At 41.5% G+C, this 72,089-nt stretch overlaps 2 protein-coding genes across 2 annotated transcripts in view; one reads left to right on the forward strand and one right to left on the reverse strand.

Annotated features, from left to right (window-relative positions):
- Positions 1–11,348: 11,348 nt before the first annotated feature.
- On the forward strand, positions 11,349–59,377 carry LOC306789821 (mucin-5B-like; the record flags this gene model as incomplete). The annotated part of the gene is made up of 27 exons (XM_079285889.1): positions 11,349–11,435; positions 12,207–12,358; positions 12,524–12,662; positions 13,393–13,503; positions 14,070–14,246; positions 14,818–15,057; positions 15,427–15,583; positions 15,741–15,869; positions 20,909–21,056; positions 24,716–24,759; positions 24,882–24,991; positions 30,414–30,992; positions 48,488–48,659; positions 49,002–49,249; positions 49,413–49,596; positions 50,515–50,719; positions 51,315–51,490; positions 51,579–51,648; positions 51,893–52,002; positions 52,099–52,130; positions 52,216–52,384; positions 55,188–55,286; positions 55,450–55,490; positions 58,239–58,337; positions 58,769–58,808; positions 58,903–59,023; positions 59,176–59,377. The coding sequence occupies 27 exons, from the start codon at positions 11,349–11,351 to the stop codon at positions 59,375–59,377; spliced, it is 4,041 nt and encodes a 1,346-aa protein (XP_079142015.1).
- Positions 59,378–68,730: 9,353 nt separating this feature from the next.
- LOC306787296 (anoctamin-9-like) overlaps positions 68,731–72,089 on the reverse strand; it is a 51,082-nt gene continuing 47,723 nt past the window's right edge. The window contains exons 21-24 of the mRNA XM_079282412.1: positions 71,907–72,026; positions 71,719–71,812; positions 71,512–71,624; positions 68,731–69,270 (exon numbers count right to left, since the gene is read on the reverse strand). Of these exons, the coding sequence (XP_079138538.1) occupies positions 69,237–69,270; positions 71,512–71,624; positions 71,719–71,812; positions 71,907–72,026 (361 nt within the window). The 3' untranslated portion in view covers positions 68,731–69,236. The remainder of the gene's footprint in view (positions 69,271–71,511; positions 71,625–71,718; positions 71,813–71,906; positions 72,027–72,089) is intronic.

Consider the following 72,089-nt stretch of genomic DNA (forward strand, 5'->3'; position numbering starts at 1 on the left):
TGACTGCACTGCAGGAGCTGAGCAGTCGGTTGTAGACTATGCTGACGCCTTTAAGGTGGACGGTCCAACAGAGAGCTGTGAGGAGACGGTGCTTAACCCAGTCCTGGGCTGTGGCAACAAGGTAACGCTATACATATAATAAACCTGTTACTCTGGAGGACATTTGAACTGTGATGAAACTTCCTCACCTTATTTTATCGGATAGTTCAAGAGCTGTCGGCTCATCAGTTATGACACTTTTACCAAGGTAGGTCACAACAACACTTAATCAACAATCAAATACAGCAACACATCTAGATTTGACTTTATATTTAGCTGTTTCTGAAAGATGAAAAGGAGCTGTGTTATGAATCTAAACCCCTGAAACCATTTCAACACATTTTCAGTCTGGAAAAGAGAATCTTTCAAAAATAAATGATTCAACAAAAGGGAATACTGCTTAATTATGTCGATGGAATTCAATTCTATAGCTGCCATGTCAACACAGTTCAGCAGCTTCAAGTTAAACTTACTTGCTACATGAACAACATCAGTAATAGTGGGAATGCAGTTAGGTGTAGAATTAAGTATAGAATTGATATTATTAAGCAGTATTTCCTTTTGTTGAATCATTTATTTTTGAATGATTCTCGTTTCCAGACAGGTTTTAAAAACACACGCATGTGTTGGTTTACACACCCTGTTGACTACAAACTGGATTCTATGATTGGGGCGACTGTGGCTCAGTGGTTGAGCAGGTCGTACTTCAGTCAAAGGATCGGCGGCCGTAGCTGCTCCTGTGGTGTATGAACGTTAGATAGAGTCCTGATGGGCGGGTCTTTCATGGTAGCCCCTGCCATCAGTGTATGAATGGGTGTGAATGTGTGAAGCGTTTTGATTGGTGGGAAAGACTAGAAAGGTGCTGTACAAGTACAGTCCATTTACCTTGCTTTTTTTCTCCAGCAATTCTGTGACCAGATCTTCTCCAGAGCTTCATTCAGTAGTTGCCAGAACCTTCTGGATGTGGAATCCTTCAGTAAAGCCTGTATGGCTGATATGTGCGACAACGACACCGACCCTTTCCTCTGCAAAACCATCTCAGAGTACTCCAGGCAGTGTGTGCACGCAGGTGGCCAGCCCAGTCAATGGAGGAACGCCACATTTTGCTGTAAGAGTGCTAGCACCTACATATGGATACTTACATGCACTTCATTGAATGCTCTGGCCCTGAATTACAGTTGCCATGTTTTTGCTTGTTACTGGTACATCAACATTAAAGTGTTTGTCTCCACAGACATGCCATGTCCATACAACATGGAGTACATGGAGTATAGCAGTTCATGTGCTGACAGCTGCTCCACCCCTCAGGCCAGCCAGACATGTCGCAGCCACTACAATGAAGGCTGCCACTGCCCTGCCGGTACCCACACACATTCTACACTCCAGTGTATTCGCTATATGCAAGCATACACAAGCTCGATCATGTCTCATGACAGTACTGATTGTTATCTCTCCTCCCCTCCTCAGGAACGGTCTTGGATGACATCAGTAACGCTGGCTGTGTTGCAGTGGACCAGTGTCCCTGTCTGCACCACAACACAGTGTACAAGTCAGGAGAGTCCTTCTCTCAAAGCTGTAGATCCTGGTAAGAAGTCTGCACATGTACGGGCTAACTTCAAGTGGTAATGAATGAAAACATATGTGACTACACTACAACCCTTTTTAGACTTGCATTAAAATGCACCTAAAGTAATTGATAGCAATCTGCTCACATTTAGAGTTCATTGAAGTCATTAATATGTCACACTTTTACAAACTTACACAAATGCAGTGAATGTTAACTTTAACATAAAGTCCCTCATTTCCCAAATCCCCATGGATACATTTAATGTGCATTCCTCCTCAATAGCTTTATAACATCATGTATAACCTAACTTTATAACATCATGTATAACTTAGCTTCATAACATAATGTATAACTTAGCTTTATAACATCATATATAACATAGCTTTATAACATCATGTATAACCTAGCTTTATAACATATAACCTAGCTTTATAACATCATGTATAACTTAGCTTTATAACATAATGTATAACTTAGCTTTATAACATCATGTATAACTTAGCTTTACAACATAATGTATAACTTAGCTTTACAACATCTTATATAACATAGCTTTATAACATCATGTATAACCTAGCTTTATAACATATAACCTAGCTTTATAACATCATGTATAACTTAGCTTTATAACATATAACTTAGCTTTATAACATCATGTATAACCTAGCTTTATAACATATAACTTAGCTTTATAACATCATGTATAACTTAGCTTTATAACATCATGTATAACTTAGCTTTATAACATCATGTATAACTTAGCTTTATAACATCATATATAACTTCGCTTTATAACATCATGTATAACTTAGCTTTATAACATCATGTGTAACTTAGTTTTGTAACAGAATGTATAACTTAGCTTTATAACATAATGTATAACTTAGCTTTATAACAGAATGTATAACTTAGCTTTATAACATAATGTATAACTTAGCTTTATAACATAATGTATAACTTAGCTTTATAACATCATATATAACATAGCTTTATAACATCATGTATAACCTAGCTTTATAACATATAACCTAACATCATGTGGTGGTCTCTGGCCCTCAGAGAAATGTTGTCCGTTTGTTTTCTTTCTATTTGTTGAACTATTTAAAAATAAATTGCAGTTAAATGTACTCACCTTGAATACACAGCGTTGAAATAATGATTATTTATGGGTAAGGGACTAGTTGTGTTTCTGTGTGGCAGGCACATGATGGGTCATTGTAATATCTCCTGTGACATAAGTCTCCTCATGTGTTGTTAATGTTGAAAAAGGTATTATTTGCCTTCAGTGAGACAGTCTAACCAATGTTCCTCCTCTCTAAGGTTTGCATGAAACATGTTTCAAACATGCAACAAATTGTCAACCGAGTATGCTATTAATTATTATTATTATTATTATTATGAACACGTTTAATATATTACATCCAGTCTAATCTGCCAGTCTAATCTGACTATTGGACTTCCTCCCTGCTGCATACACCAGTTTAAACACAAATAATGAAACACTTGATATATTTTCACAAGTTTTATTGAAAGCATTATCAATCAATGTAGAAATGTAATTTTTATATTGTCAGTTGTCAAGTTACTTAGATTTGTGTCATGTATTACTTTTTACCAAAAGAACTTCCAACACTGATTACACTGCTACCGCAAAAACATTGATGTGTGTGTGTGTGTGTGTGTGTGTGTGTGTGTGTGTGTGTGTGTGTGTGTGTGTGTGTGTGTGTGTGCGCGTGCTGACAGTGTGTGTGAGAGTGGACAGTGGACGTGTGCGGAGGAAAACTGTCCAGGAATGTGCTCTGTGGAGGGTGGGGCTCACATCAACACCTTCGATGGAAAAGACTACACCTTCCATGGGGACTGCTCCTACGTCCTGGCTAAGGTAGATCACATCATGACGAGCATTCAAGCACACACACACTGGACTCAGACCATCAGAAGGATGGGGGGAGTGACAAACCATCGGCATCATGCTGCATGATATGATGATATGAATGTGCTCATTCTTTCTCAGCTTCCATCATAGAGATGGACCCATTCACTATGTAATGATCAGCAACATCTGAGATCCTGTTTGCTAACATGATTATAACATGATTTATTATGTGTCATTGTTTTGACTGTCACCAGCTGTCATCCTTTTTGTCATTATTAAAGTCCTGATGTGTGTTGCAGCAGAGTGCTGGCTTCCTGTACACTGTGCTGGGGGACCTGGTCAAGTGTGGTCTTGATGACAGAAGGACCTGCCTCAGAGCTGTAACTCTGAGTCTGTACAACAATTCTGTGGTATGTTCCAGATGCAGACACACTCTCACACACACACACACACACACACACACACACACACACACACACACACACACACACACACACACACACACACACACACACATACACACACACACATACACTGTTGAACAGATCCATGTCAAACTTCCAACTACTTTTATATTTTGCATTGAAATTTGTTGGCGTGTTTGTGGTTTTGATGACAACATCAAATTTGTGCAATTGTGTTATTTTGAAATATGTTTGGACTCCTGGTGATATATCATCTAAAATGTGTCTTTCCAACTGGCAGGTTATTACAATCCAGGCAAGCAGGCAGGTCTACGTGAACCACATTCTTTCTCAGCTTCCACTATTTACGCGTGAGTTACTTCACATGACATCACAGAAGACACACAGCTGCATGTAAAGTACAAATGTTTGAAACAAAAAGATCCTCAGTCTTATTTCCTAGTTATTAATTATAGCACTAATCAATTGACTCAAGTGCAGAAAAAAAAGATTCCAAAATTGAATTAAAAAGTTATGAATTTGTATTGAAGCGGTAGATGCACATAAATGAACAGGCCAACATCAAAATGAAAATATGGACATGAGGATGGCTTCAATCCAACATACAAAGATTTTAAGATGAACATTTATACCTCAGACAGCAAGTTCTTCAGGCTTTGATGTGTTTCACTGTCTTCTGACTGCTGCAGCGGAGGTGAGTGTCTTCAGGCCATCATCCTTCTACATCGCCATGCAACTCAAGATGGGCCTTCAAGTGATGGTCCAGCTGTCCCCCGTGATGCAGGTCTTCATCTCAGCTGACACGTCATTCAAAGGAACCATCTCTGGTACGGCTCGAGATCATGTTCCAGTGTCTGGAGAACGCCTCCAGTGTTTACAATGATAACCGAGCAGTTATACACAGTACAAAGCGTTCTGTTTGTAATACTTCACACATGATTAAACATTCATATCCGTGTAAAAGTACATCACCTCACCCAACAGGTTTGTGTGGGAACTTCAACAACATCATGAGTGATGACTTCAGGGTGATCAGTGGGCTGGTGGAGGGCACTGCAGCAGCGTTCGCCAACTCGTGGAAAACTAGAGCCAGCTGCCCCGACATCACAACACCCTTTGGACACCCCTGTCAACAAAGCACCAGCAAGGGTACAGCTCCACAGTCTTGTCACTTCACATGATGTAATGTTTGTCATGTCATTGGAAAGCATACAATATGAATGAGACTATACCAAACCACATGTTAGAGTTAACCATGCTGCTGTGGGGCATGTGATGTAACTGCTTCATCTCTCTATCTTTCTGTCTCTCAGAGAGTTATGCCAAGTACTGGTGTTCCAAACTAACGGATCCGAAGGGAGTGTTTGCTCCCTGCCACGCTTTCATTAGCCCCAAAATATACAATGATGTAAGTCTGCACACACAAAGCTGCAATGAGAAATAAACAGAAGCATTGTGGCCTGATGATGTGTCCACGCTCACTGTCTCCTCACAGAACTGCATGTATGACAGCTGTAACTGTGAGAACAGCGAGGACTGCATGTGTGCTGCGGTCTCCTCCTATGTCTATGCCTGTTCAGCGGCAGGAATCCACATCGCTGGCTGGAGGGTGACCATCTGTGGTAAATAAAACACAGAGGAGCATTTTGTATTACTGCGGTGATAAAGAGAAGATGGGTTTCATGAGAGTTCATGAAAATACTGCTGTGTTTATAGGACCAGGTGCATTTGCACCATCTGATATATCTGCAACAATTGAAATACATAGAGCAGATACCCTCTCATGCTACGACTCCAATCTTATCTCCCCACTAGGCAAATTCAGTACATGTCCAGCAACAACAGTGTACGAGTACAACATGACCTGCTGCAGTCGTACCTGCCGTTCCCTCAGCCAGCCGGACTACTCCTGCCAGACCAGCCTCCCCACGGTGGATGGCTGTGGCTGTGCCGAGGGAACCTACAAGGATGAGGAGGGGAGTTGTGTCCCCAGAGAAAAATGTCCCTGCTACGATAAAGACACCGTTATTCCTGCTGGAGAGACTATCAGCAACGACGGCTCCACATGGTAAAAACAGAGTGTAACGATGCCGGAGCTCATTGTGGGCTCATGTAATAAACACTCAACCGCTTACTTCATAGTGAGTCATAGATCGAGAATATGTTCCATGTTAGGGTAATACAGGGCATACATTCTACACTGTGCATCCAAACACTCAGATAAAACGGAGCAAAGTGAACATGCAGTGGAAAGAAGCTAAAAGCTCACTCAAAGTATTTTGAGATGCTAATGTTTGTGATGGCAACATCACTGACATGGACTTCATGCTAGCATGCTAAACACAACGTGCAGCTGAGCTGCGGATGTCGTTAATGTTGCAGGTCTTTAGTCATAAACCAAAGTATTGGACACATTGAAATGTTGACCTGATGATGGAGCTGGATGTAAAGTCAGAAGATCACCATAGATATTATCATTCATCTTGAAGGGGAACGCTGACGGTTAAACAAAGAGGGGACAGTCAAAGGGAAAGCTAGAGGACTTTGTAGTCATCTGCATCATGCAGGCAGAGCACCCAGGCTCTGCACCCTGCCTTTCTCAGATTCTGTGAATTCATTCAAGAATCAGCTCAAGACACACCTGCTGAGACTAAAAACTCATGTCCTCGGCCTGCTTTTAACCATGTCTGAATGTTGCTTTCAAACCATGTCTTAATGTTGCTTTTAAACCATGTTTTAATGTTGCTTTTAAATCATGTTTTAATGTTGCTTTCAAACCATGTTTTAATGTTGCTTTCAAACCATGTTTTAATGTTGCTTTCAAACCATGTTTTAATGTTGCTTTTAAACCATGTTTTAATGTTGCTTTTAAACGTGTTTTAATGTTGCTTTTAAACCATGTTTTAATGTTGCTTTCAAACCATGTTTTAATGTTGCTTTTAAACGTGGTTTAATGTTGCTTTCAAACCATGTTTTAATGTTGCTTTCAAACCATGTTTTAATGTTGCTTTCAAACCATGTTTTAATGTTGCTTTTAAACCATGTTTTAATGTTGCTTTTAAACCATGTTTTAATGTTGCTTTTAAACCATGTTTTAATGTTGCTTTTAAACCATGTCTTAATGTTGCTTTTAAACGTGTCTTAATGTTGCTTTTAAACGTGTCTTAATGTTGCTTTTAAGCCATGTTTTAATGTTGCTTTTAAACCATGTTTTAATGTTGCTTTTAAACCATGTTTTAATGTTGCTTTTAAACGTGTCTTAATGTTGCTTTTAAACCATGTTTTAATGTTGCTTTTAAACCATGTTTTAATGTTGCTTTTGAACCATGTTTTAATGTTGCTTTTAAACCATGTCTTAATGTTGCTTTTAAACCATGTTTTAATGTTGCTTTTAAACCATGTTTTAATGTTGCTTTTAAACGTGTTTTAATGTTGCTTTTAAACCATGTTTTAATGTTGCTTTTAAACCATGTTTTAATGTTGCTTTTAAACCATGTTTTAATGTTGCTTTTAAACCATATCTTAATGTTGCTTTTAAACCATGTCTTAATGTTGCTTTTAAACCATGTTTTAATGTTGCTTTTAAACCATGTCTTAATGTTGCTTTTAAACCATGTCTTAATGTTGCTTTTAAACGTGTCTTAATGTTGCTTTTAAACCATGTTTTAATGTTGCTTTTAAACCATGTTTTAATGTTGCTTTTAAACCATGTCTTAATGTTGCTTTTAAACCATGTCTTAATGTTGCTTTTAAACCATGTTTTAATGTTGCTTTTAAACCATGTATTAATGTTGCTTTTAAACCATGTCTTAATGTTGCTTTTAAACCATGTCTTAATGTTGCTTTTAAACCATGTATTAATGTTGCTTTTAAACCATGTCTTAATGTTGCTTTTAAACCATGTTTTAATGTTGCTTTTAAACGATGTTTTAATGTTGCTTTTAAACCATGTTTTAATGTTGCTTTTAAACCATGTTTTAATGTTGCTTTTAAACGTGTTTTAATGTTGCTTTTAAACCATGTCTTAATGTTGCTTTTAAACCATGTTTTAATGTTGCTTTTAAACCATGTCTTAATGTTGCTTTTAAACCATGTCTTAATGTTGCTTTTAAACGTGTCTTAATGTTGCTTTTAAACCATGTTTTAATGTTGCTTTTAAACCATGTTTTAATGTTGCTTTTAAACCATGTCTTAATGTTGCTTTTAAACCATGTCTTAATGTTGCTTTTAAACCATGTTTTAATGTTGCTTTTAAACCATGTATTAATGTTGCTTTTAAACCATGTCTTAATGTTGCTTTTAAACCATGTCTTAATGTTGCTTTTAAACCATGTATTAATGTTGCTTTTAAACCATGTCTTAATGTTGCTTTTAAACCATGTTTTAATGTTGCTTTTAAACCATGTTTTAATGTTGCTTTTAAACGTGTTTTAATGTTGCTTTTAAACCATGTTTTAATGTTGCTTTCAAACCATGTTTTAATGTTGCTTTTAAACGTGGTTTAATGTTGCTTTCAAACCATGTTTTAATGTTGCTTTCAAACCATGTTTTAATGTTGCTTTCAAACCATGTTTTAATGTTGCTTTTAAACCATGTTTTAATGTTGCTTTTAAACCATGTTTTAATGTTGCTTTTAAACCATGTTTTAATGTTGCTTTTAAACCATGTCTTAATGTTGCTTTTAAACGTGTCTTAATGTTGCTTTTAAACGTGTCTTAATGTTGCTTTTAAGCCATGTTTTAATGTTGCTTTTAAACCATGTTTTAATGTTGCTTTTAAACCATGTTTTAATGTTGCTTTTAAACGTGTCTTAATGTTGCTTTTAAACCATGTTTTAATGTTGCTTTTAAACCATGTTTTAATGTTGCTTTTGAACCATGTTTTAATGTTGCTTTTAAACCATGTCTTAATGTTGCTTTTAAACCATGTTTTAATGTTGCTTTTAAACCATGTTTTAATGTTGCTTTTAAACGTGTTTTAATGTTGCTTTTAAACCATGTTTTAATGTTGCTTTTAAACCATGTTTTAATGTTGCTTTTAAACCATGTTTTAATGTTGCTTTTAAACCATATCTTAATGTTGCTTTTAAACCATGTCTTAATGTTGCTTTTAAACCATGTTTTAATGTTGCTTTTAAACCATGTCTTAATGTTGCTTTTAAACCATGTCTTAATGTTGCTTTTAAACGTGTCTTAATGTTGCTTTTAAACCATGTTTTAATGTTGCTTTTAAACCATGTTTTAATGTTGCTTTTAAACCATGTCTTAATGTTGCTTTTAAACCATGTCTTAATGTTGCTTTTAAACCATGTTTTAATGTTGCTTTTAAACCATGTATTAATGTTGCTTTTAAACCATGTCTTAATGTTGCTTTTAAACCATGTCTTAATGTTGCTTTTAAACCATGTATTAATGTTGCTTTTAAACCATGTCTTAATGTTGCTTTTAAACCATGTTTTAATGTTGCTTTTAAACGATGTTTTAATGTTGCTTTTAAACCATGTTTTAATGTTGCTTTTAAACCATGTTTTAATGTTGCTTTTAAACGTGTTTTAATGTTGCTTTTAAACCATGTCTTAATGTTGCTTTTAAACCATGTTTTAATGTTGCTTTTAAACCATGTCTTAATGTTGCTTTTAAACCATGTCTTAATGTTGCTTTTAAACGTGTCTTAATGTTGCTTTTAAACCATGTTTTAATGTTGCTTTTAAACCATGTTTTAATGTTGCTTTTAAACCATGTCTTAATGTTGCTTTTAAACCATGTCTTAATGTTGCTTTTAAACCATGTTTTAATGTTGCTTTTAAACCATGTATTAATGTTGCTTTTAAACCATGTCTTAATGTTGCTTTTAAACCATGTCTTAATGTTGCTTTTAAACCATGTATTAATGTTGCTTTTAAACCATGTCTTAATGTTGCTTTTAAACCATGTTTTAATGTTGCTTTTAAACGATGTTTTAATGTTGCTTTTAAACCATGTTTTAATGTTGCTTTTAAACCATGTTTTAATGTTGCTTTTAAACGTGTTTTAATGTTGCTTTTAAACCATGTCTTAATGTTGCTTTTAAATGTGTCTTAATGTTGCTTTTAAACGTGTCTTAATGTTGCTTTTAAACCATGTCTTAATGTTGCTTTTAAACGTGTCTTAATGTTGCTTTTAAACGTGTCTTAATGTTGCTTTTAAACCATGTCTTAATGTTGCTTTTAAACGTGTCTTAATGTTGCTTTTAAACGTGTCTTAATGTTGCTTTTAAACCATGTTTTAATGTTGCTTTTAAACCATGTTTTAATGTTGCTTTTTAACCATGTTTTAATGTTACTTTTAAACCATGTCTTAATGTTGCTTTTAAATGTGTCTTAATGTTGCTTTTAAACGTGTCTTAATGTTGCTTTTAAAGGTGTCTTAATGTTGCTTTTAAACCATGTCTTAATGTTGCTTTTAAACGTGTCTTAATGTTGCTTTTAAACGTGTCTTAATGTTGCTTTTAAACCATGTTTTAATGTTGCTTTTAAACCATGTTTTAATGTTGCTTTTAAACCATGTTTTAATGTTGCTTTTAAACCATGTCTTAATGTTGCTTTTAAATGTGTCTTAATGTTGCTTTTAAACGTGTCTTAATGTTGCTTTTAAACCATGTCTTAATGTTGCTTTTAAACGTGTCTTAATGTTGCTTTTAAACGTGTCTTAATGTTGCTTTTAAACGTGTCTTAATGTTGCTTTTAAACCATGTTTTAATGTTGCTTTTAAACCATGTTTTAATGTTGCTTTTAAACCATGTTTTAATGTTGCTTTTAAACGTGTCTTAATGTTGCTTTTAAACGTGTCTTAATGTTGCTTTTAAACCATGTTTTAATGTTGCTTTTAAACCATGTTTTAATGTTGCTTTTAAACCATGTTTTAATGTTGCTTTTAAACCATGTTTTAATGTTGCTTTTAAACCATGTTTTAATGTTGCTTTTAAACCATGTTTTAATGTTGCTTTTAAACCATGTTTTAATGTTGCTTTTAAACCATGTCTTAATGTTGCTTTTAAACGTGTCTTAATGTTGTACTTTCTGTGTGTATGTAAATGATTGGCCCTTATATGGTCACGTTGTGTTGTTTATGTTTGTAATTCTGCCCTGTTCAGCACTTTGTGACTTATGTCTGTAAAAGCGCTTTGTAAATAAATCGTACTTACTTACTGACATTAACTGTTATAACTGTTCTCACAGTGTCTGCCGAGAAGGAGCTCTCCGCTGCTCAGGACAGCTACAATGTAGGTTTCCACATATGGACAAACTCAAATCCTTGTAATTCTAAAAAAGAAGTGGTTTGAATGCTTTTGTGCTGAAAGACAAAATTGTTCCTGCCAAAATACAGGGAATGGCAGATGGAATTATGCAAATGATTTATCCTGAATTTGTTATTACCCAGCGTCACCATCATGCCAGTCCCCCATGGTTTACTTTGACTGCTCCACTGTTCAACCTGGGACCACTGGGACTGAGTGTCAGAAGAGCTGCAGCACTCTGGACATGGCTTGTGTAAGTACAGCATAGCACACACACACACACATGATCTGGGACATTCAAGCAAAACATTATGTTGTTGAGCTTCAGGCTGCATTTCACTTTAAAATTGGTTTGCTACCGTTGCTTGATGATTTTAGCATTGTCACATCCGATAGTATTACAATGGCTTGGCTATATGGATCGACAAGCTTTTATTATCATAAAGTGAAGATTTGCTTTTATTTTAGAAATAGATTTTCTTTTCTTTCAATGCCAAGAAATAACTTGTGGAAGCTACCTTTTGGTCTGTGATTGAAAACGGTGACATATTGTGTATGCATGCAGCCTCCTAAGAATGAGTTCAGATTCAGTGTGTCAAGTAGTTATCAGCCTCGCTCCTCCAAGATCTTGCCTTTTAATTTACTACGTGTTCTGACAAATACGGGGAAAACATTTTCATACTATGCACCTTGGGCATGGAATCATTTCCAAAAAGATTTATAATGAGAAAGATTCATAACCATTGATGAATTCAAGGGCATCATAAAGAAGGTGCTGATAGAGGCATGTGGTTGTTTCTATCGAGAGGCTTCTGTGTAAAACACCTGTTTTGTTTTATTCATGTTGTATTTTATTGTGTTGTGAATTTGTATGGCTGCTCATTGGCCAGCTCTCTGTTATGAAAGAGATCTTTATCTCATGGGACGTCTTGGTAAAATATAGGTAAAATGAGAAAATACACATACATGCATAGGCGCTGTTTGGTTCACAATCTCTTTCCACCCTCCACTTTGGTGGGTTCAGATCAGTACAGGCTGTATATCTGGCTGCATGTGCCCTGATGGCCTGGTGTCAGATGGAGCAGGAGGCTGTATCAACGAGACCAGCTGTCCATGTCTGCACAATGGAAACGCATATCAGCCGGGGGAGACACTGACTGTGGACTGCAACACCTGGTTTGTACAGCGCTTTACACACACACACACAAACACACACACACACACACACACACACAAACACACACACACACACACACACACACACACACAGTATTGGGATGTGTAACCCTAACCCTAATCAACACAAGATTGAAAGTGTGTGTCTGGTGTGTGTCTCCTCAGCTACTGCAGTGGAAGGAAGTTCACATGTACCGCCAATGTGTGTAATGCAGTTTGTGGGATCTATGGCGATGGTCACTACATCACCTTTGATGATAAGAGGTTTGACTTCAGCGGCGACTGTGAATACACACTCCTTCAGGTAAGGAATAAGATGATAATCCTTTAAGTGTTCGACCTTTGGTTTCAATGGGAACAGCAAATGTGGGCTTTTTTGCAGCTATGTTGTCAGAACAACAAGAGAGGAGTCGCTTATGTATCTGTTTACAGTAAAAATACAGCTTTCTTAGATCACAACATGGACAACCATTATTTGATTCCATGCTGCACACAGCTTGAGTAGCTTTTCACACGACAGCAGGACTCTTACAGTTGCAGACCTTGCTGAGGAGTTAGAGGTGTGCCGCCTGTCTTCTGCAGCTCTTCATACAACAGCTGACTCTGGCTGCTCTGTCTTGTTCCCTCACTCCTCTGCAAAGATTTAAAATCATCTACTGACAAAAAGATATCAGAAGTGACCCTTGTCTTGTTTTGTAGAAACATTTTGGGCGAGTGATCATGGTGACACATACATAGCATTTCCTGTGGCTGCTCCATAATAAAAGGAAAATTAGCAGTAACTTAATCCAGCTGAAGAACAATGAACAGTAAACAGTAAGGCGGATATCAGGGAGATAAAATTGCGCCTTAGGCTTCGGTAGGCAATCTGGATCCAGCACGGGAACAGTGGAGCCCACCACCACCAATAAAAAACACTATATAGAGGTATTTACTGAATGTAAATACATTGAATGACTATTGAAGGAACATTGCAGAGCAGTCAGTGGTAATGGGGTTTGATTTGTGTCTATTTGTGTCTATTCCTTACTTAGGACTACTGTGGCACCAGTCAGAGCAATGGAAGCTTCAGGATTATCACTGAGAATGTTCCATGTGGGACCACAGGAGCTACCTGCTCCAAGACCATCCAGATCTTCCTGGGGGTAAATACAGCACAAGCACACTGTGCACATGTTCTGCCCCAAACAACAGATCAGGATGTCAGACGAATATAAATGTTGAGGTTTGGCAAGGATTATTAAGACTGGGACCAACCATTCTTTTATGATTGATAAGCCTTATAATGCCTTTGATAAGTCAGCATTAACATGAATTATCAAGTGGGTGAACAAGCAACACAGAGTGAAACTATACTGATATTTAACTTTATTTTCCAACATAGTTGGAGGCATAAAGCTCACTTTAAAACTAAAGATGATAGAATTCCATCCCGTGGTCATGCTGTGATGCTGATGCCCACACTTTATATCCTGCAGCCTGTGCAGACATTCCCCTCCAATGACACTGTCAATAAAATGTGGCCTTCCTTTTGACCTGCAGTCAAATTGTATCTGTTCCTTGGAAAAGAATGATGCAGTTGCTTTCCATTTATTTGGGAACCAAGTTCCTTTTCACAGAATAGCATGCAACTCTTCAGGTGATAACTAGAGAAAGAAACCTCGCTTAGCTGGTGCAGTAATACTTGTTTATTTGATGTTGATGCCCACAGGATAATGAATACCAACTCAAAGATGGGACCTTCCAAATGGTAAAGGGGAGTGGCCAGGTGCTCCCTGCTCAGATACTGAAGATGGGCATTTACCTGGTGGTGATGATCAAGCCGGGTCTTGTGCTCATGTGGGACCAGAGAACCAGTCTTTTCATTAAACTTGCTCCGCAGTTCCAGGTAAACAATCATGTCTGCATGTCTTGACTGACAGTTGGCTTTTGCACAAAGCATATTGGTTCGGGCGGTTCATGCATTCTAGCTTTTGTCATGATACACCGTGAGAATCTTCCCAGACACATCAGGACATGTTGTTCCAGACAGAAACTTGCATTAATCAATATTTGACGTTGATGGACATTGAGTAAAATAACTGTAATGTAAAAGGTGTTGCTCATAGTGCTTAACTCACAAAGAATTATCAGACAACTCAAGCATCAGCAACCCGACTGTGCTTTAGAGCCTCTTGTAGCTGATTGCTTTGGCATTGCTCTCATCAGCCCAGAGAGAGTCAGTGCCTTTAAGAACAGGATGTTTCCCTCAGGAGCTGGCAGAGACCAAACAGAGCTAGGAGCGTGAATACTAGACTTATATGTGCCTGGTCATTTAGTCTGAACTATGATTGTGGTTGTTTTGATGTTTTTCTGGGGCTGGAGGGCTGAAGGATATTTCAGTGGCAACAAACAGGTGCCTTCCTCTGTCTCAGGCCTATCATATCAGTAAACTCTGCCATTGGGTTCCTCCCTCTCAGGGTCAAGTCTGTGGTCTGTGTGGAAACTACGACGGCAACAGTAAGAATGAATTCACCACACGCTCTCAGGAGACAGTGACAGACGTTCTAGAATTTGGCAACAGTTGGAAGGTTTCATCCAGCTGCCCGAATGCCGAACTGCTCACCGATCCCTGTTCCTCGAACCGCTACCGGGCAGCCTGGTCCCAGAAACAGTGTAGCATCATCACCAGTGTCACCTTCCAGAGCTGTCATTCACAGGTAACTATGGCAATAGCATCATACTCAGCACAAATGTATGCCCATACACAAACATTGTCACTTTAACTGCCATGGTATGTTAAATGAAATGAACAGAATTGAGCACTAAGTGCTGATTGCTTTTTGTGTTGATCAGTTGGTCTGTCCATCCATCGCTTTAATCAAAACAATGGTCTCAAGCAAGATATCTTAAAAACTTCTGTAATCAGCCTGGAATATTTATATCAGCACCAATAATACAGCCTGTGTAATTACAATGCCACAGTTGATACTACTACTAGAACATGTTTGTTTCCCTGAACCTTTATGTTTCTAGTAAATGACTAGACTATGACTAGTACATGACTAGTACATGATTGTGTGTTCAAGGTTGACCCTGGTCCATACTATGACTCTTGCGTGAGAGACTCTTGTGCTTGTGACACCGGTGGGGACTGCGAGTGTCTCTGTACTGCTGTGGCTACCTATGCCAAAGCTTGTAATGAAGCTGGGGCCTGTGTTCAATGGAGAACTCCAAAGCTGTGCCGTGAGTTTGTTCACAATCTCACACAGAAATTCTGAGCTACAGGAGTTATAATTTGGAAGGAATTGTATCTTTAGCTAAAAGACAAGAATGTGTTTGACACCCTGACTTTATTATCAACAGCTAAGACATATACTTGTACTTATTTTGTCTCTTGCAGCTATTTTCTGCGACTATTATAACAACCCTGGTGAATGTGAATGGCACTACAAGCCTTGTGGAGTTGACTGCATGAAGACATGTAGGAATCCATCAGGAAACTGTTCCAGCCTCATCACTGCCCTGGAAGGTACATTGGACAGATCTTTTAAAACGTCGTCTTCTTGAATAGAGGTTTCTGTCATGGAGTTCAACTCAGGTCAACAGACTGATTTGATGGCTATTATTATTATTACAATTGTTTTGTGATTTAGACCAACATGTCAGGGATAATAGGCTAACCTTTCATTCCTTTGGGTTAGTTTGTTTTGCAGCTTCATGAATCTGTCTTGCAGCTGTGAGAATAAGCATTTAAGTGACTTATGTCTGTGTCAGGAGTTTCCTCTTAAAGCCACTGATCAAAGTAAATGTAAGTGATGGTAACCACTGATTTTAAATCATTTAAAATAATCACCAACGTGTTCAATATGCAGCTAACTCATGAGGCAAACAGGAAAAAAATAATATAATAATAATAATAATAACTAGAAAATGCATTTCCTGCTGAAAATGCGTTGGAATGCTGAAAGCTGAAATTAATCTCAAAAACATTGCTGAAAATAGATATCCAATTTTAAAAAAATTGCAAAAAGCTGAATAATTCAAAAAGTTGAAAGATTACAAATATGAAGTTATGTCACCCCTCTCCTGAAAGAGCTGAACATTTTGATATTCGAACAGTTTCTGTAGCTTAAAAGAATTCCAGCAGTAGTGATATTTGTTGTAGTAGTCGTAGAAGTATTATTCGCAGCATAAGTATGAGTAGCATTTGAATAAGTACTAGTTGTAGCAGTAGTGATATTTCTAGTAGCAGTAGAAGTTGTCGTCGAAGTATTTGTAATTAGAAGAAGTAGTAGAAGTAGTAGTATCAGCAGTCGTACTAATAGCTGTAGTAGTATTAGTACTGGTTATTAGTACTGGTAGTAGCAGGAATAGCAGTATTAGCAGTTGTGGTATCAGTAATAATAGTAGTGGTAGTGGTAGTAATAGCAGTAGTGGTAGTAATAATATTTATGGTAGCAGTAATAGCAGTAGCAGTAGTAGTAATAGTAGCAACAGCAAAAGTTGTAGTAGTAGTGGTAATACTAGAAATATTAGCAGTAGTAGTAGTTGTTGCAGTATTAGTAAGAGCTTTCATTATTTCAACAAAAAAGCCACATTTTGAGCGAAACGTTTAAATACAGTTAATCCATGAGGCTTTTATTTTGAAAGGGTGGGACTCATCACAAGCATTTCAGTTAGGATTCATTCTGTGGGGCTTTTATTTTAAAATGCCGTGTGTGTGTATGTATGTGTGTGTTGGGGGGGGGGGGTAGAGGAGGGGGGAAAGACCTCTAAAGATCCCTAAGACCTAAATGACTGTATGAGAGACACACAGAGAGAGAGGGAGAGGAGTGTATGTGCACGTGTGTCTGAGAGTCTGTGTGTTTATCAACATCACTAATTGGCTCAATCGCAAACACCTGTGTGCCTGAAGCCATTTCATGGAGATAAAACAGGAAAACACCTCTCAAACAAATCATCAAAACTCCCATAACTGTAGCTGATATTGCTCCGATATTAATAATTGAGGGGAAGAATGAGTTGAAGAACAGATCCTGTAAAAATTGTGTCTGTAGTATAAAAAATGTGGCTTAACTGGCGATCTAGAAATGGGGTACCGTGTTCTGTGGAAGATGTTTTTGAAGCAAAATTTAACATTGGTCTCTATGGAGCAGAAAGTTGGTTTTCCTCTCAATTAACGGCTTCGGTGTCAAATGTGGAAATCTGTGGGATTCCACAGTAATTTTTCTACGACAAGGACAATATTAGCTACTTCTACATCCAGAAATTATGCATGAAGAGTGAAGATTGTGGACACAGTGGCAAAATACAAATGTTTTTTTCACAAGAATCTCAAGCTGCTCTTCACTCTAGCGGTGACATCACGCACTCTAAGCTGCGCAATACACACCCATTATAAAGTCAGAAAAGGGCTGAAAAATCATAAAAGTTAAATTGCTGCAGTTCAAAAAGTTTAAAAGATATCAAAAAGCTGTTCATGTTCATGTTCATGTTGGCAATAGTTGAGGGTTTTCTCAACATTTGAAAGTTGAAATGGTGTCTGTAGCTTAACGTATGAGGAAGTTGAAGGATTTGAAAGTTTTTGAAGTTTTTGAAGTTTTTGAAGGATTTGAAAATCTTCTCCATAGAAACCCATTCAAAAAAAAGTTGCAAAAAGCTTAATAATTCAAAAAGTTTAAAGGATAGAAATAGAAAAAGTCATGAGCTGAAGGAGCTGAACATTTTGATAGTTGAACGGTTTCTGTAGCTTAAAAAATGAAGAAGAAGAAGCGTTGCGACGAAACGGGGGACGGAAGAACAGCATTCCAACAATAACAATAAAATATGTCTCCGGATGGCTGTGCCATCAGTGTGTGGGAGTGGGCATCGCTCCTGTGAGCAAGCCTTGTATGGCAGCAGCAAGTATCACTGTTGTAGTCAAGAACATCTAAACCAAGACCAAGTCATGACCAGGACCAGACTGTTTTGAGATAGAAACAAGACCAAGACCAAGATTTTGAGGGGTTGAGACCGAGTCAAGACCAGACCAGTGTGAGTGACCACAGGCACTCCTCAATGTGATCTGAAAGATCCACATTCCCATAAAAACACCCACAGAAAACCAATGAAGACATCTTCATAATATCCCTGCAACACTACTGTGTATGAATGGGTGTTTGAATGAGTGAATGCTGGCTTGTGTTGTGAAGCGCTTTGAGTGGTTGCTAAGACTAGAAAAGCACTACATGAATGCAGTCCATTTACTGTTAGTCTGCTGTTGGGATCTAAAGGAGCGTGTTTGGGTTATCAGCATTTAAGAAACTGAATTCTTGACATCAATAGAATTATTGATGTATGTAACAATCATTAATGATTATTAATAAAAACGGGGCACCACCCTGCGAACAGGGACCAATAACCAAACGATAAAACTAAGTCTCATAATTAGTAGTCACTCATAATGTCAATAGTCTGCGTATGACTATACATTCAGTGACAGTGAAGGTTTTTAAGTTCGAGCACAGGCTACTACATACAGTCTTATCAAATACATATGCACAAGTAATCACAGACGACTGCTCCTTAAAGTATAACAGAGTTTATTAAATCAAAATAATAAATGATCAGATCAATTACTATTGCAACCAACAAACGTTATCATACAATTTTATATGCCTAAACTAAAGAATGAATAAAATGGATGAGAGTGTATGTCTGTGTGTGTGTGTGTATGTGTGTGTGTGTGTGGGTCTGTGGGTGAACAGGAAGGAGTCTTACAGCTACCGCTAAAAACTACAAAGATGGCGGCGTCGAGTGACGCGGGCCAAAAGGGGAGGGGCCTTAAGAACTACAGCTAGAAACTACAAAGATGGCGGAGTCGAGTGACTCGGACCAAAATGGCAGTTAGGCTGCTGTATGTAATCACGTGTGCCTGGGCAGCACGTGTGTGAGGCGATCGTTTCAACGGGGTTTCTCAGGTGTAGAGCTAGGAGCTGTGTGTGTTACGTGAGAGGAGGAAAGAGAAAAAGGAGCGAGAACTCGAAGTGAATCACGCTTCGGCGTGCGATGTGGTAGGGAGCCTGCTTGCTGGTTCTATCATGCATAAATATACCGCTGTCGTCTTTGAACTGCCGGTAACATATGCCGTGATAAACCACGCACCTCAGCTCACTCACCGAGTCGAGTTAATGAAAAGAGAACTTCCACACGGAGTGGAAGACAATGAATGAAAATAATCCCAAAGAAACAGTCATAGCAGTTAATACACGAATACAGCGGCGCTTCTCTGCGCCGTAATGATTGCGTAATACCTCAATATCACGCGACAGTAACTTAAACACACAAAAACACGGGAATATCAACATATAAATGAATGACCTGAATTAAATTTACGTTAATTTAAGCTAAGCTATGCCCAAATGCCAAGAACCTTACTTGTCGATGCTTCGTTGCAACGTTGAAGTGTTCGTGAGCAAAGCTGTCCGTTTTCCTCGTCGGGAAGGGGGACAGGGGGGGGAGCTTGCGGGTCGGCGCGGCTTTGCAGCGGGCGCTGTGTGTCGCGCGGCGTTGAGCTGGCGCTGTTTCGGTCCGTCGTGGCGTGGCTCTGGAGCAAACGCAGACGTGAACTATCCTCGCTGCAGGGAGGACAGTTTAACTTCGGCTGAGACGACGTGGTCCGTAGGTCTCCCGGTAATCATCGGTCAGGAGAGGAGCGAGGCTTCGTCGGGCTCCTCTGTGCCGGTTTGTGCACAAAATAAAAAGAAACAAAAAGCAGAGAACGGATCGCTGATGCAGATTCGTCTCGCGGGCTGTTTCGTCCAGCGAAATGGCTCGTGACCTGACAGGGTTTGGTGAGGGTTTGAGGGGCTTCCTCGTGGCCTGGACGGGGGTGTCCGAGCGAAGAGAGCGGTTGCGTGCTCCCTAACTCAACCGAGGTCGAAGGGGAAAAAGCTGGTTCTTCTGTGGCCGGGACGGGGGGGTCCGGGCGAAGAGAGCGGTTGTGTGCCTCCTGTTAACCCCGGAGGGAGAGTTGGAAAAAGCTATGAGTTGGGGGAAGCAGATAGTTTTATAGAACAGGGGTCGAACCACAGGGGTCCTGGGTTCGCCTGGCCTTCGGCCAATGAGATTGCCGCGGTTACCATGGTTATTTGGGGGGGGGGGGGGGGGGAATTCACACCTGAGTGTGAAATTCCTTTGCTCTCCTCAACTACAAATCAGGATGAAACCTTTGCTTGAAACAGTGAAGGCCTGATTCTCTTTGTCCACAGCACATGTTTAAGCCATATGGCCAGAGTCAGACCCCAACACTGCATACAAATGTGCTGTGGAGGACAATTACACTTAACAGTTACTACTCCAAACTAAACATTGCATCCTAAGGATAGGAGCTGTGTCTTTGATTTGAATGGGTGTCTGTGGCTCAGGAGTACTGATCACAGGGTCAATCAGTGACCCATCAGTTTGTGAGTGTGTGATTCTGTATGCATGCTTGAATGGGTGGAAAATTGTGAAGTGCTTTGGGTAAAAGCATTTTGCTCTATTTGTATTCCTGCTGAGGTTAATCTATTTGTTAAAATGGTGTTGCAGGCTGCTATCCACAGTGTCCTCCAACCGAGCCCTACTTTGATGAAGACAGCATGAAGTGCGTTGCCTGGAACCAATGTGGGTGCTATGATGGCAAAGGCAGCCATTACAGCATCGGAAACAAGGTTCCATCGGACAACTGCTACACTTGGTATGTCTCAAACAGAAAATTCATGAATGATTACATCCTTACGTTCCGCATAGGGCATATTGACAGACCTATTGCAAATGCATGTGGCAGAGGCCATTGTCTCATTTCAACAAGGACATGAGCAGCCAGACATGGGCCCTGTGTGGAGTTTGCATGTTCTCCCCCTGTCAGTGTGGGCTTTCTGCCAAGTTCTTTGGCTTCCTTCCACAGTCCAAAAAGATTTGGTTATTTGTAGTGCTGGGCAACGATTACAATTTTTAATTGCGATTAATCGCATGATGATTTTTTTGCGATTAATCGCGATTAGTCGCATTGTTATGCGCAAAATTCAATAATGAATTCAGAAGTAGTGTAATGCGCACTTTTATTTTAAAGTTACTATAACATTAATAACATTTGGTTTGCAAACACTTTAAGCACATCAGGTTCCTGTTAACAGCAGTATTACACAGTCTTTACACAATAGCAGTTATAACACAGTTATAATGATTCTGATACTAGATATTCAGCCGATATTCACAACTTTATCTTCAACTTTATCTTCATGTGTGTAATAGATGCAATTTGAAATATACACCTTGAAAACTGCAAACCTATCTATGTCATGTTTTTTTCTTCTTTTTTATGTTTGTTAAATTCTCAGTAGCGATAACTAAATGATGCTTATTATACATATTCCAAACAAAAACACTTTATTTGTTATCGGGGTAGGAGATGAAATTGTATTTATATTGTGACGTTGTTAGACAAGTGTTAAATGTTTATTGTCTTTCAACCTCAAATCCTGTTATATACTTATACTTGTAATCTATGATTTGCAACTATCAGGAAAAAATGCACCTGTACCAGCAACATATCCTCAGCAAAATCTTTGACAATACTCATCCCTGAGTCTCTCCATGTTTTATCTGTATTTGATTCCTGTTCTATTTTTAACCAGTTAGGTGGCAAGATCGAGGTGTCCAGCCAGAAAGCAAAGGACTTAACAGCAGAGGCCCAGTTGTATCAGATAAAATTTGGAGGAGTTATGCCGTGTTCACACCAACCGCAGCGCGAATTTTACGCGCGTCTAGATTACATTCAAAGTCTATGCACAGTGTTAGATCCTGGGGTTCTTCAGCCCGATACGGGGCTACTTACTGACTCAGCTCTCTATTAAAAGATTGTCGAGCTGGTGTTCTTGCGAGGGAACTCGCCTGGCTCTGCTAACTGCCGTTACTCCCGACGTCTACCCTGCTTCCTCCGGTCTGAGTGCACTCGGCCGAGAGGCCACCCTGGCCCCGGGCGCTCCTACCAGTCGCGTCGGTTATGGCAGCTTCCCTCTTCTGGATCCGTGCTCTTGGTAAATGCCAGGTTAGGTTTTAACGGCTAGGATTACTTCTAAAACCGTAAGGGATTGTTAAGTGGATTCGGTCTCGAGGATAACCTTACAGAACTCAGTTGTTAGACATACAATAGATTTAACTTTTTACTGCCACGAGGAACTTTTACTACTTGAGCAAATAAATGCACTTGAGAAATTTACTTTAAATGCAGATTAGATATTTATTGCAGGTTATATTTAGTTAGTTAGCAAGGGTTAAGCTACAGCTCACATAAAATGTTACCACACTTGATTCGTACTTTTAATTCCTTGATTATACTCATTGGTTTTTTAGTTGTCGAGTCGGCTCGGTTGGAGCTGGATTTCAAAGGTCCGATGAAAAAGTTATTTTGGAGTTTGTTAGGAGCGAAGGTCCGGCCGGACCCTCGGTCCTCCTGCTCTGCAGCGGAGTTCGGCCAACAGTCCTCAAGGCTCTGTACAAAGTCTTTCTAGGGCTGCTGTGTTCCTCCGTTGTTCAGTTGTTAAAGTCGAGCAGTGGGGAGAGGAAAATCTCCGTCTTTCAATCTTTGTCCACGAACAGCGGTCTTCTTTCCGTGAACAGAGACGAAGTCCTCGAATACTTCAGTGGCGATCGTCCGTATCTTCTTCTCAGAGCGTCTGGACTGCTTGTGTAGAAATCCCGTCTTGCTGTTTGCAAGTTACTTCTTTTATAACACTTTTGGGCTGCCTCTCGCGTCTCTCCCCCCTCTTCCTCAACACGGCCTCCCTCAGCCCATGATTAACATGACATCATTGATTTGGTGCAGGTGCTTCGAAAAGTACCTAACTTTTGTGTGTGTGCATGAGGAAATCACCCCAACTTCCCTGTCTGGGCGCTTACTTAATCAAGCTCTGCGCGTGTCTGGGTGTTCAACATCTGATAAAATATGCGCGTGATGCTGTGGCGCGATAGCCTATCAGTGTTGAGATGCTCCCCCTGTCATCACTGACTTCCTGCCGCTGTTGAATCAGGAAATAAATCCTGTAGCAGTCTGTGTTCACCCAGAGCTCTACGATACCTCATATCAATAGAGACCGGACCAAACTATGTGTATACATGTGTGTGTGTGTAAACCATATAGTACAAACAATGAACAGACGCTGCCATATTTACGTCATGACATTATTGAGTGTTGGTGGAGCTGCTACAATGTTAGCATAGCCTAGCACCGATCCATCAGCACTCCATTGAGAAGACAAGTAGCCTACAAATCAGCATCATTACGTAGTTATAAGAGTCCCTTTTTGTCGCTTTATTGCCGTTAAATCACAGCTAAATCAGTTTATTTTGTGTTCCTACAGCTGTAGTAAACAGCGACGTGTGGCTTGCTAGACACAGTGAATACAGCTCGATAAAATCCACGGAGCTCCTCTGAACAATGTTATGAACCAGACATGACGGCGTTTAGTTTCCCGGGATATCTTTCACTTCCACAACACGTACTAAGCAGAAATAGAGGTTATTTTTTCCATGGTTAATGGCGGACAGTTGAACGGTTTTCAGGCGATAAGCCCCGCCCCCTCTCCGGCGCGAATTGCGGCGCGTTTGGTGTGAACGCAGCATTAGGCCTCCTTTAAATTTGGATTTGTAAAGATATTTTCAACTTGTTTTTTTACCCTTGTAATAAGGCATAATTGAGTCTCATCCCTAAAGAAAAACGCTTTTGTAAACATTCTTTTTTTAAATTAGATAGAATAATTAAGGTAGGAAGATCTTAATTGAGGTACACTCTTCCGAATAGGGAGATATAGGTAATGTCTTCCAGACTGAATTTTGCTTTTTCATTTATATATTAGGGGTTAAGAGCTGGACTCCAGAAGAGAGGAGGGGTGTTTTGTAATCTAAATCCCTGGATAAGGGAATTTAGGGTACAGTCTGTTGGTAATATGAACAGGAAGAGGGAAAAAAGTACTATAACCATTCCACAAGTGGAAGTTAGCAACAGCAAAGAGTGCATGAGTGTTATTTGTGAACAGAGGAGAGAAAGAAGAAGAGCAAGGGTATGGTGTGATGTAAATGATCAGATGCAACGTTTTAAAGTTGATGGGACAGTTGCCTCATCTTCAGCTTTCAGTACATTTGGAGTCTATGTGTAACGAGAGTTTTGTATTAGAGTCCTCACTGTTTTCTGATCAGCTCCTCTTCAGACATATTGCTCTGTCGATTGAATGCTAATAAAAACCAAGCATTCCCTACCTCTGAGTAAGATTTGCTTTACATCATGAAATATAATTCTGGTTGCTCAAATAATGCTGAAGGTCAATGATATAACTACCTTTTACTTTTATTTCAAAGCTCCTGTACTGTCTCTGGAATATCGTGCAGCTACGATGTGAACTGTAAGTATATGTACACACTGACCTTTTAGAGCAACTTATTTGTTTATGTGTATGAACACACAAACACACACATACACACAGACCTTTTGAAGAATTGAAAACGTGATCCTCTTGATTTGCAGCTTGCTCATGCTACATTAATGGAAAAACCTACGAATATGGGGGAAACATCTACAACACAACGGATGGCCTGGGGAACTGCATCACAGCTAAATGTGGGGCCAATGGGACCGTAACCAGAAGCATGTACCTGTGCATTTCTACCACCACAGCTGGCCCTACAACTACTCCCTTTACATTCAGCACGGTTGAAGAGACAGCTTCAGGTAACAAAATATATGAAAGAAAAAATTCTTCCTTTCAGATTTTTGATAACTGGTAAAAAAGCACTTTAATAATTTATAACAAAAATTAGAGATACTTGAGGAATAAAGAAATGTGTATGGATTTCTTTAAAATTTACTAATTTTACACTGTTCACAAAATGTTTTACCACAGTTACTACATCACAATCAAGAACCACATTGGGATCCACAGCCAAACTTTCAGAAACAACTACATCAGAAAAAACTACAGGAAGCACTGGGACAACAACATCACCAAAAGTCACCACTGGGCCAATATCAACCTCGACCACGTCTATTGTTGAAACTATAACCTCAGTAGCGGTTGTCAAAACAACAAGTCCTGAAACAACAGTTGTTACATCAAAACCTTCTGTTGTTACCACAACCACTGAAGTACTGTCAGTTACAACTCAAGGAACAACAACCAAACCTACAGAAACAACTACATCAGAACAAACTACAGGAAGTGTTGGGACAAGTATCCCAGAAACAACAGTTGTTGTAGTCACAGAAAGTCCAAAAACATCAACTGTCATTACAAAACCTAGTATTTTGAATACAACTACTGTGGTGTCAACCGTAACTTCAGGAACAACACTTAAAGGTACAACTTCCATTGGCGCAATAACACAGACACTTCCAGGCACCAACACTGTTTACACTACCAGACCAGCCATAACCACAGAGATTACGACAACGAAACCACCTAAAGAAGTCACCACTGGCCAAGTAACATCCTCTACCACAGCTGTTGTTGAAAGTACGACCTCGAGTGTCACAACAACAAGCCCTGAAACAACAGTTGTAACATCAAAACCTGCTGTTGTTACCACAACCACTGAAGTAGCGTCAGTAACAACCAAGGGAACCACAGCCAATCCTCCAGAAACAACTACATCAGAACAAACAACAGGAAGCATTGCGACAACAAAACCACCTAAAGAAGTCACCACTGGCCCAGTAACAACCTCTACCACAGCTATTGTAGAAACTACAACCTCAGTGGGGAGTGTCACAACAACAAGCCCTGAAACAACAGTTGTAACATCAAAACCTGCTGTTGTTACCACAACCACTGAAGTAGCGTCAGTAACAACCAAGGGAACCACAGCCAATCCTCCAGAAAAAAGTACATCAGAACAAACAACAGGAAGCGTTGCGACAACAAAACCACCTAAAGAAGTCACCACTGGCCCAGTAACAACCTCTACCACAGCTATTGTTGAAACTACAACCTCAGTGGGGAGTGTCACAACAACAAGCCCTGAAACAACAGTTGTAACATCAAAACCTGCTGTTGTTACCACAACCACTGAAGTACCGTCAGTGACAACTAAGGGAACCACAGCCAATCCTCCAGAAACAACTACATCAGAACAAACAACAGGAAGCATTGCGACAACAAAACCACCTAAAGAAGTCACCACTGGCCCAGTAACAACCTCTACCACAGCTATTGTTGAAACTACAACGTCAGTCGCGAGTGTCACAACAACAAGCCCTGAAACAACAGTTGTAACATCAAAACCTGCTGTTGTTACCACAACCACTGAAGTGTCATCAGCAACAACCAAGGGAACCACAGCCAATCCTCCAGAAACAACTACATCAGAACAAACAACAGGAAGCGTTGCGACAACAAAACCACCTAAAGAAGTCACCACTGGCCCAGTAACATCCTCTACCACAGCTATTGTTGAAACGACAACCTCAGTGGCGAGTGTCACAACAACAAACCCTGAAACAACAGTTGTAACATCAAAACCTGCTGTTGTTACCACAACCACTGAAGTACCGTCAGTGACAACTAAGGGAACCACAGCTAATCCTCCAGCAACAACTACAGCAGAACAAACAGGAAGCGTCGCGACAACAAAACCACCAAAAGAAGTCACCACTGGCCCAGTAACAACCTCTACCACGTCTATTGTTGAAACTACAACCTCAGTGGCGAGTGTCACAACAACAAGCCCTGAAACAACAGTTGTAACATCAAAACCTGCTGTTGTTACCACAACCACTGAAGTGCCGTCAGTAACAACCAAGGGAACCACAGCCAATCCTCCAGCAACAACTACATCTGAACAAACAACAGGAACAGTTGCGACAACAAAACCACCTAAAGAATTCACCACTGGCCCAGTAACAACCTCTACCACGGCTATTGTTGAAACTACAACCTCAGTGGGGAGTGTCACAACCACAAGCCCTGAAACAACAGTTGTAACATCAAAACCTGCTGTTCTTACCACAACCACTGAAGTACCGTCAGTGACAACTAAGGGAACCACAGCCAATCCTCCAGCAACAACTACATCTGAACAAACAACAGGAATGGTTGCGACAACAAAACCACCTAAAGAAGTCACCACTGGCCCAGTAACAACCTCTACCACGGCTATTGTTGAAACTACAACCTCAGTGGCGAGTGTCACAACAACAAGCCCTGAAACAACAGTTGTAACATCAAAACCTGCTGTTGTTACCACAACCACTGAAGTACCGTCAGTGACAACTAAGGGAACCACAGCCAATCCTCCAGAAACAACTACATCAGAGCAAACAGGAAGCGTTGCGACAACAAAACCACCTAAAGAAGTCACCACTGGCCCAGTAACAACCTCTACCACGGCTATTGTTGAAACTACAACCTCAGTGGTGAGTGTCACAACCACAAGCCCTGAAACAACAGTTGTAACATCAAAACCTGCTGTTGTTACCACAACCACTGAAGTACCGTCAGTAACAACCAAGGGAACCACAGCCAATCTTCCAGCAACAACTACATCTGAACAAACAACAGGAACGGTTGCGACAACAAAACCACCTAAAGAAGTCACCACTGGCCCAGTAACATCCTCTACCACAGCTATTGTTGAAACGACAACCTCAGTGGCGAGTGTCACAACAACAAACCCTGAAACAACAGTTGTAACATCAAAACCTGCTGTTGTTACCACAACCACTGAAGTACCGTCAGTGACAACTAAGGGAACCACAGCTAATCCTCCAGCAACAACTACAGCAGAACAAACAACAGGAAGCGTCGCGACAACAAAACCACCAAAAGAAGTCACCACTGGCCCAGTAACAACCTCTACCACGGCTATTGTTGAAACTACAACCTCAGTGGCGAGTGTCACAACAACAAGCCCTGAAACAACAGTTGTAACATCAAAACCTGCTGTTGTTACCACAACCACTGAAGTACCGTCAGTGACAACTAAGGGAACCACAGCCAATCCTCCAGAAACAACTACATCAGAGCAAACAGGAAGCGTTGCGACAACAAAACCACCTAAAGAAGTCACCACTGGCCCAGTAACAACCTCTACCACGGCTATTGTTGAAACTACAACCTCAGTGGTGAGTGTCACAACCACAAGCCCTGAAACAACAGTTGTAACATCAAAACCTGCTGTTGTTACCACAACCACTGAAGTACCGTCAGTAACAACCAAGGGAACCACAGCCAATCTTCCAGCAACAACTACATCTGAACAAACAACAGGAACGGTTGCGACAACAAAACCACCTAAAGAAGTCACCACTGGCCCAGTAACATCCTCTACCACGTCTATTGTTGAAACTACAACCTCAGTGGCGAGTGTCACAACAACAAGCCCTGAAACAACAGTTGTAACATCAAAACCTGCTGTTGTTACCACAACCACTGAAGTGCCGTCAGTAACAACCAAGGGAACCACAGCCAATCCTCCAGAAACAACTACATCAGAACAAACAACAGGAAGCGTTGCGACAACAAAACCACCTAAAGAAGTCACCACTGGCCCAGTAACAACCTCTACCACATCTATTGTTGAAACTACAACTTCAGTGGGGAGTGTCACAACCACAAGCCCTGAAACAACAGTTGTAACATCAAAACCTGCTGCTGTTACCACAACCACTGAAGTACCGTCAGTGACAACCAAGGGAACCACAGCCAATCCTCCAGCAACAACTACAGCAGAACAAACAACAGGAAGCGTCGCGACAACAAAACCACCTAAAGAAGTCACCACTGGCCCAGTAACAACCTCTACCACGGCTATTGTTGAAACTACAACCTCAGTGGGGAGTGTCACAACCACAAGCCCTGAAACAACAGTTGTAACATCAAAACCTGCTGTTCTTACCACAACCACTGAAGTACTGTCAGTGACAACTAAGGGAACCACAGCCAATCCTCCAGCAACAACTACATCTGAACAAACAACAGGAACGGTTGCGACAACAAAACCACCTGAAGAAGTCACCACTGGCCCAGTAACAACCTCTACCACGGCTATTGTTGAAACTACAACCTCAGTGGCGAGTGTCACAACAACAAGCCCTGAAACAACAGTTGTAACATCAAAACCTGCTGTTGTTACAACAACCACTGAAGTACCGTCAGTAACAACCAAGGGAACCACAGCCAATCCTCCAGAAACAACCACATCAGAACAAACAACAGGAAGTGTTGCAACAACAAAACCACCTAAAGAAGTCACCACTGGCCCAGTAACAACCTCTACCACGTCTATTGTTCAAACTACAACCTCAGTGGGGAGTGTCACAACCACAAGCCCTGAAACAACAGTTGTAACATCAAAACCTGCTGTTGTTACCACAACCACTGAAGTACCGTCAGTGACAACTAAGGGAACCACAGCCAATCCTCCAGCAACAAATACATCTGAACAAACAACAGGAACGGTTGCGACAACAAAACCACCTAAAGAAGTCACCACTGGTCCAGTAACAACCTCTACCACGGCTATTGTTGAAACTACAACCTCAGTGGCGAGTGTCACAACAACAAGCCCTGAAACAACAGTTGGAACATCAAAACCTGCTGTTGTTACCACAACCACTGAAGTACCGTCAGCAACAACCAAGGGAACCACAGCCAATCCTCCAGAAACAACTACATCAGAACAAACAACAGGAAGCGTTGCGACAACAAAACCACCTAAAGAAGTCACCACTGGCCCAGTAACAACCTCTACCACATCTATTGTTGAAACTACAACTTCAGTGGGGAGTGTCACAACCACAAGCCCTGAAACAACAGTTGTAACATCAAAACCTGCTGCTGTTACCACAACCACTGAAGTACCGTCAGTGACAACCAAGGGAACCACAGCCAATCCTCCAGCAACAACTACAGCAGAACAAACAACAGGAAGCGTCGCGACAACAAAACCACCTAAAGAAGTCACCACTGGCCCAGTAACAACCTCTACCACGGCTATTGTTGAAACTACAACCTCAGTGGGGAGTGTCACAACCACAAGCCCTGAAACAACAGTTGTAACATCAAAACCTGCTGTTCTTACCACAACCACTGAAGTACTGTCAGTGACAACTAAGGGAACCACAGCCAATCCTCCAGCAACAACTACATCTGAACAAACAACAGGAACGGTTGCGACAACAAAACCACCTGAAGAAGTCACCACTGGCCCAGTAACAACCTCTACCACGGCTATTGTTGAAACTACAACCTCAGTGGCGAGTGTCACAACAACAAGCCCTGAAACAACAGTTGTAACATCAAAACCTGCTGTTGTTACAACAACCACTGAAGTACCGTCAGTAACAACCAAGGGAACCACAGCCAATCCTCCAGAAACAACCACATCAGAACAAACAACAGGAAGTGTTGCAACAACAAAACCACCTAAAGAAGTCACCACTGGCCCAGTAACAACCTCTACCACGTCTATTGTTCAAACTACAACCTCAGTCGGGAGTGTCACAACCACAAGCCCTGAAACAACAGTTGTAACATCAAAACCTGCTGTTGTTACCACAACCACTGAAGTACCGTCAGTGACAACTAAGGGAACCACAGCCAATCCTCCAGCAACAAATACATCTGAACAAACAACAGGAACGGTTGCGACAACAAAACCACCTAAAGAAGTCACCACTGGTCCAGTAACAACCTCTACCACGGCTATTGTTGAAACTACAACCTCAGTGGCGAGTGTCACAACAACAAGCCCTGAAACAACAGTTGGAACATCAAAACCTGCTGTTGTTACCACAACCACTGAAGTACCGTCAGCAACAACCAAGGGAACCACAGCCAATCCTCCAGAAACAACTACATCTGAACAAACAACAGGAAGAGTTGCGACAACAAAACCACCTAAAGAAGTCACCACTGGCCCAGTAACATCCTCTACGACGGCTATTGTTGAAACTACAACCTCAGTGGCGAGTGTCACAACAACAAGCCCTGAAACAACAGTTGTAACATCAAAACCTGCTGTTGTTACCACAACCACTGAAGTACCGTTAGTGACAACTAAGGGAACCACAGCCAATCTTCTAGCAACAACTACATCTGAACAAACAACAGGAACGGTTGCGACAACAAAACCACCTAAAGAAGTCACCACTGGCCCAGTAACATCCTCTACCACAGCTATTGTTGAAACTACAACCTCAGTGGGGAGTGTCACAACAACAAGCCCTGAAACAACAGTTGTAACATCAAAACCTGCTGTTGTTACCACAACCACTGAAGTACCGTCAACAACAACCAAGGGAACCACAGCCAATCCTCCAGCAACAACTACATCTGAACAAACAACAGGAACGGTTGCGACAACAAAACCACCTAAAGAAGTCACCACTGGCCCAGTAACATCCTCTACCACGGCTATTGTTGAAACTACAACCTCAGTGGCAAGTGTCACAACAACAAGCCCTGAAACAACAGTTGTAACATCAAAACCTGCTGTTGTTACCACAACCACTGAAGTACCGTCAGCAACAACCAAGGGAACCACAGCCAATCCTCCAGAAACAACTACATCTGAACAAACAACAGGAAGCGTTGCGACAACAAAACCACCTAAAGAAGTCACAACTGGCCCAGTAACATCCTCTACGACGGCTATTGTTGAAACTACAACCTCAGTGGCGAGTGTCACAACAACAAGCCCTGAAACAACAGTTGTAACATCAAAACCTGCTGTTGTTACCACAACCACTGAAGTACCGTTAGTGACAACTAAGGGAACCACAGCCAATCTTCTAGCAACAACTACATCTGAACAAACAACAGGAACGGTTGCGACAACAAAACCACCTAAAGAAGTCACCACTGGCCCAGTAACATCCTCTACCACAGCTATTGTTGAAACTACAACCTCAGTGGGGAGTGTCACAACAACAAGCCCTGAAACAACAGTTGTAACATCAAAACCTGCTGTTGTTACCACAACCACTGAAGTACCGTCAACAACAACCAAGGGAACCACAGCCAATCCTCCAGCAACAACTACATCTGAACAAACAACAGGAACGGTTGCGACAACAAAACCACCTAAAGAAGTCACCACTGGCCCAGTAACATCCTCTACCACGGCTATTGTTGAAACTACAACCTCAGTGGCAAGTGTCACAACAACAAGCCCTGAAACAACAGTTGTAACATCAAAACCTGCTGTTGTTACCACAACCACTGAAGTACCGTCAGCAACAACCAAGGGAACCACAGCCAATCCTCCAGAAACAACTACATCTGAACAAACAACAGGAAGCGTTGCGACAACAAAACCACCTAAAGAAGTCACAACTGGCCCAGTAACATCCTCTACGACGGCTATTGTTGAAACTACAACCTCAGTGGCGAGTGTCACAACAACAAGCCCTGAAACAACAGTTGGAACATCAAAACCTGCTGTTGTTACCACAACCACTGAAGTAGCGTTAGTGACAACTAAGGGAACCACAGCCAATCTTCTAGCAACAACTACATCTGAACAAACAACAGGAACGGTTGCGACAACAAAACCACCTAAAGAAGTCACCACTGGCCCAGTAACATCCTCTACCACAGCTATTGTTGAAACTACAACCTCAGTGGGGAGTGTCACAACAACAAGCCCTGAAACAACAGTTGTAACATCAAAACCTGGTGTTGTTACCACAACCACTGAAGTACCGTCAGTAACAACCAAGGGAACCACAGCCAATCCTCCAGAAACAACCACATCAGAACAAACAACAGGAAGTGTTGCAACAACAAAACCACCTAAAGAAGTCACCACTGGCCCAGTAACAACCTCTACCACGTCTATTGTTGAAACTACAACCTCAGTGGCGAGTGTCACAACAACAAACCCTGAAACAACAGTTGGAACATCAAAACCTGCTGTTGTTACCACAACCACTGAAGTACCGTCAGCAACAACCAAGGGAACCACAGCCAATCCTCCAGCAACAACTACATCTGAACAAACAACAGGAACGGTTGCGACAACAAAACCACCTAAAGAAGTCACCACTGGCCCAGTAACATCCTCTACCACGGCTATTGTTGAAACTACAACCTCAGTGGCGAGTGTCACAACAACAAGCCCTGAAACAACAGTTGTAACATCAAAACCTGCTGTTGTTACCACAACCACTGAAGTACCGTCAGTGACAACTAAGGGAACCACAGCCAATCCTCCAGCAACAAATACATCTGAACAAACAACAGGAACGGTTGCGACAACAAAACCACCTAAAGAAGTCACCACTGGTCCAGTAACAACCTCTACCACGGCTATTGTTGAAACTACAACCTCAGTGGCGAGTGTCACAACAACAAGCCCTGAAACAACAGTTGGAACATCAAAACCTGCTGTTGTTACCACAACCACTGAAGTACCGTCAGCAACAACCAAGGGAACCACAGCCAATCCTCCAGAAACAACTACATCTGAACAAACAACAGGAAGCGTTGCGACAACAAAACCACCTAAAGAAGTCACCACTGGCCCAGTAACATCCTCTACGACGGCTATTGTTGAAACTACAACCTCAATGGCGAGTGTCACAACAACAAGCCCTGAAACAACAGTTGTAACATCAAAACCTGCTGTTGTTACCACAACCACTGAAGTACCGTTAGTGACAACTAAGGGAACCACAGCCAATCTTCTAGCAACAACTACATCTGAACAAACAACAGGAACGGTTGCGACAACAAAACCACCTAAAGAAGTCACCACTGGCCCAGTAACATCCTCTACCACAGCTATTGTTGAAACTAGAACCTCAGTGGGGAGTGTCACAACAACAAGCCCTGAAACAACAGTTGTAACATCAAAACCTGCTGTTGTTACCACAACCACTGAAGTACCGTCAGTAACAACCAAGGGAACCACAGCCAATCCTCCAGAAACAACCACATCAGAACAAACAACAGGAAGTGTTGCAACAACAAAACCACCTAAAGAAGTCACCACTGGCCCAGTAACAACCTCTACCACGTCTATTGTTGAAACTACAACCTCAGTGGCGAGTGTCACAACAACAAACCCTGAAACAACAGTTGGAACATCAAAACCTGCTGTTGTTACCACAACCACTGAAGTACCGTCAGCAACAACCAAGGGAACCACAGCCAATCCTCCAGAAACAACTACATCTGAACAAACAACAGGAAGCGTTGCGACAACAAAACCACCTAAAGAAGTCACCACTGGCCCAGTAACATCCTCTACCACGGCTATTGTTGAAACTACAACCTCAGTGGCGAGTGTCACAACAACAAACCCTGAAACAACAGTTGTAACATCAAAACCTGCTGTTGTTACCACAACCACTGAAGTACCGTCAGTGACAACTAAGGGAACCACAGCCAATCCTCCAGAAACAACTACATCAGAACAAACAACAGGAAGCGTTGTGACAACAAAACCACCTAAAGAAGTCACCACTGGCCCAGTAACAACCTCTACCACGGCTATTGTTGAAACTACAACCTCAGTGGCGAGTGTCACAACCACAAGCCCTGAAACAACAGTTGTAACATCAAAACCTGCTGTTGTTACCACAACCACTGAAGTACCGTCAGTAACAACCAAGGGAACCACAGCCAATCCTCCAGAAACAACCACATCAGAACAAATAACAGGAAGTGTTGCAACAACAAAACCACCTAAAGAAGTCACCACTGGCCCAGTAACAACCTCTACCACGTCTATTGTTGAAACTACAACCTCAGTGGGGAGTGTCACAACCACAAGCCCTGAAACAACAGTTGTAACATCAAAACCTGCTGTTGTTACCACAACCACTGAAGTACCGTCAGTGACAACTAAGGGAACCACAGCCAATCCTCCAGCAACAACTACAGCAGAACAAACAACAGGAAGCATCGCGACAACAAAACCACCTAAAGAAGTCACCACTGGCCCAGTAACAACCTCTACCACGGCTATTGTTGAAACTACAACCTCAGTGGCGAGTGTCACAACAACAAGCCCTGAAACAACAGTTGGAACATCAAAACCTGCTGTTGTTACCACAACCACTGAAGTACCGTCAGTGACAACTAATGGAACCACAGCCAATCTTCCAGCAACAACTACATCAGAACAAACAACAGGAAGCGTTGCGACAATAAAACCACCTAAAGAAGTCACCACTGGCCCAGTAACAACCTCTACCACGGCTATTGTTGAAACTACAACCTCAGTGGGGAGTGTCACAACAACAAGCCCTGAAACAACAGTTGTAACATCAAAACCTGCTGTTGTTACCACAACCACTGAAGTGCCGTCAGTAACAACCAAGGGAACCACAGCCAATCCTCCAGAAACAACTACATCAGAACAAACAACAGGAAGCGTTGCGACAACAAAACCACCTAAAGAAGTCACCACTGGCCCAGTAACAACCTCTACCACGTCTATTGTTGAAACTACAACCTCATTGGGGAGTGTCACAACCACAAGCCCTGAAACAACAGTTGTAACATCAAAACCTGCTGTTGTTACCACAACCACTGAAGTACCGTCAGTAACAACCAAGGGAACCACAGCCAATCCTCCAGAAACAACCACATCAGAACAAACAACAGGAAGTGTTGCAACAACAAAACCACCTAAAGAAGTCACCACTGGCCCAGTAACAACCTCTACCACGTCTATTGTTGAAACTACAACCTCAGTGGCGAGTGTCACAACAACAAACCCTGAAACAACAGTTGGAACATCAAAACCTGCTGTTGTTACCACAACCACTGAAGTACCGTCAGCAACAACCAAGGGAACCACAGCCAATCCTCCAGCAACAACTACATCTGAACAAACAACAGGAACGGTTGCGACAACAAAACCACCTAAAGAAGTCACCACTGGCCCAGTAACATCCTCTACCACGGCTATTGTTGAAACTACAACCTCAGTGGCGAGTGTCACAACAACAAGCCCTGAAACAACAGTTGGAACATCAAAACCTGCTGTTGTTACCACAACCACTGAAGTACCGTCAGCAACAACCAAGGGAACCACAGCCAATCCTCCAGAAACAACTACATCTGAACAAACAACAGGAAGCGTTGCGACAACAAAACCACCTAAAGAAGTCACCACTGGCCCAGTAACATCCTCTACGACGGCTATTGTTGAAACTACAACCTCAGTGGGGAGTGTCACAACAACAAGCCCTGAAACAACAGTTGTAACATCAAAACCTGCTGTTCTTACCACAACCACTGAAGTACCGTCAGTGACAACTAAGGGAACCACAGCCAATCCTCCAGAAATAACTACATCAGAACAAACAACAGGAAGCGTTGCGACAATAAAACCACCTAAAGAAGTCACCACTGGCCCAGTAACAACCTCTACCACGGCTATTGTTGAAACTACAACTTCAGTGGGGAGTGTCACAACAACAAGCCCTGAAACAACAGTTGTAACATCAAAACCTGCTGTTGTTACCACAACCACTGAAGTGCCGTCAGTAACAACCAAGGGAACCACAGCCAATCCTCCAGAAACAACTACATCAGAACAAAAAACAGGAAGTGTTGCGACAACAAAACCACCTAAAGAAGTCACCACTGGCCCAGTAACAACCTCTACCACGTCTATTGTTGAAACTACAACCTCAGTGGGGAGTGTCACAACCACAAGCCCTGAAACAACAGTTGTAACATCAAAACCTGCTGTTGTTACCACAACCACTGAAGTACCGTCAGTGACAACTAAGGGAACCACAGCCAATCCTCCAGCAACAACTACATCAGAACAAACAACAGGAACGGTTGCGACAACAAAACCACCTAAAGAAGTCACCACTGGCCCAGTAACATCCTCTACCACAGCTATTGTTGAAACTACAACCTCAGTGGCGAGTGTCACAACAACAAACCCTGAAACAACAGTTGTAACATCAAAACCTGCTGTTGTTACCACAACCACTGAAGTACCGTCAGTGACAACTAAGGGAACCACAGCCAATCCTCCAGAAACAACTACAGCAGAACAAACAACAGGAAGCATCGCGACAACAAAACCACCTAAAGAAGTCACCACTGGCCCAGTAACAACCTCTACCAAGGTTATTGTTGAAACTACAACCTCAGTGGCGAGTGTCACAACAACAAGCCCTGAAACAACAGTTGTAACATCAAAACCTGCTGTTGTTACCACAACCACTGAAGTACCGTCAGTGACAACTAATGGAACCACAGCCAATCTTCCAGCAACAACTACATCAGAACAAACAACAGGAAGCGTTGCGACAACAAAACCACCTAAAGAAGTCACCACTGGCCCAGTAACATCCTCTACCACGTCTATTGTTGAAACTACAACCTCAGTGGGGAGTGTCACAACCACAAGCCCTGAAACAACAGTTGTAACATCAAAACCTGCTGTTGTTACCACAACCACTGAAGTACCGTCAGTGACAACTAAGGGAACCACAGCCAATCCTCCAGAAACAACTACATCAGAACAAACAACAGGAAGCGTTGCGACAATAAAACCACCTAAAGAAGTCACCACTGGCCCAGTAACAACCTCTACCACGGCTATTGTTGAAACTACAACCTCAGTGGGGAGTGTCACAACAACAAGCCCTGAAACAACAGTTGTAACATCAAAACCTGCTGTTCTTACCACAACCACTGAAGTACCGTCAGTGACAACTAAGGGAACCACAGCCAATCCTCCAGAAATAACTACATCAGAACAAACAACAGGAAGCGTTGCAACAATAAAACCACCTAAAGAAGTCACCACTGGCCCAGTAACAACCTCTACCACGGCTATTGTTGAAACTACAACCTCAGTGGGGAGTGTCACAACAACAAGCCCTGAAACAACAGTTGTAACATCAAAACCTGCTGTTGTTACCACAACCACTGAAGTGCCATCAGTAACAACCAAGGGAACCACAGCCAATCCTCCAGAAACAACTACATCAGAACAAACAACAGGAACGGTTGCGACAACAAAACCACCTAAAGAAGTCACCACTGGCCCAGTAACATCCTCTACCACAGCTATTGTTGAAACTACAACCTCAGTGGCGAGTGTCACAACAACAAACCCTGAAACAACAGTTGGAACATCAAAACCTGCTGTTGTTACCACAACCACTGAAGTACCGTCAGCAACAACCAAGGGAACCACAGCCAATCCTCCAGAAACAACTACATCAGAACAAACAACAGGAAGTGTTGCGACAACAAAACCACCTAAAGAAGTCACCACTGGCCCAGTAACAACCTCTACCACGGCTATTGTTGAAACTACAACCTCAGTGGCGAGTGTCACAACAACAAGCCCTGAAACAACAGTTGTAACATCAAAACCTGCTGTTGTTACCACAACCACTGAAGTACCGTCAGTGACAACTAAGGGAACCACAGCCAATCCTCCAGAAACAACTACATCAGAACAAACAACAGGAAGCGTTGTGACAACAAAACCACCAAAAGAAGTCACCACTGGCCCAGTAACAACCTCTACCACGGCTATTGTTGAAACTACAACCTCAGTGGCGAGTGTCACAACCACAAGCCCTGAAACAACAGTTGTAACATCAAAACCTGCTGTTGTTACCACAACCACTGAAGTACTGTCAGTAACAACCAAGGGAACCACAGCCAATCCTCCAGAAACAACCACATCAGAACAAATAACAGGAAGTGTTGCAACAACAAAACCAGCTAAAGAAGTCACCACTGGCCCAGTAACATCCTCTACCACGGCTATTGTTGAAACTACAACCTCAGTGGCGAGTGTTACAACAACAAGCCCTGAAACAACAGTTGTAACATCAAAACCTGCTGTTGTTACCACAACCACTGAAGTACCGTTAGTGACAACTAAGGGAACCACGGCCAATGTTCTAGCAACAACTACATCTGAACAAACAACAGGAACGGTTGCGACAACAAAACCACCTAAAGAAGTCACCACTGGCCCAGTAACATCCTCTACCACAGCTATTGTTGAAACTACAACCTCAGTGGCGAGTGTCACAACAACAAGCCCTGAAACAACAGTTGGAACATCAAAACCTGCTGTTGTTACCACAACCACTGAAGTACCGTCAGCAACAACCAAGGGAACCACAGCCAATCCTCCAGAAACAACTACATCTGAACAAACAACAGGAAGCGTTGCGACAACAAAACCACCTAAAGAAGTCACCACTGGCCCAGTAACATCCTCTACCACGGCTATTGTTGAAACCACAACCTCAGTGGCGAGTGTCACAACAACAAGCCCTGAAACAACAGTTGTAACATCAAAACCTGCTGTTGTTACCACAACCACTGAAGTATCGTCAGTGACAACTAAGGGAACCACAGCCAAACCTCCAGAAACAACTACATCAGAACAAACAACAGGAAGCGTTGTGACAACAAAACCACCTAAAGAAGTCACCACTGGCCCAGTAACAACCTCTACCACGGCTATTGTTGAAACTACAACCTCAGTGGCGAGTGTCACAACCACAAGCCCTGAAACAACAGTTGTAACATCAAAACCTGCTGTTGTTACCACAACCACTGAAGTACCGTCAGTGACAACTAAGGGAACCACAGCCAATCCTCCAGAAACAACTACATCAGAACAAACAACAGGAAGCGTTGCGACAATAAAACCACCTAAAGAAGTCACCACTGGCCCAGTAACAACCTCTACCACGGCTATTGTTGAAACTACAACCTCAGTGGGGAGTGTCACAACAACAAGCCCTGAAACAACAGTTGTAACATCAAAACCTGCTGTTCTTACCACAACCACTGAAGTACCGTCAGTGACAACTAAGGGAACCACAGCCAATCCTCCAGAAATAACTACATCAGAACAAACAACAGGAAGCGTTGCGACAATAAAACCACCTAAAGAAGTCACCACTGGCCCAGTAACAATCTCTACCACGGCTATTGTTGAAACTACAACCTCAGTGGGGAGTGTCACAACAACAAGCCCTGAAACAACAGTTGTAACATCAAAACCTGCTGTTGTTACCACAACCACTGAAGTGCCGTCAGTAACAACCAAGGGAACCACAGCCAATCCTCCAGAAACAACTACATCAGAACAAACAACAGGAAGCGTTGCGACAACAAAACCACCTAAAGAAGTCACCACTGGCCCAGTAACAACCTCTACCACGTCTATTGTTGAAACTACAACCTCAGTGGGGAGTGTCACAACCACAAGCCCTGAAACAACAGTTGTAACATCAAAACCTGCTGTTGTTACCACAACCACTGAAGTACCGTCAGTGACAACTAAGGGAACCACAGCCAAACCTCCAGCAACAACTACATCAGAACAAACAACAGGAATGGTTGCGACAACAAAACCACCTAAAGAAGTCACCACTGGCCCAGTAACAACCTCTACCACGTCTATTGTTGAAACTACAACCTCAGTGGGGAGTGTCACAACCACAAGCCCTGAAACAACAGTTGTAACATCAAAACCTGCTGTTGTTACCACAACCACTGAAGTACCGTCAGTGACAACTAAGGGAACCACAGCCAATCCTCCAGAAACAACTACATCAGAACAAACAACAGGAAGCGTTGCGACAATAAAACCACCTAAAGAAGTCACCACTGGCCCAGTAACAACCTCTACCACGGCTATTGTTGAAACTACAACCTCAGTGGGGAGTGTCACAACAACAAGCCCTGAAACAACAGTTGTAACATCAAAACCTGCTGTTCTTACCACAACCACTGAAGTACCGTCAGTGACAACTAAGGGAACCACAGCCAATCCTCCAGAAATAACTACATCAGAACAAACAACAGGAAGCGTTTCGACAATAAAACCACCTAAAGAAGTCACCACTGGCCCAGTAACAACCTCTACCACGGCTATTGTTGAAACTACAACCTCAGTGGGGAGTGTCACAACAACAAGCCCTGAAACAACAGTTGTAACATCAAAACCTGCTGTTGTTACCACAACCACTGAAGTGCCGTCAGTAACAACCAAGGGAACCACAGCCAATCCTCCAGAAACAACTACATCAGAACAAACAACAGGAACGGTTGCGACAACAAAACCACCTAAAGAAGTCACCACTGGCCCAGTAACATCCTCTACCACAGCTATTGTTGAAACTACAACCTCAGTGGCGAGTGTCACAACAACAAACCCTGAAACAACAGTTGTAACATCAAAACCTGCTGTTGTTACCACAACCGCTGAAGTCCCGTCAGCAACAACCAAGGGAACCACAGCCAATCCTCCAGAAACAACTACATCAGAACAAACAACAGGAAGCGTTGCGACAACAAAACCATCTAAAGAAGTCACCACTGGCCCAGTAACAACCTCTACCACGTCTATTGTTGAAACTACAACCTCAGTGGGGAGTGTCACAACCACAAGCCCTGAAACAACAGTTGTAACATCAAAACCTGCTGTTCTTACCACAACCACTGAAGTACCGTCAGTGACAACTAAGGGAACCACAGCCAATCCTCCAGCAACAACTACAGCAGAACAAACAACAGGAAGCGTTGCGACAACAAAACCACCTAAAGAAGTCACCACTGGCCCAGTAACAACCTCTACCACGGCTATTGTTGAAACTACAACCTCAGTGGCGAGTGTCACAACCACAAGCCCTGAAACAACAGTTGTAACATCAAAACCTGCTGTTGTTACCACAACCACTGAAGTACCGTCAGTAACAACCAAGGGAACCACAGCCAATCCTCCACGAACAACTACATCAGAACAAACAACAGGAAAAATCCCAGAAACAACAGTTGCAGTCACAGAAAGCCCACAAACATCAACTGTTATTACAAAACCTGTTATTTTGAATACAACAGCTGTTGTGGTGTCAACTGTAACTTCAGGAACAACAGTTAAAGGTACAACTTCCATTGGCCCAATAACACAGACACTTCCAGGCAGCACAACTGTTTACACTACCAGACCAGCCAGATCTACAGTTGTTTCTACACCACCTCTATTCACCACAACTACAACATTATGTGTCTGCATTGTCAATGGGACTACACATCGTCCTGGTAGGTGATTTTTCATTTTCCATTTTCACATCATCATTTTCCCCTCATCATCATTTTCAGCACCTTTTTACTTGTTTTTTCAGATAAATTTTTCCCCAACAAATTGTTCTCATTTAAATGTCTAAAAGGAATTTTTTTCGATTGTATATTCAGAACTTCAGTTTGAAAGTCTTCTTTTCTCTTTTCTATCACGCTATATTTAACATGATTTAAACATTTGATCAAACAGTGAACTTCCATCAACAATCATCAATTTAACACGTGAACACAATGAAAACGTGTTACACTTAGTTTTTAATTGTGAAGACAGTCTATATAATGTTCAGGTCCAACACTAAGCAATGGCACCTGATTTGCTCTTGTTTTCATCATTCATGTTTTCCCCTGTTTTGCTATTCATGCTAACACTGTCCGGAGACTTTACGGCAGCTTGTTTTTCATTCATTTTCAGAAATATCCTGAATACATTAATACAGCACATGCAATATATATTTTCAAAATACATACAACACACATGAATTAAATGATCTCTCAAAAAAGAACTTAGATGGGTAACATGTTAAAATACAGTACACAAAATTGTGAGCAGTTATTTGGTAAAGTGTGAGGAACAAATTTGGAGCAACCTGATAATTAATGAGTCTTAATTCTTAATTAATTAATTAAGTTCCTGAATAACTTTGAATCCAAGACTATGTAGTTGATAATGATGACTAGAACGGACTAGGAGATACTACATTAATGAATCATTAGATAATGATTAGTTCACAAATATATGCAAATCATCAGAGGCGCATGTTTTCCATTATCCTCCATCCATTTAAATTCGGTAAATTGCCGCTGAGTGTTGGTTGGTGCAGCATGTACTCAGCTAAGCTACATTTACATATGCTTACACCACTGCAATTGATTGAGTGAACAGGTTTCATTCAGTTACAGTTCAGTAACTGAATGAAAGAGTTACACAATCAATTGTTGAGAAAAACAATGTTGTGTTTTAGATGTTGTATTCCAGATTCCTAGCTCCTCGTTCGACCCAGAAATCATTCTGTCCCGCCATTATGAAGGCCGTTTAATATTCTTATTTCTGCTCATTGGATAAACGAGGAGCAATCTAAGAGGAGGCATGAGCATTTCCGTCAGGGCTATAGTGAGATAGTCACAAAGTAATGAGGGATTACTTAGTAACTACATGTATGATATATCACTCTCCTTGGGGTGCCCAAATGAATGTTTCAATAATAAGTAATTGTTGGAATGCTGTTATTGTTATCCTGTTTCTTTATTCCACTATTTCTTCCGTACCCCGTTTCGTCGCAACGCTTCTTCTTCTTCATTTTTTAAGCTACAGAAACCGTTCAACTATCAAAATGTTCAGCTCCTTCAGCTCATGTCTGCTATGACTTTTTCTATTTCTAACCTTTAAACTTTTTGAATTGTTAAGCTTTTTGCAACTTTTCTTTGAATGGGTTTCTATGGAGAAGATTTTCAAATCCTTCAAAAACTTCAAAAACTTCAAAAACTTTCAAATCCTTCAACTTCCTCATACTTTCAGCGACAGACACCATTTCAACTTTCAAATGTTGAGAAAACCCTCAACTATTGCCAACATGATTCAGCTTTTTGATATCTTTTAAACTTTTTGCACTGCAGCAATTTAACTTTTATGATTTTTCAGCCCTTTTCTGACTTTATAATGGGTGTGTATTGCGCAGCTTAGAGTGTGTGATGTCACCGCTAGAGTGAAGAGCAGCTTGAGATTCTTGTGAAAAAAACATTTGTATTTTGCCACTGTGTCCACAATCTTCACTCTTCATGCATAATTTCTGGATGTAGAAGTAGCTAATATTGTCCTTGTCGTAGAAAAATTACTGTGGAATCCCACAGATTTCCACATTTGACACCGAAGCCGTTAATTGAGAGGAAAACCAACTTTCTGCTCCATAGAGACCAATGTTAAATTTTGCTTCAAAAACATCTTCCACAGAACACGGTACCCCATTTCTAGATCGCCAGTTAAGCCACATTTTTTACACTACAGACACAATTTTTACAGGATCTGTTCTTCAACTCATTCTTCCCCTCAATTATTAATATCGGAGCAATAGGAGCTATGGTTATGGGAGTTTTGATGATTTGTTTGAGAGGTGTTTTCCTGTTTTATCTCCATGAAATGGCTTCAGGCACACAGGTGTTTGCGATTGAGCCAATTAGTGATGTTGATAAACACACAGACTCACAGACACACGCACACATACACTCCTCTCCCTCTCTCTCTGTGTCTCTCATACAGTCATTCAGGTCTTAGGGATCTTTAGAGGTCTTTCCCCCCTCCTCTACCCCCCCCCCCACACACACACACACATACACACACACGCCATTTTAAAATAAAAGCCCCACAGAATGAATCCTAACTGAAATGCTTGTGATGAGCCTGTCATTCATTTAATAACCGGTTTGTGTTTATCTAACATTATGATTCTGTCTCCTCTCCCCTTCTCCCCCACACCCCATTTCAAAATAAAAGCCCCAGAGAGTGAATTCTAACTGAACTGCTTGTGATGAAGCCTGTCATTTAATAACCTCTGTTTATGTGTCAAACATGATGATTATGTCTCCTCTCCCCCGCCCTCCCCCACCCAGTCCCACCCTTTCAAAATAAAAGCCTCATGGATGAACTGTATTTAAATGTTTCGCTCAAAATTAGGCTTTTTTGTTGAAATAATGAATGCTCTTACTAATACTGCGACAACTACTACTACTGCTAATATTTCTAGTATTACCACTACTACTACAACTTTTGCTGTTGCTACTATTACTACTACTGCTACTGCTATTACTGCTACCATAAATATTATTACTACCACTACTGCTATTACTACCACGCCCACTACTATTATTACTGATACCACAACTGATAATACTGCTATTCCTGCTACTACCAGTACTAATAACCTATACTAATACTACTACAGCTATTAGTACGACTGCTGATACTACTACTTCTACTACTTCTTCTAATTACAAATACTTCGACGACAACTTCTACTACTACTGCTCCTACAAATATCACTACTGCTGGAATTCTTTTAAGCTACAGAAACCGTTCGAATATCAAAATGTTCAGCTCTTTCAGGAGAGGGGTGACATAACTTCATATTTGTAATCTTTCAACTTTTTGAATTATTCATTTTTTTGCAATTTTTTTTAAATTGGATATCTATTTTCAGCAATGTTTTTGAGATTCATTTCAGCTTTCAGCATTCCAACGCATTTTCAGCAGGAAATGCATTTTCTAGTTAACAAGTTGTTACTATTTTGTGCCGCTTAGGATTAATGTAGAATACTCGTGTAGAAAGTGGTCAGAATGTAGGTTCACAGATATTAATGATTGAATCATTACCAATTACCATTGAATCATTCGATTAGTATCTCCCATCCGTTCTGTTGTGTCATTGTCTTGCTTTACAATAAATGACCTGGCCATGGTCATATATGATACTGAAAAGTTTTTCATTGGTATGTTGCAACTTATACAATAACTTGTAGCATTAGCATAGCACTGCAACAAGTTTACCCTCACTTTGTTTATCTCTGTCTCAGAGTTTAAGCTCACTGCTGACCTACAGCCAAATATTCGCTTTTGTTTTGTTGTGGTTGGAGTTACAGTGTTTGTTTGTTTTGGTTCTAATGTCTACTCTCTATTTAATATGTATTATGTGCTGCTCTGTGTCCCCCAGGTTGCGCCACTGTTTCAAATCTAAAGAAAGTGGCAGCTCACTAGCTACCTGAATAGGAAACAGAGTCACAGACGGGCCAGAATAGTGATAGGTGCTTCTGAACAACCTTCTTGGACTTTCAGGAAGGCACAAACTGGGGCTTGAAATAATCAAGGCTTGGTCTGCTCACAATAGCTCAGAGTTGACTTTACAAAATAGATGAATCCTGGTTCAGTCTCAGACTCCTTTAATAAATGCTTTTCACATTGAGAGCCACCTGAGCACAGCTCATTGCCTTTTTTTAAAGCAGGGTTGTTTTTGGTCTTAACACCCACTAAATCCTCTCATTTATTGTATTTTTAATAAATTAGTAAAGTTTATTTGGTGCACTAAACTTTTATTTCGACTCTTATTTTCACAGGGGACTTGGTGTACTATGTAACTGATGGCTTAGGTTGGTGTTACGTTGCACATTGCAATGCATCTTGTGAAGTTGAGATGCAATCCGGACTATGTCCCACAACACCGATACCCAGCACAACCGTAGGTTTCACCACTCCAGGGTTTGGCAGCACTACCGAAGGTTTCACCACTCCAGGGTTTGGCACCACTCCAGGATTTGGCAGCTCTACAGCTATTGCCAGCTCTACTTCCACTCCATCAACCACCCTGTCTACACCTACCACTGACTGCAATGATGTGAATTCAACAAGAAAGGTGGGATATAGATCACATGTATTTTTATTCATGATTGTGAATTGAATTATTTCTGAAAGACTTTGAGCATTTTATTTCACCAATAGCTGCTTTGTGTCCAGTAAATGGTAAATGGACTGTACTTGTATTGCGCTTTTCTAGTCGACCACTCAAAGCGCTTTAACACTACATACGTCATCATTCACCCATTCACACCCATTCATACACTGATGACAGGGGCTACATGCAAGGTGTCACCTGCCAAAAGAGCACTGATCATAAACAGGACTATGTTTATGTTGTAATATGAAGAATAAAGAGGAAAATATTTATTTAATTCCCAGAATAGTGAATGGGATTGTGGGATAGTAGTGAATAGGATTATGGGATAGTAGTGAATGGGATTATGGGATAGTAGTGAATGGGATTGTGGGATAGTAGTGAATAGGATGATGGGATAGTAGTGAATGGGGTTATGGGATAGTAGTGAATGGGATTGTGGGATAGTAGTGAATGGGATTGTGGGATAGTAGTGAATAGGATTATGGGATAGTAGTGAATGGGATTGTGGGATAGTAGTGAATGGGATTGTGGGATAGTCGTGAATGGGATTGTGGGATAGTAGTGAATGGGATTATGGGATAGTAGTGAATGGGGTTATGGGATAATAGTGAATGGGATTATGGGATAGTAGTGAATGGGATTGTGGGATAGTAGTGAATAGGATTATGGGATAGTAGTGAATGGGGTTATGGGATAGTAGTGAATGGGATTGTGGGATAGTAGTGAATGGGATTGTGGGATAGTCGTGAATGGGATTGTGGGATAGTAGTGAATGGGGTTGTGGGATAGTAGTGAATGGGATTGTGGGATAGTAGTGAATGGGGTTGTGGGATAGTAGTGAATGGGATTGTGGGATAGTAGTGAATGGGGTTGTGGGATAGTAGTGAATGGGGTTGTGGGATAGTAGTGAATGGGATTGTGGGATAATAGTGAATGGGGTTATGGGATAGTAGTGAATGGGATTGTGGGATAGTAGTAAATGGGATTGTGGGATAGTAGTGAATGGGGTTGTGGGATAGTAGTGAATGGGATTGTGGGATAGTAGTGAATGGGGTTGTGGGATAGTAGTGAATGGGATTGTGGGATAGCAGTGAATGGGGTTATGGGATAGTAGTGAATGGGGTTGTCTATGATTCTCACGGCCTTTAACACGCCCACGTGTATTGTATTCTTTCTGATCCCACCCTGTATCCTGGCCACGCAATTACCTTCATAATATAAATATTAAAGTTCATTAGGAAAGCCCCCGATGCGCTGGTTGGGGTGCAGAAAATACATCACAGTCATTAAGCAGCTTTTATCCAAAGTGACTTACAATTCAGATTCTATCACATTTCTACACCATAGGCACCTGGAGACATTTTTGGGGCTAAGTGTCTTGCTCAAGGACACATCGACGTGCGATTAGCAGAGCCGGAGCTGGGGTTCGAACCACCGATCCTCTGATTAAAGGACGGACCTGCTATGCACTTAGCCATAGTCGCCCTACTTAGCCACATTCGCCCTGCAATGCAACAAACCTGTTGAATTATACTGTATTGTTATACACACACATGGTTTCCTGTATGACTGACTGCTTCTCGATACCCATCCAGAATGGGGAGTCCTGGAAGGTCAGCAACTGCACCATAGCTACCTGCACCAATGGCACGATCACACAGACACACACTCCCTGTCCCACAGTACAACAGCCCATCTGTGCAAATGGACGCAAAGTTGTTGAAGTCTATGATGATGACGGATGCTGCTTCCACTATGAATGTGAATGTAAGTTGACCTGTGGTAGTGAGTGGTAGCCTTTACTGACAGGCTACCACTGCTTTTCTTTTCAATGCAGCAGAGCATTTTCTGTCAATATGCTCAGAATATTTACACATCTTCATATAAAATAAAATTAACGATTTACTGGAGAGCCAGACTATCGACTAAGTAACTTCTAAATTGCTTCAGTAATAGCAGTTACTAAAGCAACTATCCACCAAGAAAAATACTGTTGTCAATATTATTTGCCGATAAAGAAACATAGCCTTCTTGGTGGAGGTGATTGTGCTTTCTGCCTCTTCTAGTTGATACTTCTTGTTTCCATTCATGGTTCTTCTTACCCTGCAGGTGTGTGCAGCGGCTGGGCCGGATCCCACTACATGACATTTGATGGAAAGTCATACAGTTTCGAGGAGAACTGCTCTTACTACCTGGTCAAAGAGATTATCACTAAATATAACCTGACTATAATAGTAAACAACCATGACTGCGATCCTTCAGGCAGCACGTTCTGTCCCCAGGCTCTCATTGTAACCTACGGATCCTACGAGGTGGTTCTGACTCAGTTGAAGACTTCAGGAACAGCAGCTAATGTGGTAAGCAAGCAGACATGTATTGTTTTAGTGTTAGTAACTCACTTCCTTTATTATTTTGAGAGTACTTAATGAAGTGGTGTGGTGCATTGTGGGTGTGGTGCATTGTACAGTTAAAAACGCTGCTGCAGTCTTCTCTAATGTGTTTTGTCACTTTGTCCGACAGGTGTATGTGAATCAGAAACGGATCTATCCCGCCTACGCAAACTCTGTCCTACGCCTCACGAGCACAGATATGGTGATCACATTGGAGATACCTGAGATCAACACAAGAGTGGTCTATAGGGCCTCGTCGTTCAGCATTGACCTTCCTTATTCCTTCTTTGGTGGAAACACTGAGGGCCAATGTGGTGAGTCAGCAGACCACTTGATACGTAACGTGACCAAATCATTGGGTGAAAGAACTTAGAAACATTTCAATGCCACTTCTAACCAGAGGGCACTACTGAGAGCAGCCTCACTGGCAGCCTGCAGTCACTGTAGGACAGGCCGAATGTTTAGTGCAGAGTTCAAACAGTCAATGCAACAACTCACAGATCTGGAACAACCAGAATGAACAGAAGAACCGGAAAACCCTTAATAATTCCTCAGAAACAGGATGAAGGTAATATATAGTACAGCTCGATCTAGAAGACCAACGTCTCAGTTCAAGTCAACACGTGGACAGCGTTGCACTGCTAACAGAGACAACGGGCTCCAAGTTGTTTGTATTCAAATGTTGTGTTCTAAAATTCTCTACATTCCACTTTGAGGTTTGCTTTAACAAGTGTTCCTCCTGACCGCTTAACTGCACCAACGAGTCATAAATCAATTGTTTCAGACCAATGTGCAGCTTGGTGAGACCATTAGCATTAAGGACCTAACGAGTGAAGATCGCTGTAGGACAGAGTCATCAATGACTAGTGTGAGACGCTGTCAAAGAGACGGAGAGAGAGTTACAGCCAACAGTAGACACACTGTTGCCTTCAGCAGAGGATAGATGAGCTGCTGGAGTCAGAGAATGTTACGAGACTGAACGTTCAGAGTAAAACAATCTTAGGCAAATTGGCATGTCATGATGATGATAATATGGTGAACAGAGTATTAAGTTTGACAATGCATGTCAACAATAACGGAACACTTGTGCATTTTCTTTGTCAGAGAAATGTGTTAAATACAACAAATTCTCTTAAATCGCTGGCACATTGTATTTAGCAACAACTCTGTTGATCTGGTCCTTGCATGAGCTCCGATGCTTTGGCTTCAGACTCCTGTCTCTTCTCTTTCAGGGACCTGTGACAACTCCCAGAAAAACGACTGCCGCTCTCCTAACGGCCAGGTGGAAAGCTGCTCAGTCACTGCAGGCCAGTGGACTGTTCCAGGTACACCCTGTGTCACCCCCACGACCCCAACAACTACGACCACTTCAACAGCACCTCACTCAACAGCACAGCCTGCTTGCAAACCTGCCATTTGTGATATCCTAACCAGCAGGTGAGGGAACCACAAAATACTAAAGTCTTCATTCTCTCAGGCTTTAAGGCACAATTATTTAGTATAAAGCTAAGTGTGCGTCCATCCTGCTAGCTTGTAATCACATGTGTCTGCATGATTCTATTCAGAGTTAGGACAAAGCTAAAGTTATCAGCTTTTCAGCACAAAAAGATACATTTACTCATCTACAGTTATATGTAGATCTAGATGTAGCGGTGTTTCTTTCCAGAAGCCTTGAATGTTGGGGCATCATGACATTTTTCTGCATGCAGTTTTGGATGTGAAGCAGCTTAATGTATGGTCCAATGGTAGCCCTGTAGCTGGATGATGTGGTGGAGCTTGATGTAGTTTAACAGTGAATGAAGGACTGTTGACAGTTAATGAATTCAGCAGAACAAATCTCACCAAATACATTGAAAGTTGTAGGTCTATTTCATTGCTCTCTAGTCTTAATTTTGTCAATGAAAATGTTGACTATAATCATTTGTTGACATTCTTGAATTACTGGATTGCTTTCCGTTACGTCTTAGATGATGTTCATATTTTTCTGGTCACTTTTCCTGACATGCTGTCCTGGCTTGTATGTTCCTTCTAGTGTTTTTGCGCCGTGCAATACAGTCATACCCCCCGGAGCGTTTGTGACATCCTGTAGGTCTGACATTTGCAACAGTGGCAACGCCACAGGCTGCACCAGCCTGGAGGCCTATGCCACTCAGTGCTCTGATGCAGGAGTCTGCATTGACTGGAGGAATGCAACCAATGGGCAGTGTGGTAAGATGTATAGCGAATAGTTTATAGAACTAGAAGTGTTGCATGGAGTTCTGACAAATGTGTATATCAACGTATCTCCATCTTACAGGGCTCACGTGTCCAAGTAACAAGGTGTACATGGCCTGTGGCGCCACTGTAGAGCCGACATGCAATGACAGGTAATCAATAATGATCATGTGATTTTTTTAATTTATTCTTGTTTTAGAGAACTTGACATCTATACACTACTTGCCGGATTTAAATGCTTACCTGTCCGCTTCCCTGGATGAAATGATGTGTAATGTCCTGAGTGGAGATTGTTTTGTTCTGTCAGTGTGTGAGAAGGATGGATGGATGGATGGATGGATGGATAGTGAGCCCTGTTGTGTCTGTAATAACCAATCATTTCTTTTCTGACATCAGATTCAACCAAAGGTTCCAGGCATCCCCGAACACCACTACGGAGGGCTGCTTCTGTCCTCATGGCACCATCTTATTCAACACAGTCTATGACACATGTGTGGCCTCCTGCGGTACGATGAGATCCTAAAGAAAGCTTCACTTTCCTCAGAAGCATTCGATCGAAGCACAACTCATCCTACAAACACTTGTTTCTGTTTGAATTTCAGATTGTGTCGGACCTGATGGAAAACCCAAACAGGTGAGAACTCTGCCTGTCGCATGTATTCCTATTCTGTAGCAAAGCATGAGCTGTGTGTCTGAACTGGGTCCTGTCTCCTAAACAGCCTGGTGACACATGGATGAGTGGCTGCAACACCTGTACCTGTGACAACGATTCCATGAGCGTCCAGTGTCAGCCCGTTCAGTGCCCAACGATACAGATCCCCATCTGCAGCCAACCTGGCCAGCAGCTGCTCAACAACACAGATGGCTGCTGCACAACACAGTCTTGTGGTCAGTTGCAGTGTCACAGGACTCCATGTGATTCTGTCACTTTGTAGCCTTGATGCCACAAATTGAGAGTTGTTGGTAGTAAAACATGCCTCTGAAGAGATGAAGCCAAAGGCCTTCTTTCTATTGCCTTTGAACATGTAATGGTATATCTCACCTGATCTCTCTCTGACACGTTAAAGCAGGTGTAGGTACACACAGCACACTGCAACCTCAATGCTGTTGGATCTGCCTGAGGTGCTCTCATCTCTGACACATTCTTAAAGTCATTGTTCAACATTTTGGGAAATATTTGCTTTTCTGTCTGTGTATGGATTAAACACACAAGACAGGAAGTGTTAACTGGAGTGTTTTAGACGTATCTCACAGACAGCAGACTGATATCCATCTGAACACCTCAATGGATATTAAGATGATTTGAGGTAATTAGTGAATGTAGGACTGAATCTTTAAAACTGAACTGACGATACTGAATGATCAGCTGTTTGCACTGGAGCTCCCCTCACAAGTGTGAGACAGGACCATTGTCAGCTCAGTGGTAGGATGGATACAGTAAGGCCAGGTGGGAGCCCAGTGATCCGCTGCTCACAGGAGGATGGGTTGTGCTGAATCGGACGCAGGAGACTGAAGTTATTCCCAGACTGAAGACATCAGAATCAGCACAGTCATATCAGAGCGTCATAATGTGATTGCTTCCTGATGTACATACTGAAATATATTCAGCATATTACACTTATTCAGCTGCCACTTTTATCCAAAGTGACTTATAATAACAAGTGAATTCAACCATGTGGGTACAAAAAATGTAACTTCATCGAATATTCTGAACTGCTTCAAGTGCTGCCATATGAGACAATAGGAGGAAGAGTTCTACTTCTGGGACCAACGATGGAAGTCGTGTTGAGTTTCTGATGTCAAGAGGACAGAGATGATGAGGACTCTTATCATTACCAGACTGTCATTGCAAAGCCGTGATCAGATGTCATCATCCAGGTTCATGTTGTGTTAGATTCAGGGCCTCTTAAACTGTGGGGAAACCGCACATGATCCGGCCTCTGCTACAAAGTCATCCGGTTTCAATTATAATAAAAAGCATTTAATACTACAGAAGCTAAAACAATTGCAAAGTGAAGTACATTATTTACAGTATCTATAGATATATATTCTGCGCAGAAAAGGATTTTATTGGGTCTTATTTTACCTTTCAATTGTTCTCAACCACTTTTTAAGCGAGAACCTACCAGTTGTGTTCAGTGTGGCTTTGTGGCACAAAGGCAGTAAAACTGCCTGTGCCAAAGCACACTGATTGTAATCCTGCGGGCTTAATAATAATAATCTTTATCCAAAGGTTTGGCGCGCTTCTCCTCACACAAACAGAGGCGTGAAAATACACGTCAAACGTGCGGCCTGATCGGGAATAGTGTGCTATCTATTTTTCGGAGAGATTCGCTCAGCGGTTTCCCTGAAAATCCCAAAAAACTGAGAAAAATCGCCCCATTCACTTGAATGGGGTTTCGGCGTGAAGAGAGCAAAAAAAACACTAAAGTTTGGACCCATATTGACGAGCCGTCCATTAACGTAGACTAGATTCAAATTTTAAAACGTAGACAAAACGCTGCACTTTATTGAGCCAAAGGGACATTTTGATAGCTAGCACAGTTTTCATGAAGTCACAGATTAAGTTTCAGGAAGATTTTGTGTCTGTTTCAGATGTTATAATGGGTGTGTATTGCGCAGCTCGTTAAGCGCTAGAGTGAGAGCATAACGGTCAGAGTGGAGCGGAGCAGGAAAATCTTCTGTGATTTGTACAAACAAATTGCTCCAGCTCCCACAAGTTTTACTCTTGAAACACCATTTTGGCCAAAAAGCTTGGAAATGTTGTGCTGTCGCACACAGATGTCTCACATTTGGCTCAAAGAGCCACAGAGCGACATGAACTCCAACCAACTGCTCCATTAGACTCCATGTTAAATCTCACCACTCATTTCTCAAAGAACGCAGACGGTACCAGTTTTGTCTATTGCTCTGCAGCTCACATTATTAACACCACAAACATAAAAAACACATCAGCGTGTTTGCCAGAGTCTTATCTCTCTCACGGTATCCATATTTTGGCACTCAGACTCCTGCTAATGTTCAAAATCACTGATTACTGCAACGTTTCTTAATCAGTCTGCCTCTAACACCAGATGCGTGGCTCACCATGGCAACCAGTTACACATGCACGCAGGCTCTCTCTCTGTCTGTCTGCCTGTCTCTCTCTCCCACTCACTCAGTCCATCTAACTGTCTGTCTGCCTGTCTCTCTCCTCTCTGTGTCTCTCTCTATCATACAGTCATTCAGGTCTTAGATATTTTTAGAGGACTTTTTTCCCCTCTCACCGTACAGCACAGCTATAGTAAAGTAAACACTGTAGCTGTTGGGCCTTTAGAGGACCATACCAGTGTTGTTTGCAAACTAACATGTTTTCCCACCAGCAAGCAGCCGGTGGTTTTAATTATTTTCTGTTTGGTAGAAAAGGTTTCACACTGAACATCCTTTGCCTTCTGCTGAATAGTTAAGAGCAAGGCCTTTAATGCCCAGCTGGCTCAGTGACAAGCAGATCAGTCAGCTTCCAGGTGTGATGGTGTCAAACTGTGTCAAAGCAGGGCCTTCCTGAAGACCAGAGCCTGGGTCTCAGCAGAGTCTCCATCTGACTTGTAGTGAATCATCTAAACATGCAGAACTGCTGTTATTCTTCTTTGACTTATTGTCTGAGGCAACTCCCCACGTTTACATCATCACGCTGTCCTTTTGTTCCCAACAGAGTGCAACGTAAACCTGTGTCCCACTCCGACGATCACCTGTCCGCTGGGGTTCCAACTCAACATCAGCAGCAGCACCTGCTGCCGATCCTACACGTGTGGTATGTGACTCGACTTCAGCAAACACTTGTTCCATGAATTACACTAATGAAGATCTGTTCTGAAGATTTGTTTCTGTGCATCAAGTACAGAGATCGATTAGCCTAGCTTAGCACACATCTGATCTATAGTCAACTGAACTAATGTCTCTTGTTTGTTTTGCAGTTCCTCAAGGTGTTTGTGTCTACAACATGACTGAGTACAAGGTAAGGACACAGTCCAGACTCCAGATATCAATACATCTGTCACAGTCCAGACTCCAGATATCAATACATCTGTCACAGTCCAGACTCCAGATATCAATACATCTATCACAGTCCAGACTCCAGATATCAATACATCTGTCACAGTTCAGACTCCAGATATCAATACATCTGTCACAGTCCAGACTCCAGATATCAATACATCTGTCACAGTCCAGACTCCAGATATCAATACATCTGTCACAGTTCAGACTCCAGATATCAATACATCTGTCACAGTTCAGACTCCAGATATCAATACATCTGTCACAGTTCAGACTCCAGATATCAATACATCTGTCACAGTTCAGGAAGAACAGGGAGGATTGAAACACAGACGCAGCTTGAGTTCCAGCTGCTTTACTTCACTAGAACAGAGGGCAGAGTGTGACAACGTCAGAGTCCCTCTACAGGTTTCAACATACAGGAAATATCAACATTCAGCAAAGCTGCTACCTGATCAGTCAAACAACACGCCATCTGTTATGGGTGTGAATCACAGTGAGGATGTCTTCACCCTGAGGTCAAACACTTCTTTCATGTCCACTGTCCAATGGTCCTTTGTCTCTCGCTTCACTTCTCTTTGGCCAGACCAAAGAACAAACAGATACATTGTTCCCTTTCTCATTCACACAAACTTAATTCAAATGAACGAAGTTAAGAGCATGAGGTCATCTGGACGGACAGGTTACTGATTCACTGGACAGCAGTGCTACATGGACCAGCAGAGGAAGATCTATCTGAAGCTCCTAAAGAAAGAGGTGATGAGCAGCATTAGCAGCCGGAGCTGAAACTGAAGCTCATCTACAGGTGAAGAATAGCCTCTTGGCTAACTCTGGCGCATTTACAGAAATGTTTTTATTCATGTGCACTGTCCCTCATCAAATCTGTCATGAATATTGACAAGAAACAGGACAAGAATGAGAGTTGCTGACAAATAACAATCCAAAACAGACAGATGAGCACAAGCTTCCTGTTTGAACACTTTTCACTTTGGGATGATATCTCTGATATCAGAGGTCCCAGAGGTCCTGGTGCTGTTATCATCACCACGTGATGTTGCAGAGGTGACAGTCGCCATGATTAGCAGGTAGATCTCTTATGTAGCATTGTGGTTGGTGCGCTCTGCGATCACGCCACAAACAAACCGAACCAGAGTTTACTTGAAGTGGTCCTGTATTTGTTTGTGCACCACATAACAGCCACATCACACCTAGTCTGAAGCGATGACACGGCTTAGATGACAGAGCAGCCCCGTGACCTGAAGGCTGCTTTGACTCTGTGGTGCTGTGGTTTTGTTTGTGTGAACCTTATTACATTTACACAATCCATGCACTGATCACACTTAACTGTGTATGAATGTGCATCTTGTTTTCCTCTTGGTTCAGAACAATTCATCTCAGGTGTGAAAGAATCGTTTCTGAGAGTAAAGCTTTGATTCATGTGTATTTTATAGCCTGGTTCCAAGATACCAACAGAAACACCATCAGAACCACCACTAGAAGCACCAGTAACACCAGAACAACCGTCGGGGACCACAACAGCACCACCAGGAGCAGGAGAAACAAGATCAGCACCTTTAACAGAGGAGTCCTTCCAACCCAAACCCTGCCAGGACTGTTACTGTGGCCCCACAACGGATCCCATCACCAAGCTAAACATCATCACCTGCAAACCTATTGTCTGCAACACAAACTGCTCCAGAGTAAGCTCATTCACAGGACATACCAACACACACACACACACTTAGAGGCAGCTTTCTGTGGTACGACTGTAGCAGCTTGGTGTAGTTAGTTTCAGTAGTTGCACTGGACTCTTCAGGACTCATGTATCTAAAAGACATGAGCAATACCTCTCAGTGTGATGCAGTCGAATTGATTTTTGCATTTCTTTTATCAGCATCTTTTGCCCACAGTCTGAGATAAACTGCTGTCGCTCACCGTACTGACCAACACAGCTTCAGCACCTTGTTGTTTTCACAGGAATGTGCGGGCAGTCAATGATTCTTTGAGTCGAAGAGTTCATCAAAGCTTCATCTTTTTCTTTGGTATATGAGGTGTTTAAATACACCGTTCAGTAAAGTGTATATATTCATATACCTGAAAATATGACCAGAATATCCCAGTATCATGTTCCAGCTTCTCAGGAAGTTCCACTACATTTATGGTCTACCCATGGTCACTCTCTCACACTCTGCCTCGCTCTCTCTCACTCTGCCTCGCTCTCTCTCACTCTGCCTCACTCTCTCTCACTCTCTGCCTCACTCTGCCTCACTCTCTCTCACTGTCTCGCTCTCTCTCACTCTGCCTCGCTCTCTCTCACTCTCTCTCACTCTGCCTCGCTCTCTCTCACTCTGCCTCACTCTCTCTCACTCTCTTTCACTCTCTCTCTCTCTCACTATGCCTCACTCTCTCTCACTGTCTCACTCTGCCTCACTCTCTCTCACTCTGCCTCACTCTCTCTCACTGTCTCGCTCTCTCTCTCTGCCTCGCTCTCTCTCACTCTCTCTCACTCTGCCTCGCTCTCTCTCACTCTGCCTCACTCTGCCTCACTCTCTCTCACTCTGCCTCACTCTCTCTCACTGTCTCACTCTCTCTCACTCTCTTTCACTTTCTCTCTCTCTCACTCTGCCTCACTCTCTCTCACTGTCTCACTCTGCCTCACTCTCTCTCTCTGCCTCACTCTCTCTCACTCTGCCTCACTCTCTCTCAGGGTCATGAATATCAGACTGTAGCTGACGAGTGCTGCGGCCGCTGTGTTCAGGAGAGTTGTGTTTTCACCACAGCTGAGAACACAACGTACATCATTGGGGTCAGTGCTGCCGCTGTGGAACTTTCCTCACATTTTTAATGGCCAGAATTTGCTTGCTGTAGCGAGATAGTTCTTGTTTAGCTATTGACAATGTAGATATGTGTTCATGAATGTTAGAGAAAGAGAAAAATGCATATTTATTTGATATAAAGCAAAAATAAGACAAACCTTATTTTGAAAAATGACGAATCTGACTTATCTTCTGCTCTTCCTGTCAGTACAGGTCAACAACACATTTGTATCACCTAATGACAAGTGTGTGCAGTATACATGTGAGAACATCAATGGACAGCTTGTTACCAAGGAGACCAAGACAACATGTCCTCCCTTTAACCCCTTGGACTGTGAAGCTGTGAGTTTATTCACCCCCCCCCCCCCCCCCCCCTCTTAACTGTCCCACAGCATACATTAAATGTGTTTTTATCTTTCAGGGTACCGAGACAACAGACGCTAATGGATGCTGCACAAGCTGTAAGTTAGTGGAGTCACAGTGTTTAATACTGAATCCAACATCAGGAACAAACCTGTTGCATTGTGGGAACCTAACTCTTGCTGTGTGTTCCAGGCAAGCTGCGGAGCATCTGTGAGGTCCAGAGTAAGAACACCGTCATCGAGCTGAACGACTGCAAGAGCCCGCAGCCGGTCAACATCACGTCCTGCGCTGGACAATGTGGAAGCTCGTCCACGTGAGTCTATTGAGCATCACACTGTCAACTGAATCAGCTGAAGCCCTGCATGTGTGTGTGTGTGCGCTAAAGCAGCTCACTGGCTACTGAGCTGTTGCAATCAGACAGAGGATAAGAGCTGTGTGTCTGTGTGTGTGTGTGTGTGTGTGCAGATATTCTGCAGCAGCTAACATGATGATGCACCAGTGTGAGTGTTGCCAAGAGGCCACCACCAGTCAGCAGCAGGTGGAGCTGACCTGCGCCGACGGCTCCAAGGTCCAGCACAGCCACATGGTGGTGGAGACGTGCCGCTGCAGCAGAGCAGAGTGTGTGGCGGGGACAACGTCCAAACCATCGCGCCGCAGGAGACGCTGACCACACGGCTTCACGCTGGCCTGAACCCTCACCGGCACATTGAGACTTAACCTGTTCATGGCAGGTTTTAGTATTTATAGTTCAACACATATATATATATATATATATATATATATATATATATATATATATATATATATATATATGTAGCTCTTCTTCAGTGTCACCACATTCGACTATGTGAACTTTCTTCTTTTTAGGATTTCATGGATAATCATTAATAAAATAATATTTCTGCAATATGAACACTGGTATTGACATGCTTATTGGTGCCTGGGAATGGTTCATGTTCACAAAAGACACCACAAACAAAACAACAAGAGGACAGTGAGGACAGTGAGGACACTGAGGACAGTGAGGACAGTGAGTACAGTGAGGACAGTGAGGACAGTGAGTCGTGTGTGCGTGTGTGTGCGTGCACACCTGTGTGCGTGTGTGTGCGTGCGTGTGTGCTATGTGAAATTATAGGAAAGGAAATAAATAAAACAGCAAAAACCAAAAGTCATAAAACCAATAAACATGTGCACTTAATCTTATATACTACTAATAACACTAACAGTAACAACAATAATAATAAAGTCAGGGGTAGTGCTGGACCTCTGCCAGCAGAGTGACCGAGGCACCGTCAGGGAGCTCCAGAACACAGCCCCGTGCCACGTACGTGTCTAACTTAGTTAGCCGGATACTTTTCAGGATAAGATGACGTAGATCAGGCTTTTCGGTTCCACGAAGCAAGTTTGGCAAAATCACCATGGCAACACATCCAAAAGCTTGAACCTGCTCCAGCGCAGGCTCAGTGAAGGTAGCTGGATAAGCTGTCACTCCCCCGGAAAACATGGCCGCTCCTGTCATATACGGTAGTCTGATGCGCTTGCGCATATACTGGGGGTTATATGGGAGTTGATGAAATGCATGTAAAGTGAGACACACGGTGATCCATTAAAACCAGCTGAGCAAACTAAGAAGCCTCTGTTGCATTAATGTGCAGCTCCCTTCCTCAGAGATCCACTGATGAAGGAGGATATTAGTTAGATGAGCGTTTTATAGGGAGAGACTTCTTCCACATCGCCAAGATCCGTTATCACATCACGATGACTTCCTATACGAGCGCTGTCCATTCTGCCCACAAGGAATCATTTATTTAGACCTTCTGAACACCACACGCCGCAGCCGAGCACTGACTGTCCCACAGACTGGATGCAGCCTTGCGCTGTTCTGCGAGTGCTACGTTGTAGTACAGTGTCGGCGATGCAGAGAACATGGGGAAAGCCGCTGCATGCCGCGCTGTTCGTAAAGTTAATTTGGCGCTTAATAAACTTATGGATGTGTTCATTACATCACCATGGCACATATTGTATTGACTCAGCATTCTGAATTGTGTGTGTGTTTCGTGTGTACTTGCTCTCATGTCCTCTTGATGGCTGGTTGCATACATGAGGTTAAAGCACTCATAATGATATGACAGTGTTATTAGTACACAGCACATCATTACTGTAGAACATGATGAAGATGGATCATGATGAGAATAGAGAGAATCACACACTATTTATTTTCACTGCTTCAATTGATTGAATGTCTGATTATGAATAATACACAAACTGAGCCGCCCATAAACAGATTCTCACACACACATATTCAAACTAGTTATATATGGTAATCTACACATACATGTATACATATATAGTAGGCTACATGATACATAAGGGCATACAGTACATATATCCTCATATTAATTCGTATCAGTTCCCTCTTCGTTCACTCGTTGAGCTTGTTTTTATTATTATTCTGAAAGAGTTGAGATCATTATTGTCGCTATAGATCTCATTGGATGGAGAAAGGGCAAGCTCAAATCGTGGCAGCGGCAGCTAGTACAGGCACTTCCTGTTGCAAGCTCAGCTGCCACGACTTTCCGTGGCAGCTGGGCCTGCAACCGGAAGTGATTGCCACTGTATGCTGGCAGCTGCCACTAGCATCTTGTGGCAGCTGCCAGCATTTCAGAGCGGATTCCGCCGTAGTTTAGCCTTTATTTGTCGTTATTTGACATTATGTGACCAAACATTAAGGTCATTGAAGGCATGACTGTTGGTAGTTGGAATTAGTTAATTAAAAAAAGGCCGAATTATAATGGTATGGCCACTCGTTTTTGTCAACAAGCTAATTGCGGGCTAACTTCAGTTGATACCTGTTGGCCATGGCAACGATAAACACTTTCACGCTGCAGACTAAAGGAATGCAAATTATAAATATGGATGGATATGCATTGTACTGTTTAGAGTGATAGCAATCCATATAACATATTGACTTGGATATATATACGCAGTATATAGATATATATACAGTATGCAACAAGTTGTTGCGACAGTTAACACCGTTGTGTGGTACCTGCCACTACTTTTCGCGACAGTTTTCACTGGTTGCGACTGCTGCCACTAGCATCTTGTGGCAGCTGCCACTGTTTCGGAGCGGATTCCGCCGTAGTTTAGCCTTTATTTTGTCGTTATTTGACTCGTTTTTGTCAACAAGTTAATTGCGGGCTAACTTCAATTGGTACTTGTTGCCCATGGCAACGATAAACACTTTCATACTGCAGACTAAAGGAATGCAGGTTGTTTGTTCCAGCGAGCAACTGGGACAACCAGGTATGTGCAACATGAGTGGCAACTCAACTCTATTTTATTTATATAGCACTTCACACACAACACAGTGAAAAGTTCAGTTTTATGTAAGTAACTTATGATTCGAGGGAAAATATATTTTGGAATATTTGCAATTGACGAACCTGATGAAATGATTGTGGAATATTGGAAGTTGTCCCACCTCTGTTTTTTCATAGGGTTTTCCATGACCACATAAAGAACTACCAATGGGTTCAATGCTCAACTTGCAAAAATTGGCTGCATTTTGAGTGTGCTGGTGTGGAAGGTGACTGGACATCAAAGGATTTCTTTTGTGGATGCAACATTGTCCCAGATGTGTAAGAATCATCTCATTCATTCGTTGATTGATATAAAAGTGACAATTGTTTTAGTTGCGTTTGATATAAATTAGGGAAGAATTTCCCTTAGTGTCTCCAATAATTTTCAGTTTTATGTTCTATATTAAAGTGTCATATATTTAACATAATTCATGGCACACTGGAGTTAACACATAATAACATTGTAAAATTAACAAATAAATAAATAGACAACGTAAAAAAGACTGTTAATGACAAATAAATATACGATTACCCAAACAACATTCATAGCCTTTAGCGATTTACAGTATATACTGGCAACAAGCTAGTTATATATACAGTATAACCAATGTAAAATTTGATACATGGTAATTAAAGGTGTATGTTGTAAAACTACAACATGTAAAGATTTTCGTCAAATTCAGGCAATGCTTCTGTCTTAAACAGAGACAACATCTTGGAGTCTGTTAAAGCAGAAGAAATTCTTAAGGATGAAGAAATAAAGGTAATAACATACATCGTACATTTTCTCCAGTGAGCTGTACAAAGGTTTTTCACATAAAATGGTATTCACTAATTATACATAACACTGAATCTACAACTACATATACATCTTATATTTCAGGACTTGGAAAGAAATCTGCAGAGTGGGCATTTTCTCTCCAACAGAATGTATCTGTGGAAACACAGAGGATTGGATGCAGCCCTTCGAAAATATTACAGTGAACATTTCACTTTATTCAGTGACATGAAGGTAGAGTGTGCTCTTTTTGTCTTATTTGTACACACAGCATTTTAGGCAGAGGAGGGGAAAAGGTAGGAATAGATTGATAGAGAAATGTTACCGTGACATTTTCTTGTTCTCCTCTTTCAGGATGGTATACAAAAAGTGTTTTATTTGTTTCTTATTTACTTGTTTTCCCAGACAGAACAGATTATCCAACGTCTGGAAAGACTACTGTCAGTGCCTGGAACTGTAGCTGAGAAGCAGCTATTCATCACAGAGGTCATTTTGCCAGAGGTGAGCTATTGAGGATGTGTACCAAATTAACAATTACCGGTAGTTTAAGAATTACGTTTACAGCAGAAAATTAGTGAGTTATTAATGGCATAGGCCTCTGAGAGATACAAGTGTCAATAGACATTTGAGAACACCATTTGGAGAATATAAACCAAAACTACAACTGGAAGAATAACTTAGTATCAATGTGCTAACTTAATTGGGTAACCTGGTACAGGTAAGTATCAATTTAAATGAAATATAAATTTATGTATGTAATGACTGACAATTAACATTTGGTAAAAACTGTCAAATTGATTTAACATACTTTATAATTATTATTATCGATACATTTTTGTAGGTTGTGATTCAGTGGTTGCAAAGGACCAGCAACATGTGCAGATACCAGGCAGAATCTGTGCTGCTGGAGAACACATATAAAGAGAAAAGGTAGACCACATGACTTGTGTTTGAATTGTGGGTGAGCATGCATATGTGTAACATCACGAAATCCATTATGCCAATCCTGCCTAAGAGTGGTTTTGCATGTGAAGTTGACATAACTGTAATGACTGAATGTGGCAGTGGTTCATTTACAGATAATATATATTTTTTCAGTGCTCCAGAGTTGTCAACAAGTGACAGAGAAAGCACAGAAGAGGTAAGAAATGTTAAAATCTTTGCAGTCAGAGACACAGATGCTGGTGCGTAGTTTGATTTACAGTGGCTTTATTTCTGCATTAAACAACAAAGCAGAGTATATTTGATTTACCGTAATCCACAAGACAAATTCTATTTTTTGTTGAAATAACTTTTAACGGATTCATGTGCTCAAGGGCGACACCTGATGGCGGAAACCATGCAGCACATTCACAAACATCAGAACTTCATATTATGTATTGCATGCATGTACAGGAATAACAATTAAGCTGAATATAAACCGATTAGATGAATGAAGTAGATTCTTTAATCCAAAAATAAGAAATAATAGATTTTGGGCTGCCTGATAAACAATAAAAAAAATGGATTAGCATGAAATACTAAAACTGTAAATATAAATGAATGTCATTTAGCCTTTCACATAAGATCCATCATGAAGGTATTGTCTGTTGCATGATCATAAGACAATATATTACATTACAGTCATTACAGCAATTTTGGGGTTAAGTGTCTTGCTCAAGGACACATTGACATGCGACTAGCAGAACCGGAGCCAGGGATTGAACCGCCGACCCTCTGATTGAAAGACGGCCCTGCTATCCACTTAGCCACAGTCGCCCGATATAGAATCACTTCACTACTTAAATTAAGCAGATTTTGTGAACTCACAGGATATCTAATAAGATTGGTACTTAATTATGTGCATGGATTAAGCTCTGGCTAGAATTGGTTTGCAACTATTTATTGTCAGCATTAATTTACATAAATAAATACAGGTAAATCTTATTATATACTGCCATTCAATTTGAAAGGCTCTCAATGGAACCCATCCAGCATTACTGTTTGTTCTTTGTTGCTTATTTCTCTAAATAGAGATTTGACTTTTAGATGTTGAATGACACATATGTTGACAAAGACAACATTTGTTGTTACAAAACATCTATTTGTTAATTAGGTACTGTAAATGCTGTACAAGTTTGAAGTATTAGTTGGTTACAACACCAATATACAATAAATACTTTGAGTACACTTTATTCTTTACTGCAGGTAAATGTTCTTCTGAGAGACAGCCTGGCTGCAGCTGACTGGTGTCGCAAGACACAATTCGATGGAGGGTTTAAAGTTCCCGCTGTCCTTTCCATGGATGAAAAGGAACAACAGGAAGCCCTCCAGGAGCTGCACAACTGTGAAGATGACCCAAGTGAAGAGTCTCCAGCAGAGCTTTTCACTTTTGTTTTTGATAAACAGAAGGACTATGACAAATTCTGCACAGAGCTTATTGATGAAAACTATTTTAAAGTGTTTTCGAGGTTTGAGGAGAAATAATTATTCTACATGTGCTTTACAAGTATTGTAACTCACTAACCTGTCACTGTCAATGTATGTTCGTTTAAATGTCTGTATTTTGCTGTGTTATTATTGACAATATGTCAAATTGTTATTGTTTGTTGTTCAATACATTTTATTTTAAATAAACCATCGACCAAACAGCCGTGTCACCTTTCCCAAAACTTGTGACAACCCACACGTTATATGGGTTGCCATCATTCTAAACAGTACAATGCATATCATCCATATTTACAACCTGCATTCCTTTAGTCTGCAGTATGAAAGTGTTTATCGTTGCCATGGGCAACAAGTACCAACTGAAGTTAGCCCGCAATTAGCTTGTTGACAAAAACGAGTGTGCATACCATGATAATTCGGTCTTTTTTTAATAAACTAATTCCAACTACCAACAGTCATGCCTTCAATGACCTTAATGTATTGTCATATAATGTCAAATAACGACAAATAAAGGCTAAACTACGGCGGAATCCGCTCCGAAACAGTGGCAGCTGCCACAAGATGCTAGTGGCAGCAGTCGCAACCAGTGAAAACTGTCGCGAAAAGTAGTGGCAAGGTACCACACAACGGTGTTAACTGTCGCAACAACTTGTTGCATACTGTATATATATCTATATACTGCGTATATATATCCAAGTCAATATGTTATATGGATTGCTATCACTCTAAACAGTACAATGCATATCCATCCATATTTATAATTTGCATTCCTTTAGTCTGCAGCGTGAAAGTGTTTATCGTTGCCATGGCCAACAGGTATCAACTGAAGTTAGCCCGCAATTAGCTTGTTGACAAAAACGAGTGGCCATACCATTATAATTCGGCCTTTTTTTAATAAACTAATTACAACTACCAACAGTCATGCCTTCAATGACCTTAATGTTTGGTCACATAATGTCAAATAACGACAAATAAAGGCTAAACTACGGCGGAATCCGCTCCGAAATGCTGGCAGCTGCCACAAGATGCTAGTGGCAGCTGCCACATACAGTGGCAGCTGCCACATACAGTGGCAATCACTTCCTGTTGCAGGCCCAGCTGCCACGGAAAGTCGTGGCAGTTGAGCTTGCAACAGGAAGTGCCTGTACTAGCTGCCGCGATTTGAGCCAGCTCCTACTGATTGGATGATGCATTCATGAAGTCTACTGCCAGCAGCACATTAAAGACATATAATCTGATTGGTTGGGGTGATGAGGCATTAAAATTAGCTGATACATTCCATCCCTCATGACGATAGAGTGGCCCGAATTGAGCTTGAGCCACCAGGGACAGGACGGAGCACTGTCCCATCCAAACAATGTTATGACTGAGAATGACAATAATTAGTGAGGGAAAGGGTGATTACAAAAAATAAAAAATAAAAAAAATAAAATTAAAAAAAATAAAAAGTACATAAACAGAAGATATATTCATGACAAAATAGATGAAAAAGATCAATTGATAGTACATTGGTTGATGGGCGGATGGGCGGTTGTCTGGGGAGCATGTGAATGTACTTACATGTGTTTTATAATAATAGTAATTATTACAATAATAGCTGTAATAATAGAAACAGCATCATCACCCCAAAATTAATATCAGTATTTACAGTACTAAAACGACAAAAAAACGAAAGAGAAAAATATATTTCAGTGTTTTTTGTGGGGCTAATTTATCAGTATTTTCTTCATCTATTGGAGCCTCCGGGGGCCTTGCCACCTTTCATTAAGTTAATTGAGTTTGCATTTTCACTAGGTTTTAGAGGTTGGTCCATCTCACTCGCCTGACTAAGATTATGGCTGGAAGATCATTATTTGTTTAATTTGCTGCAATGCTTCTTGGCTCTTAATTCGGTGAGACAAAATACTCCCCGGCTCTTGTGAGTAAATTGTAACTTATCTGGAAATTTTGCCTTTCAGTAATAAAATGTGAAATTACACTGCTGTATCATCTTTAATTGAATACCTAATAATAATAATCTTTGATCTGTAAAAAAAAACATTTCCTTCATTGGTTTGCTCAAATTTCCGTTGGAGTTCTGTTCATGACGACGATCTCCGTGTCAAATGGAATATTACTGTACAATTGTTGAGAAAATTTGATGTAAAGTCAGCTCAAATGGCATTTTGATATTCATAATTTCCCCATATTTGACATTTTATAAAATGAATCCTTAAGAGGTTATGTCAATATTTCACTTGACTTGTTGATGTTTATGTTGTTTACTATGTACACCGGTCGACGTCCTTTTGTTTCCTGCCGGACCGTTTCCAGTTGTGAGTTGGTGGAGTTTCCCTCCCGACTCCGGGAGAGCGAAGGAGGCTTTGGCCCACTGGACACGGTGCCGTAGGAGTTCTAGCGTGTGTTTTCTGTTTAAACCTGCATATATAAAATAAAGTCCTTGGCTGGATTAAACCTGCTGTGTGAGCGTGCGTTTGGGTCCACCTACTAACTACACCATCCCATAACATTTGGGGGTTCACGCCTCAAAGATGTACAAAACCCAATTGTTTATTAGGGCTCAACCGCCTATTGAGTTTGTGACAGTTTGCTTATTAATATTATTAGTTGTCTGCTGCAGAGGTTAAAATTCCAATGTACTGGAATGAGTTAGAAACGTGAAACTTGGCTTGGCCCAATAACTCCAATCGGCCACATGGTGGCGTTAGTGCCCTAAAGCTTGATTTAGGAGCTCTGAAGTCTGATTGATTGGACTGAAATTTGGCACATATATCCAGCTCAATGTGCGCTACATAGGAACCACTAAACTGTCTGATTTATTTTTTTTTTTTTTTTTTTACAGCACATTCTTTGCATCTTCTCATAATAGGTTGTAATTACAACCAAGCTAATCAAAACACAAATCAGACTTCATGTGAACCATTACAAAACTCAGGATGTGTTTCCATGTGCAAGCGCCTCGCACACATTTGGTCGTGAATGAATGAGTTTGTCCAAACATCACCGAACTTGATGGCTGTTGAACGGTCTGTTGGCTTCAACCCAAGCAGCGCTGCTATGTTTCTATTAGTCTGTGTGTAGAACATTGCACACATCCAAAGTTGTGTTTGAAGGGATGTAACAAATATTTAGTTCATATAACAGTAAATTTGTGTTTATATATTAGAGTATAAAAGCATTATACAAAAATATGTAACAAGACTACTGTACACACGCCCACAGCGGAACACTGAACATGAAGGTGTCCCGTGATAGTGATGTACATTGAGCACCCGTGTTCATTGCTTGTTAGAAATGTCTATTCATTTGATTGTGTATGTCTTTTGAACACAAAATACCATATTGTAATGATAGCGTTGTTTTGATTATAGTTTCATTTTGCAGGACATTTGTGGGGTTTTAAGAATTTGAGGAAAGCTTTCAGAAAATCAGGGTAAACAATTGAGGGGAAAAAAAAGCAGATTTTATATTAACTTCTTCATGTCAGCCTATCGACGCCCTACCACCAGCAGCTGGGCTGATGTGGAGCAGTAGACCGTGGTGCATTGTGGGATACACTGAACTCTGTCTGAACACATTCAATGTGGAGTTAATGACGTCTTGTAAAATGTGCAGCAGTGATGTTTTCATCTAGCGCTGCGCAGGAAACAGTTTCTGTACCAAGATGACTCAGTGACCCTGCTCCTGGGAACAACAACAACTACACAAAACATTAAATCACAACATATTCTTTCTAAAAGTTTGAAATAAAAACAGCACGTGACTGTTAGCTATAGTGTTACATGGAGTGTGACAGTTGTGTGATGACGTGTCAGCAGATTAAATACATAATACAAGTCCAACGACACCCTGACACATAAACCTCAGACAATATTACAGCTCAGTGAAGTCCAGCCTCGTGTTCCAACAGCAGATACAACTCAACCGGTGGAGACAGATCCCAGGTCAGCTGAAGGTGATCAGACCTCTGTCGATCTGCAACGTTTCATTTCACTGAAATAAGAACAAAAATACACACATTACAGAGCAAGGCAAGGAAAGTTTATTTGTATAGCACATTTCAACAACAAGGTAATTCAAAGTGCTTCACATAAAACCATTAAAAGCATCAAAACATAAGGCAAAAGAAAAGGAGATTTAAAAACAATTAAAGAAACAGTGTAAGAAATAAAATGCAGTAGTAAAATGCAGAAATGCAGGAAATTGATTAATATATTAATTGAACGTGGTTCAATTAAAGGCAGCAGCAAACAGAAAAGTCTTCAATCTTGATTTAAATGAGCTGAGGGTCTCAGCAGACCTGCAGCTTTCTGGGACAGAAAAACTGAACGCTGCTTCTCCATGTTTAGTTCTGACTCTGGGAACAGAAAGTAGACCGGTCCCAGACGACCTGAGGGGTCGGGATGGTTCATAAGGTAGCAGCAGATCAGAGATGTATTTTGGCCCTAAACCATTCAGTGCTTTGTAAACCAACAGCAGGATTTTAAAGTCAATTCTTTGTTGGACAGGAAGCCAGTGCAAAGACCTCAGAACTGGAGTGATGTGGTCCACCCTCCTGGTCTTAGTGAGGACTCGAGCTGTAGCGTTCTGAATCAGCTGCAGCTTTCTGACGGACTTTTTACAGAGACCTGTAAACACACCGTTACAGTAGTCCAGTCTGCTGGAGATAAATGCGTGGACAAGTTTTTCCAAATCCTGTTGAGACATAAGTCCTCTAATCCTTGATATATTCTTCAGGTGATAGTAGGCTGATTTTGTAATTGTCTTGATATGGCTGTTCAGGTTGAGGTCTGAATCCATAACTACACCTAGATTTCTGGCTTGGTTTGTGGGTTTTAACATCAGTGACTGAAGCTGAGCGGTGATTTTCAATTGTTCGTCCTTGGTACCAAAAACAATTACTTCTGTTTTATCTTTGTTTAATTGAAGAAAATTCTGGCACATCCAGTTGTTGATTTGTTCAATGCAGTTACCCAGCCCTTGTATGGGATTATAGTCCCCTGGTGACATAGTTATGTAGATTTGTGTGTCGTCTGCATAATTATGATAACACACTTTGTTGTTTTCCATAATCTGAGCTAGTGGAAGCATGTAGATGTTGAACAGAAGAGGTCCCAGTATTGAACCTTGGGGAACACCACATGTCATTTTAGTCAGCTCTGATGTGTAATCAGCTACAGACACAAAGTATTCTCGGTCCTTGAAGTAGGATTCAAACCAGTTAAGTGCTGTGCCAGAGAGTCCCACCCAGATGTTTAGTCTTTCTAGGAGTATGGCATGGTCGACCGTGTCGAATGCAGCACTGAGATCTAGTAACCCTAAGACTGAACTTCTGCCATTGTCTATGTTTAAGTGGATGTCGTTGAAAACCTTAACAAGAGCAGTTTCAGTGCTGTGGTGCTGTCGAAAGCCTGACTGGAAAACATCAAAGCAGTTATTTACGGCCAAGAGGTCGGTCAGCTGTTGGAAAACCGCTTTTTCAATTATTTTACTTAAAAATGGGAGGTTTGATATTTGCCTATAATTTTGATGAGCAATGAGAACGAGTGTGGAGCCACACTGATGTTATGAAAAGGTCAAACTGTCAGGTGGGTTCGGATGATCTACGGTTAGTTAAGAAAGTCTCCAAACATGTCAGGAACACCAATGTCCTTTAGTTTACAGTTAATGGCATGAACAAAATATATCTTAAGACAAGATCCATGTTAAATAGCACGCCGTTGTTGTCTTGCTAACATGCTCACTTTCATTATGCTATAATGCTGTTGTTGCTAACATTAGCCTATTAGCACTAAACACACAGATTGGCAAAAGTAGAGAGAAGTATCGGACACGTGAAAATGTTGACCTGATGATAGCGCCAGATAAAAAGTCAGAGGATCACCAAAGTGATCACCATGAACGCTGAGGGGAACATGCACGTCTGAACCACACGTCATCACAATCAAATCAATATCTGTTGAGATATTTCAGTGTGGACCAAAGTGGAAGACAGACAGGAAGACATTACCACCCAAAGAGCTGATTACATGACCGACAATCACAGCATTCATTTATGTTCCATCACAAAGACTCCGGTCCGAACTACAGCATGAACCTCCACCACGTCCCTGCTCTGTCGATGACGTCATACAGCTTTAGGAGATGCTGTGACCGTCTTCCCACAGCGTGCTTGCGTATTGTCAGAGCTTTAGCTTCATGTCTGGACCTTGTCCTGGGGTGCTGCCCACTTACCTTAGCTCGGCCGTCAGCCGACCCAGTTTGTCGCGTAGCCGTTCGTTCTTCACCAGAATGGGATTGTTGGGGACGAACCAGGCCGCTATAAACTTGCACACCACCACAACATGCTGCAGAAAAACACACAAGACACACAGACACCATTACAAGGCCATCTTCAGTTCAAGTGGACAACACTGCCTTAGCAATATCTGGAGTACAAACCTCAAACAAGATGACGAAGGCAAAGCGCACAGCCAGAACCAACCAGAACTGAGAAGTCAGAGTGTAGTCCTGATCACTCCTGTAGTCTCTGTAGCTGTACGCACACAAACCCATTGTCCTGTTAACCAGATGTGTGACCCATTCCTCTGTTGTGTTGGACAGAGCAGAGCAACACTCAGGTCTCTCACCTGCACTGTGTGACGTTGAAGCCGTCTGTGATCATCTGTTCTGGAAGAAAGTCATTTCTAACGGCCATGTGTGACACAACAGCCGTGGACAAAGTGTCATTGATGTAGCCCTGCAGGCAGCTGCAACAAGAGCACAACCCTCATGATGAGACACAACACAGTGAGCCCATGTGTGATTGGGCT

This window comes from Melanostigma gelatinosum (genome assembly GCF_949748355.1).
Source record: "Melanostigma gelatinosum genome assembly, chromosome: 2".
Taxonomy (NCBI): domain Eukaryota; kingdom Metazoa; phylum Chordata; class Actinopteri; order Perciformes; family Zoarcidae; genus Melanostigma; species Melanostigma gelatinosum.